Source organism: Pinus tabuliformis, chromosome 6 (assembly GCF_031772625.1).
Source record: "Pinus tabuliformis cultivar Carrire ecotype Pingquan chromosome 6, CPIR1, whole genome shotgun sequence".
NCBI classification, from domain to species: Eukaryota; Viridiplantae; Streptophyta; class Pinopsida; order Pinales; family Pinaceae; genus Pinus; species Pinus tabuliformis.
The window spans coordinates 1,294,188,140-1,294,260,228 of record NC_142292.1 but is presented as its reverse complement, the minus strand read 5'-3'; the positions used below and the strand labels follow the sequence as shown (position 1 = coordinate 1,294,260,228).

General features: G+C 37.8%; 1 protein-coding gene across 1 annotated transcript; it reads left to right on the top strand.

The window, feature by feature from the left end:
- The first annotated feature begins 54,827 nt into the window (after positions 1–54,827).
- On the top strand, positions 54,828–67,935 carry LOC149263350 (protein RKD4-like). The gene is made up of 3 exons (XM_089387748.1): positions 54,828–54,926; positions 55,053–55,202; positions 67,789–67,935. Exons 1-3 carry the CDS (start codon positions 54,828–54,830, stop codon positions 67,933–67,935), a joined length of 396 nt encoding a protein of 131 aa, XP_089243874.1.
- Positions 67,936–72,089: the final 4,154 nt, after the last annotated feature.

Here is a 72,089-nt window from a genome sequence, read left to right as displayed (position 1 = left end):
AAGATTCTCTGGGTTTCCACCTAGCAAACTGCTTCTGCCATTTGTCTGCTTTCGCTCATCGCGCCCTATAGAAGGGATTTCCAGTATGCATCGCACCCTATGCATGGAGCAGTCCGTATGGTCCTATTTTGACCAGTTCTGAGTAGTTTTTCATGGAGAACTTCTGGGAGATGATGTAATCAGCTGACCTTGTTCCTTTAGGGTGTGAAACAACAATTTTAGGGGTTTAGAATCCCTTGGTTTATGGACATATGTGATTGGGGTTGCAGTGCCCAAATATGTCTATAACACACTCTCTTGACATCGGGCCCAGAGATGTAACCCACACTGGGTGAACTCTGTTATCAATGTGTTATGTGTTCTTGATTTTCTAATTGTCATTATGTTTCATCTTCTTTAAAGCATGCACATGTGGTCATTTTATGCTCTTTTATATGCAATTTTGCTGACATCACAGAAGTAGAAGATCTTGGATAATTCTAGTAGTTGAAGAAATATGGATCAAGTTTGGTATCATAGTGGTCTTCTCACTGATGTGAATTGCGAGTATGAATGATTGAACATGCAACAATGGAGGATGAAAAACAAATGTATGAGTCCTTCCTAAGGATGTCCAAAATGGTGGACATAACGTATGAAGCTTATAGGAAGAGAATAGAGGAAGAGGAGAAAGAAAGAGCAGAGGATGATGCTCCATCTACCCCCTCAAGTGAACATTCATCGCCTTCATTGTCTTCTCATCATTCGAATGAGGAGATCAACCAGAGCCTTCAATTAGAGAATGTTGAATTGAATAGGCTTCTATGAGAAGAGAAAGATAAGAAGTAGAGATTTCAGCTTCAATTGCAAGCCGCAGAAGAGGCCTTCGAAGAATTGAAGCACAATGACCAGAGCATTAAGCAGAGAATGTTGAATCAAGGAGGATCCTACAAGAAGAGAAATAGGAGAAACGGAGATTGCAGCTTCATCTACGAGCCATAGAAGAGGCCTTGGAGGAGTTGAAGCACAAAGAAGGCTTAAAGAAGCCATCATCACATGTTTTAGAATTGACAGTTGAGGTAAACAATGTTGATCGTTCTTCAGTTTCATCTTCACATGATATTATTTATGTTCGAAATGTGGAGGTACCCATTTCAGGAACTGGCATGAGACTCCTTACCAAGATGGCGTATAAAGGAGGACTTGGTATTAATTTCCAAGGTATGACTCAACCATTGAAGATTGTGTAAGGACGTCGTTTTGAAAGTTTGGGGTATGCCAAAGGAGAGAGATCAAAGGTGTATAAAGTTTTTAAGACATTGTTGAAACTCTCAAGGAAAGAGAATGATGGGAACATGTCACCATCCTCCCATAGCAGTGCATATTGCAAAGGAAGAGTTGAGGCAAGCTCTCATTGCCATAATTGTACCAGAGATAGCCAAGAGAGGTATAACAAGTCCTAGTATTCTAGAGTTAGTTTTGATTACAAGCATGTTAATGGTGAGAATAAATCATGGCAAAGAAAAACATGTAGTTTCTTTGGTTTACATAATCATGTGGTTGATGAGTGTTGGAAAATAATGGCAGCACGAAAGAGGATAAGGCATGAAAGGTCTTCTCCACATCAAGGAAAAAAGTAGGTTAAGCAGGTCTGGAGGAAGAATACATTTTGTAGTCATTGCAACAGAGATGGTCATCAAAGAGCCACATGTCGGAGGGTCCATCCAGAGCAGCATCTTAAGGACAAAGTGCCCGTGGATGAACCAATTGGAAAAGTTGTTTGACAAGCGAATCCACCATAGGGAGATGACCCATTCACTTTGATAAATGAGAGATGGTTTTTCTAGATGTGTTAGCTTGTCATGGACTTACTTTTGTAAATCATGTGTTGTGATATAAATGTAAAAGTGACAACGTGCTTTACATCACTTGTTGAAGCATTAATGATGTTTTGGCCTTATATTGATAGTTGGGGTATTGGTTTCCATTTTGATGTAAAATTTCCCACCGAGTATATGTTATAAACTCGTGGCAAGTGTGGGATGCTTGGGTCATAATTGGTCATGTAATTAAGCATGTAATTTGAAAAAATTGTACTACAATTTTGCAGAGGATTTAGGTGTCAGATCATTGCTTATGTCTCCAAAGATCAAAGGTGAACGAGAAGGAAGGGTGACCTGTCAAGACACTTGTGATGCATACAATGTACACGACAGTTGTAGATTATGCTCATGCTTTTGGAGGACTAAAATCTCCTTAGTTGGAGGAATGATCCAAGTGTCTCCAGACACAATTAGAGGTCAAAGAGGGCTTATAATAGTTCAAAATTCAAAGTGGTTAGATTTCTCTTAGGCTGGGGAAAAATCATAGTGCTCGTCGCCCTGATTCCAACGGCGTGAATGACACTCAAATTCGATTTCATATGAAGGAGATAGAGCTAGTCAAAGTTTTGGTCAAAGTGGGCATGTGGGCTAGGTGTAATGGTCCTACAAATTGACTGAGTTTGGGACATGGAAATTGGCTCCTGAAAACAGGAAAATTTGTCAAACACCTAATTTGTCTAATATATCTTAATTTTGGTAAAAAATAAAATTTATGGTTGGTTTTAAAAATTAGAAAGAAAAAAATATAATTATGGGGGGTGGGTTGCTACCCCCGCCACCCCCACTCCACATACCATATATATTTCAAATATGCGGTGGTGGGTGGTCAAACCTCGCCACCCTTGGAGCCACCACACATCTAATGTGTAAAGGGCGAAAATCAGGGTCGGCGGGACTTGAACCTGTGTCGGCTGGTGGAAGGCTTGTCCCATGTGACGCCCCCATGACACATACCAATTAAACATTGTAATCCTTACCATAAATGAACCACACCAACGGTGCCACATAACCAATCCAGTAACCCCCTGCCAAGGATTGCGACATATGTTAACCATCGCTTGACCGCCATCCACATAAAGTTAAAAACATAAATGCGCCATCACTATATCGAGGGTCAATAGGGCTTGAACCCAGACCTTCCCATTAACACTCCACCAAAATTACCATTAGGCCCAACAGAAGCCTTTGTAAAGTCTCCCCACAACAATATATTTAAAATCGACTCATTTCCCATTCGAACCACGATATCACCGAGCGGATTGGAAGAGCATTGAACAAACCAACGAAGGAGTGCACGAAACCATGAGTCTGTGGAACCATGACAGAGCGGAACCTTGTCCAAAGATGTTGTGGAACCATGAACTAAGAAATTAATTAATGCCTTAAAGATTCCCTAAGAGGTAAATTTTTACAGCGACAGAATGATATCGAGTTTATAGTCATTTTTCTGAAAATTTCGAAATGAGCATGATGGTGAACTTAGATTTGCCATCTGAACAACAAACTTGTAAGTGCACAGTAGCAAGGAATCTCTAAAGAATCTTGAGGAATCTAAAATATTCCCTTTAAGGCTAAATTTTTCCAATGTCTAAATGCAGAGTTGACTTTATACTCATTCTTCTCAAAATTTTGCAAGGATTGTGATGTTGAGATCAGATTTTTCATCTGAGTAGTAGATCTCCAATCAGCCAATGGAGAGGAATATTTGTGGAATCATGAGGAACCTAAAAGATTCCCAAAGGCCTAGAATTTTACGGCATCAGAGTTGGACAAGTTTACAGATGATTTTACACCACTCATTGCCAGGAATTCAGTGGTGTTGTCCATTTCAGCATTTGAGCTTTGCATTGGTTTTAAAACTAGAAAAAAATTATAATTATGGGGGGGTGGGTTGCCACCTCCACCAACCCCGCTCTGCATACCATATATATATTTCAAATATGCAGTGGCGGGTGGTAAAACCCCTCCACCATCGAAGCCACCACACATGTAATGTGAAAAGGGCGAAAATCGGGGTCAGCAGGACTTGAACCCGCGTCAGTCGGTGGAAGGCCCGCCCCACGCAGCGGCCCCTACGACACATACCAACTAAACATTCTAACCGTTACCATAAATGAATAACGTCAACGGTGCCACATAACCAATCTAGTAACCACCTGATCATGATATATGTTAATCGTTGCTTGACTGCCAGCCACATATAGTTAATAACATTAACGCGCCATCGCTATATGGGGGGTCGATAGGGCTTGAACGCTCGACCACCCCTTTAAAACTCTGCCAAACTTACCATTAGGCCCAACAGACACCTTTGTAAATTCTGCCCACAACAATATACTTAAACCCGACTCATTTTCCATTCGACCCACGGTATCACCAAGCGGATTGGAAGAGCGCTAAATGGACCAATGGAGGAGTGCATGGAACCGTGAGTTTGTTGAACCATGACAGAGTGGAACTTTGTCCAGAGATGTTGTGGAACCATGAACTAAGGAATCAATTGATGCCTCAAAGATTCCCTTGGGAGGTAAATTTTTATAATGATAGAATGTTATCAAGTTTATAGTCATTTTTCTCAAAATTTCGCAGGGATCACAATGATGAAATCAAATTCGCCATCTGAGTAGCAGAATTGTAGGTACCCCGCAACAAGGAATCTTTGTGAAATCATGAGGAATCTAAAAGATTCCTGAAGACCCAAAATTTGACTGTGTCATAATTGGACAAGTTTACAAATGATTTTGCACCACTCATCACCAGGAATCAGTGGTGTTGTCCATGTAGCTAAGCTTTTCATTTTTCGGCCATCTTCGAAAGTCAAGGTATATGATGCAGTTATGTGATGTTTTGCTTCTTGATTTGCTGAGATGATGTTTGTATTATTTAAATCCCTAATTACCATCATGTTGAGGGATGTTTGTTTTCCACGTTATGTGAGATTGTATTAGCTTGTCATGTTGAAGAAGAATCCATTTGAGTGAGAGTTCCTGTAGGGAGAATGTTTCATGGAGAGACATGCCACTCTAGTTGATGGTATCAGCCTTGTAATGATAAAGAACGTATTATGTACATCATCATCATCTTGCAGCATTAATGAAGCAGCCTCCACTCTCTTGACACCAAGCCCAGAGACGTAACCCACATTGGGTGAAATTTGTTATCAATGTGTTATGTGTTCTTGACTTGTTGATCGTCATTATGGTTCGTCTTATTTAAATCATGCACATGTGGTCTTTTTATGCTCTTTTATATGAAATTTTTCTAACATCACAAAAGTAAAACATGTTGGATAATTCTGGTAGCTGAAGAGATCTGGATCAACACGCTAATTAGTTATGTTGTCTGGAATGGAGGGGTGAAAAATAAATTCAATTGAAAATCTGGCAGGGCTGAAATCTTCAGGTGGAATGAGTTTGAAAGCAACATTTTCTAGGAGGTCAACATTACCATTCTATATTCTTGGGATAGGAGTTATATTGAATGTAGTGAAATAAGAAATGAGGTGTTAGATCAAAGATTGGTAATGCTTAAGGTGACTAGAAACACAATGGATGTTGTTTCTAACTTGCTTTATTACAATTTCTGAGTCACCAAAAACTTTAAGAAATTGGACATCGAGACTAATAGTTTTTTGTAAGCCTTGTACCAATGCTTCATATTCAACAATATTGTTGGTACAATCAAACTCCAATCTGCATGTAAGCATATTTTTATCACCCTCAGGGTTTACTATGATGCAACCAGCTTTTACACCTTCATTAGATTTCGAACCATAAAAATAAAGGATCCAAAATAAACTATCATGCTTATTTACAAGGTTTTATACAATATTAATACACTTAGATGAATCTGTTTGGGAATAATTTTCAATTTGAGATGAAATGGAATTAACTAAAAAGGTAGATGTTTGTGCTAGAAAATTACCAAAGAGACATTGAAGAGAATAGTTTCCAAGAATGTTGTTTGAAAATCCTACTCTTTCATTTTCCTCGTCAAAATCAGTAACTAAATATTTCATATGTTTCTCCTTATCAACACAAATTTGATTTGGTTTTCCATTTTAGGGAAGCCACATATGTGACCAATCAATTGCAAAGTAACCATGTAGTTTTTCATACCAGTCTCTGCTTAAAATAAGACTATAAAATTCAGGAATGTCAACAACTAATATATCAATTATTTGACAAACCTTTGAATTTGAAGATAATATAATTAAAACAAAATTAATTTCTCCCAAAATTTTAACCTTTGTGCGATGTAATTGAAAATCAGTTTAAGAAAACTGCATAAGGCATGATATTGGATGATGCACTAGAATCCACTAAGCAGTTGTGAACATTTTTGTTAAAGATTTCAAAAGTCAATAAAAAGGGAGTGTGAGAATTTGATCTGTCTCCAATTAGAATAGCATGAGAGGGTTCAACTTTATCTAAGGAGACATTTGGAGGTTTTCCTATCCCTTTTGAAGTTTTTGAAGTGATAGCAGTAGGTAATGGAGATGCGGGGACTACATTTACCTCCTTGAGTAAACATTTATGTTGTTGTTTTAATTTACTAACTTCATATAGGGAAATATTGGATTTAACATTTTTCATGTCTTCCACAATATTATATTTGATGGTATCATAGACTGCCAAGGATTTAGATGAAAAAGGAGATTTAGAAGTAGTTGGATCAGAGTTTGAAGGAGTAGTAGAAGTCCTTTTAACTATAGCTTTGTCTTTAGTAGGAGCAGCAAGAGTCTTTTGTTTTTTATTTGCTGGAGAGGTATCAACAGGTCCCTTACTTCTAGTACTAACTGGTGGGGATTCCTCTTCTTCATTTTCTAAGGTAGTTAGAATAAAATCCCATAAACCATGAGCTTCTGCTAATTATTATTCTTGGGACTCTTCAGTAGATAAGGTTGATTCTTCCTCTTCATCATCTTGGTCAGATTCTATGTTTGATATAATGGCACGTGGTTGTGACTAGGATGGTTGATTGCTTTTAAAAGGTCGAAAGGAGTTTTTTGAAGACTCGGCGACTTGCTTCTTAATTTCTACCATTTCGTTAGACATTATCTTCAGAACCTTTTGTAATACTTCCAGGTCAAAAGGATCTTTGGGATCTTTCTCTTTTGATTCATCCTTGAAAGTAACTTTTTTGGTTTTCTTTCTTTCTTCAAGCGTAGTTTTTTTCTCAAGAGAAAGGATTATTTTTCAATAGATAAGGCTTCTTTCATATTATCAGATAGTACCGTTTTATTTGCCCTATCTACAAATATTCCACTGTTTCATTTTCCCTATCTACAAATATTCCAATATTTAAAGGGAGAGCACTAACGTACCATTCAATTTGTACTTTAGCACTAGCTCTAGAGGTGGATGGGATTTTATTTAATAGTTTATTAAATCTTGAGTTAAGTCCTTAATCTTTTCATTTGGATTAGCTTTCATATTTGACAAATCATTGATCAAAGTGGTAGTTGTTCGATCATCCCCAAATTTGATTAAGAATTGTTCTTCAAACATACCCAAGTTTTTTATTATGTTAGGATTCCAAGAAACTCTCCTAGTTTGTAGCTCAGAGATGCCCGGTAACATATAAATTCAACTTATTGTTGCAAATGGATGAATGGAAGGAATGATGCTTGTCCAAGCCAGATAACCACTTCTACTTTGTCTCACTCTAGACATGTGTGAACACCCCCAGACTACAAGGCTTTAGACCACCAACTGCTCGCAGTTTAAGTATTGGGTGAATATGGAGAATACTGACCACACCAACAGAGGCACAAGACCATGTGATGGCCAGCTGCAACTAGTAAAGAAGCCTGCAAATATAATCTCCTAATGCGTAGACAGGATGACAGCTCCCTGGCACTAGATGAAGAGCAACTTGAATGACTTATTCAATGATACATACAATATTTTAACATAGAAATAGGATGACAACTACTCTAATGCTAAACATCAAGGGGCTCAAGAATACAGCATATAAGGCACAGCTTGGAACATAAGAGAAATGGAAAATGAGCAATTAACAACAAAAGAAGCTTGTATTAGCTGAAAATGGAGACGAGAAGCTGCAAGTGTCAAAATAGTTACAGTCTCCAGAAGTTGAACCTTACATCAAAACATCAACCATCAACCTTGATTACATCTTGTTTTTGGGTATATATAGAGTTTAATTACAAATGCACTTGGCCGTTTAGGTATGGAGTGGTCATAATTGACCACCAACTGCATTTAACTACCTGATGGAGTCTCTGAGTGTGTTAGCTTGCTTCAGTGGATGAATCTGATCTTTTTAGGTGCTCTAATGTCCTCTTAGGTAGCTGGAGTGTTCGTACCAATGGAGTTCCATAAATACTAAATGCAGTTACATGATCATGCTCTGTCCTTTTTCCCCTTTGCCATATTGTTTGTTAAATATGGTTGTTGAGGAGCAACTGCAACTGGTATTGGTGTGCCGGTCACCTTCATCCTTTCGGCACATGGAGCGATCAAGGGACATGGAATGCATGGCTGGCGGAAGAGTTGGATGAGGGGAAAGATTGGCTGTCAGATCGGGAGAATATTAGGTGGATATGGCTTGGCAGAGAATATCGGAAGAGGTGGGAGTGGGATGTGTTAGTGTCAGTCTTTCTAGCCTTCCTCCAGTGATCAAATATGCTCTTACAAAGTGATTTTGAAGTGTCAAGGTCAAATTTTGTCATTTCAGTGAGTCTTCAAGCAAAATTTGGTCACTAGGCATTAGGTTTAGGGTTTGCTTTCACACTTTTCAAAGTTGTCCAAATGTCAGTCCATGTCATCATTCAGCTGAGCCTATCATCATTCAGAGGGTTCCTATCATCATATTAGGTTCCATTGGGTCATGTTACACCTTATTCATGCTTCAGTTGTGCCTAGGCAAGGTCATTTCCCTCTCCTAGGGTTTTGAAGGCAATTTCTCTTGGATGGTCAAATCACCGGCAAAACTTGTTTCCTGATGTTCATACACCTTCCCCTATCCTTAAAGTGCCTTATCAAACACTTCCCATCCCTTAGATCCGCCAAATTCCTCATTTTTGCACAAACCCTAGTTTCTAGCTACAACCTGGCAATTTTCTAGGTTGGGCATGTGTTTTGCTCTTTTGGACCCCTTCCCCTCACTCAATCTCTGAGATTCCACTTTCTCCTGCTTCCTAACATCCCTCCCTACTTCCAAAAATTTCCCCAAGAATTTAGAAGCCCCCTATTCCCTTCATTTCGCTCCATTTCGACAAAATTCCTTGTTTCACACATCGGGACAAGTCGCACTCAAATGATGTTCTAGAGCATTAAAAGATGAATTTTGGAAAACTGAGAGAGGTTTTTGTCCACCACATGCCAAGGAATAAAAACCTCCTTCACTTTTTGCACAGGTGTCATGGTTTTAAAGAAATGTCAAAAATACCGGCGAGAACGAAGGTGCTCCAAGGACGGTTGGCCAAAGCACAAAAACGAAGGAAAACGCCCGATCCACTCCAAATTTTGGCCAAAGCCTCTTTGAATGAGCATGGTACTTGATTGGGGACTCCCAGCCCAAATTTCAAGAAATTTGGAGAAAATTTTGTCATTTGTGAATTTTTTATGCCAAACATAGGTTTTCTCCATTAACGGGTCTCACCCCCCGCGCGACCCTTCATCATGGCAACTCCATTTTGCAAAAACTCAGAATTTTCAGATTTTTCATGAGAAATTACATATTCTCATCAATGGAATTGAGATTTTATGAAGTTTTAGGCCTCCAGAAAGTCAAAAAAACAAGCAAAAAATGACTTTCTGCCACATTTTTGAGTTGCAGAAAGCAGTCTTGGGAGATTGCAATTTTGGAGGGGCAAATGACAACCAAATTCAGAAATTCCAGTTGGGTTGGAAAGTAGACTCACAGACCTTTCCAAAAATCCTACTCTTTCTCAATTTGGCCACCTGTAAGTGCCCCAAATATGGTCCCAAAGGCGCGCGACCCGTCAGGCAGAGGCGCGCGACCCGTCAGGGAAACTTCTCCAGATTTTAGTGTACAGCCCAGAAAAACGCAGTTTGACCCTGTTTGACTTTTTGGGATGGATTATTAGGCTCTTTGATGTAATTATTGTACTTTTATGACACTATTACTCTTATGTACCTCTTCTAGAAGATTCATTCATGAAAAGGGTGAAAATTAAATGAATGAATTGGTTTCCTAACTTATAGAGGCAAGTTGTTTTCACTGCCTAGTTTGTAGTGCTTAGTTTATAAGTGGTTGAAACAGATCCTAGGATAGTGAGCTCGACCCATGGAGGAAGGTAAAGAGGTTAGATGATCTATATTATGTACTTTCTTGCTCATTTTCATGGTTGGACTCTTGAGGGATAAGCTATCATTGTATTATTCATTGTATCTCTGCAATTTTTGGCTAAGGAAGACCGGGGTTTTGCAGTCCTTTTTGGGATTCTTGTGGTTACATGTATTGATGGTGTGTTTCTCTATGTACCTGTAAGTGTTTTATGTGAATCATTTCCTTTCTTTTCCTTCTGCACATTAAACAAACGAAGTGTTAAAGTAAGAATTCATCACTGTCATGCTCTGCTTTTAAGTTTGTTTAATTTCAATGTTTTCTACTGTTTAAGGAGAATTCAAAGTTATTGTTTGCTCTCCTTAGCTCCTCACCTGTCATTCCTGACCATCCACCTCAATCAAAAGCATCAATAATGTCTCCTACCTCGCCCCAAAGAACCTCCTGCAGAAACTGTGTCCAATCCCCGCACCCAAAATTGCCATCCCCTCAATTTGCCACCAAAAACCCTAAAAACCCCAAATCAACCTTTTTGATCAGTTTACTAGCCTAAAATCAGTGTTACCCTATTGGTCATCTCATCCATTGAAGATTTCACCGAGATAGATCGGAGAGAGCCCTCTCCAGCCCCGTAGGGCTAGCTACGAGGCTAAGTGGTTTGATGTTGCCTTGAGGTTTACCTTTCTCAGCCTGAGGTGAAATTTCAAGCGCTAACATATGGGCGACCATACTGGGGAGAAAAAAATTGTTTGTGGGTTGATGTGTTTGTTTTATAAGCTACAGACGGAGCCTGAAGTTATGCCAGGTAGCCTTCGAAACGCTTTTGCTTTGCATAAGCGGAAGTAGATAAACGCTGCTTCAGTCAATCTCCGGTCTAGCTTGTAAACGTGACATCTAACTTGTTAATTACCCCAGTACATGTATCAAGTTCAGATCTGATTGTTGATAGTGGACAACGATCAGACACTGACAAGGCTGAAATCATTCACTGGCGACTCCTTCACTGAAAACTCCAGAGACCAATGCTTCATGGTGACTTCACTGCAGGAATATCAATATCTTTGATATTTTCAAGATGGATCGGATTGCAAGAAGATACGCTCCCTTGAGCCGAGATCACATTCCAGGTTTTCCAAATAAGATTCCCAAGGTAGATTGGTCAAGGAATTTGCCTACATTTAATGGTGATGGTAAGAAGGATGCTGCTTTACATCTAGTTAGATTTCATATGCATATTCGCAAGTTGAAGGTGGATTTTCCTGAAGATTGTTTGATGAAGATATTCTTGGCCACTCTGGAAGGTAAAGCCCAATCATGGTATGAAAGTTTGCCACCTGCTTGTATTTACTGTTTAAAGGATTTTCATGCTATGTTCATTGAAAGATATAAGGACTCTTATCCATCATTGAATTTAGTTCAAGACTGTTGCAAGCATGCCTATAGTTTTATTGAAAGCCTTGAGAAGTTTTATGAAGATGATAATTTCATGGATGAAGAGATCATGGAAGCCCTGTATGAAAAGCCGTTTCAGCAGCACATAGAAATCTTAGAGGATACTTGTCAAGATCAGCAGGTTGAAGATGGCCATATGGCTGTAATTGATGAAAGAGAAGAGCTTGTTTCAGATCTGCCCACAGAAGAAGACAACATGCAGGGTAGCCAAGATTCAATTTTAGAATGTAATGCAGTCAACTCAGCTATTTCAGATCAAAATTCAGATCATGGTGACCAAGAATACCTTGTGTTGAATCCTATAAAGAAGAACTTGACTGTTGAGATTAGTTGGCATGAAGAAAACGAAGTTACAAATCTAAATGCTCCCACCTCACCGGAACTATATCTTCATGAGGAGGTCATTCAATCAGCTCATGAACAACAAGGTGAGATCTTTGCTCAAGCAAGTGAAAAAGTTTTTCTGCATGAATTTTTGGTAGGCGATATAAATGATCATCTTGTGCTTCAAGGACCATCTGAAGTTTCTTCTCTTATGATTGATGAATGTAATAAGGAACATGATAACCTGGCCCTCATGTCATATACAAATGACCTACAACACATTCACACCACAGAAGATCAAAACATTCAGGATTTCCTTTCAAATTCTTCATATGTTTCATGTGCTGAAATGTCTTTCCAAGAAGAGATCTGCTCATCCATTTGTTCAGAGTTTTTTGAAGCCCATGAGCGTACTTTTACTGAAGCACATGATGAAGGCAGATCAAAATTTGAAATAAAGGATTACTTGTTCTTTCAGCAGAAGGTGGCAATGGCAAATCTTCATGTGTTTCACGATCCTCTAGCAAGTTTGTTGCAGCCAGCAGTGACAGTGTTTATTGCGATGTTCAGTGATGAAGGAGATCATGGTCAACTATGTTTTTGGATGCCCAGTTACCAGTATCTATTGTTGATAATGAGATCTGATCAGGAGAATCAATCAAGAAGCCATCTTCTTGATTGGTTGCATTGGCATTATGATATAGTTTGATGGTAGGTTGTCTTGTAAGAAACATAGGCGGTTATGTACTGCCATCAAGTTTTAAATTTTAAGTTCAGGTCTTGAGTTAGTTTGTTAGAGTCAATTTTTTCCATCATTTCAATTTGTCATCGAGTCGCTTTGAGTCAAGTTTCAGTTAAGTTTCAGTCACTTTTTAGTCAAGTTTTCATTCAATAAATGTGTCAAAGGTTTTGTGTTCTCCATTCAAAATAATTACTCCATTGCCCAATGATTGTAAGGCACTGGTCTGCTCTCCTAGAGGTCTAAGGTTCTTGGCACCTCCAAGGAGATACCATCCCCATTGGAGCCAATGTTAGTGTCAGTCTTTCTAGCCTTCCTCCAGTGATCAAATATGCTCTTACAAAGTGATTTTGAAGTGTCAAGGTCAAATTTTGTCATTTCAGTGAGTCTTCAAGCAAAATTTGGTCACTAGGCATTAGGTCTAGGGTTTGCTTTCACACTTTTCAAAGTTGTCCAAATGTCAGTCCATGTCATCATTCAGCTGATCCTATCATCATTCAGAGGGTTGCTATCATCATATTAGGTTCCATTGGGTCATGTTACACCTTATTCATGCTTCAGTTGTGCCTAGGCAAGGTCATTTCCCTCTCCTAGGGTTTTGAAGGCAATTTCTCTTGGATGGTCAAATCACCGGCAAAACTTGTTTCCTGATGTTCATACACCTTCCCCTATCCTTAAAGTACCTTATCAAACACTTCCCATCCCTTAGATCCGTCAAATTCCTCATTTTTGCACAAACCCTAGTTTCTAGCTACAACTTGGCAATTTTCTAGGTTGGGCCTGTGTTTTTCCCTTTTGGACCCCTTCCCCTCACTCAATCTCTGAGATTCCACTTTCCCCTACTTCCTAACATCCCTCCCTACTTCCAAAAATTTCCCCAAGAATTTAGAAGCCCCCTATTCCCTTCATTTCGCTCCATTTCGACAAAATTCCTTGTTTCACACATCGGGACAAGTCGCACTCAAATGATGATCCAGAGCATTAAAAGATGAATTTTGGAAAACTGAGAGAGTTTTTTGTCCAAAAAATGCCAAGGAAGAAAAACCTCCTTCACTTTTTGCACAGGTGTCATGGTTTTAAAGAAATATCAAAAATACCGTCGAGAACGAAGGTGCTCCAAGGACGGTTGGCCAAAGCACAAAAACGAAGGAAAACGCCCGATCCACTCCAAATTTTGGCCAAATCCTCTGTGACTAAGCATGGTACTTGATTGGGGACTCCCAGCCCAAATTTCAAGAAATTTGGAGAAAATTTTGTCATTTGTGAATTTTTTATGCCAAACACAGGTTTTCTCCATTAACGGGTCTCACCCCCCGCGCGACCCTTCATCATGGCAACTCCATTTTGCAAAAACTCAGCATTTCCAGATTTTTCATGAGAAGTTACATATGCTCATCAATGTACTTGAGATTTTATGAAGTTTTAGGCCTCCAGAAAGTCAAAAAACAAGCAAAAAATGATTTTCTGCCACATTTTTGAGTTGCAGAAAGCAGTCTTGGGAGATTGCAATTTTGGAGGGGCAAATGACCACCAAATTCAGAAATTATAGTTGGGTTGGAAAGTAGACTCACATACCTTTCCAACAAGCCTACTCTTGCTCAATTTTTCCACCTGTAAGTGCCCCAAATGTGGTCCCAAAGGCGCGCGACCCGTCAGGCAGAGGCACGCGACCCGTCAGGCAAACTTCTCCAGATTTCAGTGTACAGCCCAGAAAAACGCAGTTTGACCCTGTTTGACTTTTTGGGATAGATTATTAGGCTCTTTGATGTAATTATTGTACTTTTATGACACTATTACTCTTATGTACCTCTTCTAGAAGATTCATTCATGAAAAGGGTGAAAATTAAATGAATGAATTGGTTTCCTAACTTATAGAGGCAAGTTGTTTTCACTGCCTAGTTTGTAGTGCTTAGTTTAGAAGTGGTTGAAACAGCTCCTAGGATAGTGAGCTCGACCCATGGAGGCAGGGAAAGAGGTTAGATGATCTATATTATGTACTTTCTTGCTCATTTTCATGGTTGGACTCCTGAGGGATAAGCTATCATTGTATTATTCATTGTATCTCTGCAATTTTTGGCTAAGGAAGACCAGGTTTTTGCAGTCCTTTTTGGGATTCTTGTGGTTACATGTATTGATGGTGTGTTTCTCTATGTACCTGTAAGTGTGTTATGTGAATCATTTCCTTTCTTTTCCTTCTTCACATTAAACAAATGAAGTGTTAAAGTAAGAATTCATGACTGTCATGCTCTGCTTTTAAGTTTGTTTAATTTCAATGTTTTCTACTGTTTAAGGAGAATTCAAATTTATTGTTTGCTCTCCTTATCTCCTCACCTATCATTCCTGACCATCCACCTCAATCAAAAGCATCAATACTGTCTCCTACCTCGCCCAAAGAACCTCCTGCAGAAATTGTGTCCAATCCCCGCACCCAAAATTGCCATCCCCTCAATTTGCCACCAAAAACCCTAAAAACCCCAAATCATCCTTTTTGATCATTTTACTAGCCTAAAGTCAGTGTTACCCTATTGGTCATCTCATCCATTGAATAGTTCACCGAGATAGACCAGAGAGAGCCCTCTCCAGCCCCGTAGGGCTAGCTACGAGGCTAAGTGGTTTGATGTTGCCTTGAGGTTTACCTTTCTCAGCCTGAGGTGAAATTTCAAGCGTTAACAGGATGAGCGTGGACCGTTGGATCTCAGGCGGACAAATCCAATGGTGATCGGGCGGCGAAGGTGCACGGCCGTTATTTGGTGGGGACGGAAGGTTAAGTGGTAAGTGGTATCAATCGCACCGCCTTTGGGCGTTGGGCAGTAAAAGGACGAGGGCGTGCGATCCCATTCAGCACATGACACGTAGCGGCGGAGGAGAGAGAAAAATCGCTCTCCATCGCGCGCTAACATTCCATCACTTTGTGGGCACGACAAGTGCGAAGGCCGTCAATCTGGTGGAGATGATCGAATGGCGAGGAAATGATCGTGCAAGTCGCTTTATCAGATGCGACGAGAGCCGTCGGATCGGGAGGCAGAAATCGACAATTGCAATTTAAAAGAGGGGTTTATGAGTGCGCAGGGTCCTACGGATAAGGTTTTATGGGGTTTTTGGCTTTGGCACTCAGGGCTTGCAACAAAAGGAGTTTTGTTGGTTTTTAGAAGAAAAACAAGGGAAACGGAGATGAAGGGAGAATGAGTGGGGCAAAGGAAAGAGGCGAGAATGACCATTATGAGCTTCCTTTAAGCATAACCGAGCAGTCCAAGCTCATTTCTGACCTTCAAAAATCAAAATTATGTAGCAGAGCTAATAGATCCAGTAGGAAGAGAGAAATACCATGACCCTACAGACCCTTCAAAAGTATAAGGAAAAATTCTAAAAACACAATATTCTTCTGTGACTCCATTTAAATTAATGGCTAACATTCAATTGTGAACATGTTCCTCTATAGGGAGGCCATCATCAGGATTCAACTTAGGAAGCCATATTTCTGGATGTTTAGGAAGAGGATGTAATGGCGGAGCCATTTGTACTGACCCCGGATTGTTCCATGGTCTATTTTCCATTCTGGGAGTATTAGGAGCAGACGAAGTAGCAGAAGATGGTGATGGAGATTGAAAGTTTGAAGAAGTCACTCTTGTAGTGCTACTTATTACAATAGGAATAGATGATTGTGGCTAAGAAATATGAATGGATGGGATTATAGGATGATAAGAGGAAGGTAAAGTGGTAGAGGAATAAGAAGGATAGAGAAGAGTAAGAGGTGGAGATGATGATGTAAGCTCACTAGTAGAAGAGTAAGTCTTTGCGATACTTTTGTTTCTCCGATGAGTGGGTAATGGAAATTCAAAAGCTTTAAATCTAATTTTTTCACTCTGGGATCTAGTTAATACACTAGAAGACTATAAGGATGATGAAACACTTCCTTCTGATACATTAGTTTGAACATATTTTTCTCCAACAATGGATATTTCCTCCAATTTTTGAATTAAATTATAAACTTCAAGGGACTTTGTACGTGATTTTGAAGAAGTTTGACCAACAGGATTTGGAAGTGTGCTAGGATTTTTGGTGGTTGTTTGAGCAATTTCAAATCTTGGGTTAGGAGATTTAGAATATGATCTGGAATTTGGTGGTGATTTTGAGGGAGACTGACTCTTAGAATGACCTTTTAATTTAGGAGTGGATCTTCTTGCCATTCATAGTCTGAAGGCCCTTCTTCTAGAGCCAAAAGTGTTGAAGGCTTGAAATTATTTGCCTCAAAATTGGGGAAAACCACTCGGTCGGAAACTTAAAGAAGCTCCTTTTCTATTTGGAATGGTGGCTCTAACTAGGATTATGGGACCAGTTTACCTTAATAAAAGTTATAAAAATGGATGAGATATATAAGTGTGAGGCTAATTATGTAAATAAAACTACGAAATAAATAATAAATAGACTTAAAATATCTATCCTGGGAAATCTTTCTCTATATATGTGACTTTAGAAAGATATCACATTTAACATGACAATATAGATTATCAAATCATTTATGAGGTTAAAACAAATGAAGATAACTAATTTAATTAAATAGTTAATTAAATTAGTTGGTGAAAATCATTTCACATATAAGATTTTGTTGTTCATGCATATACTTAAAAGATTTCAATCAAACACATCAATAGTTATAAATGCCTGATTGCTTGCAAAAACATTATTATAAACACAATTAAAATAACCATTCAACTCTTAAACACAATAATAATACATAGATAGTAGTACCTAAAATATCTTGACTCTTCTCATGAGAGAAAGAGTAGTGTTTCAGATTCCTAATAAGATCACTTCAAGTTACAGTAGTGTAAACCAAAAGATTTCTTGCCAAAATTTAGAACCCCTTCTTCATATCAATAAAGGGGATTTATATTTTCTAGTGAAAATAAAAGTATATTAAAGTACCATAAAAGACTGGAGTGGTTTTAACAAACCACACTTAAAATAAGGTAAAAAGACAATAATATATTTCAGTTGTAACAACTTGAATATGAATGAGATGAAGGTTTCTCTCTCATACATTGTTGAAGTTCACACATATCTATCATTGGCTTTAATGCAGGTAGATAATGAGGTTGTATGCATATTTGCCCAGTGAATATCGCATCGCTGAGTGTTGGAAGCAGATGAGTGGTCGAATTGGAGAGACACCTCAGCATTAGCCACTGACTATGAGGTTTAACTAAGAAATTCCAATGGAATTCTAAGTAAACCTTTAACAGATTCTTGATGCTCTCAACCTTATTCTTCAATAGCTCCTTCCACGTTTTAGTTAGCAATTTAAATTTAGGAAATTTTTCCTTGGGCAGTCTCGAATCAAGTTGGCCTGCAATAAATTGTCACTAATTGATTCAATGAGATTGTTTGAAATATTTGTGCCACTGAAAATCGCCATTTCTGCATGCTTACGTTTTATTTCCCACTCTTGGAAGACAATCTCTTTCTTTGATTCTTCAATTTTAGGGAGATCATTTGTTCTCCCTTCAGTACTATCCTCCCATAATATATAATCTGAAATTTTCTCCTCAACCCCCTTATAGTATGCCCTCAAATCGGACAACTAATTCACTAATGAATTTCTTGATTGACATAAGTCATGGATAGTGGCTAATTTCTGACATAAAATAACTTGTTGTTGAGCAAGGAGAGTGTTTAGTTCTCCTACTTCCTTCTTAAATTCAACTATCTCGAGACTCACTTTTAACTACTCAATATTTTTTTGATGTTCCCGGATTTGATTATCTCAGCTTATCAAATCAAATTCATGTTGAATCTTTAAGTCATTAAATTTTTTTTGAAGCTCTGCAAGTTGTGCTTGCCACTGTTGAGTGATTATTTGTTTCTCATTCTCTAAACCATGTTCTAGCTACATAATTATTTCATCTTTCTCCCTTATGAGTTGTTGTACTTTATAGGCTTTATCAATAGTAGCATTGGCATATGCTCCTACAAATTGCGAGAGCCTCTTGAGCTCCTCAGCAAGAGTAGCTTGAGCATCTTTCGAAATTACTTCAAAAGAAGCATTACTAGTGACTAAGGCCTGGGTTTGTTCAATTTTCCTTCTTTTTCTCTATCTACTAACCACAGCTCTATGTTTTGGACTATAAAACACATCAAGAGGAGGAATATATTAAATTTTCAAAACGACCTTAGAGATCAGGAATACCGGGATGACTTCTAAATCATCAGTGTCCAAAGCTTTATCAAAAGCCCGAGTAGTAAGCGAGGTCTTCCCTGTAACTTAAGGGGTCTATGTAATATTCTTCTGCAATGGAGTCTTCAGACTTTTAGGATTTGTTTCTTTTGTGAATTGTTCCCATATTGCATCCAATTTTTTGTCTGGGAGAGTTTCTTCTGCCTGAGAAGAAGAGGAAGTACTTGTCTCTTTTGTCTAAGATACATTTGGGACTTGTGTTGTAATAGGAAAGACCTTATCTTGTTTTGTATTTTATTGCTGGAGATTTTATAAATCCATAGGCAAGTGAGTTATCCTTCTATTTTTGTACTCATTAAACTTAGTCAATTCCTCAAGAATTAATTGTGTTGTTGCTTGTTTCTCAACCCTTGCATAGATATAAGCTTATTCAAATAAATCATAAAATTTGTCTAGCTCATTCATTAATTGCCTAAGTTTTTCATATGAAGTGACATTCTTGGCAGTATCATTAGGGTCATAATGTCTATTGGGAATAGCTAGGAAATTTAACATTGAATTTCTTCAATCTCAAGACTAGCATGCCTGAAATTGTCAAGAGAATAGATGCCACATTGAATAGGAAAGGTAGGCCACATTGTGTTTTTAGCATCTTTCAAAAGCATTGTTGGCTTCACGTGAAATTCTAGGAGCCTTCTCATCAAAGACACTTTGGTGGATGGGCAGCATAACTCCATGGCAAATTTTATAGAAATGAGGTTGGAATTTAGATTCATAGTGTATATCAAGATATATATGGATAGGATTAAGGTCTTCTATGGTCCATTTCCATCCCATAGATGTAAATTTTGGGGTGAAACGGATGGTATCCATTATATAGGCACTCATATAGAAAGCGGGAACAATGTTCTGAGAAAATGTGTGTTTTATCCTATAATTTAGCATTTGAGTGGCTATACTGTCAGACAATATGTTTCCCCAATCCATAATATATCCATCAGAGGCAGAATTAATTAGTGGTACCCACTAGTATGAGAATTTATGGGTATTAGGGTAACCATAGATTTTACACATCATACCAGCTATATAACATAATGGTTCGGCAAGGGAAGAAATAGCATACATACTCTGATGAGCTCTGACTGATCCTCATGTTCACTCATGAATTTATGTACAAATTGTTTGTCGTATTTTTTCTAAGGTTGTGGAAGATGATACATTTTGCTCAAATCAATGTTGGTAAATGACCCAATGATTGTCTTCTTTTGAGTCATGAAATTCCTATATGCAATATTCTTATGGTCGATAATCCATCAAACCATATCTTTATAGGGCATGATATTGGGTTGGGCTGCAATCCTATGCAGGAATGAATTGGCAACGTCACTGTAAGTAGTTTCAGACACTATGCTAGAATCATCGGTTGTGGTTGTTTTCTCTGTCCCCCTGGGTCCTTCATCTTTAAAAATTTTATAAATGGCTTCCCAAGAGGAGCTTCCAGCATCAGGATTACAGTTTTTATCCGAGAATAATGCAGGCACTTCGGTAGCTTCAAGTGGAGGAGCGAAAGGTTGTTGTTGAACAACAGGTTTCCTCCTAGGTTTAGTTTCCCTAGACATTTATGTTGAGCTTCACTTATCAAGGCTAGCCTACGAAGGGAAAACATGGGAATAAGTGGAAACTTTCTTAACTGAATAATTCCTTAGAGCAAATAACCAATTTCATATCAATTCATGTCTTTATGAGAAAAATCTAGTGATATCAAGTTGCAATAATCAAATCGTTTAGAACTTCGAAATCATAAATTTGTTGCATTTAGCCATTAAATGATAAAATGTGGGTTCACATGGGATTTTGTACATGTCAGCATATCACGGGATTATACTAGAGAAATATTTGTTTGTATCCATGAAACATGTGATATTTTTACCTTCTGATAGGCTGTTAGTATTAAAACGTAACGGCTAAAAATATAAGCAGGAAGGGATATCAGAGGTCTTGTACCGGAGATTTGATATCGGTGGTTGAAAAGAGTGGCAACCAATAGGAAGTTCTGATAAGGATAGGAGGGGTTTATCGAAGGATCGAAGGATTTGTAATATCGGAAATCGGTGATATGAGGATATCGGAGTATCGAAGATGTCATACATTGGAGGATGGCCGAAAATAGGTATCGGAGGATCGGGATATCGAAGTATTTTGAGTGGTACTTATATGAAAAGTTATGATATTCAGAAGCTTTGATATGCTACGTGGAAATCATGTGGGGTCGAGCATTTTATTATTATATTCACAAAGAAGTGTTTTATTACTTTAGTCTTAGAATATTTGAAAACTTTAATTGGTGAGGGATTTATCGCAAATTATCCTATGGGACATGTTACAACATTTGAAATATTTCGATAAAGTTCTTCTGATAATGCATTTGAAACAAAAGCCTATGGGTAGCTTATTTGTGAATGTGTTATGAGATTAAGCTAAAAGCTCCAATAAGGGAATTCTCTCATTTAGTCATGTTTTTGGTGACAAAAAATAAAATTGTCTTATTTTATTAAAACTAAGGGATTTTATCTAAATTCAAAAGGGTCCCCATTATTTCTTAGTTCTACTATCAACCTTAATAAGGGGGTTGTTGAGTAGTACAACAATTGGCCATATACTGTGAGAAACAGTTATCTCTGTAAACATAAATGAAATTTTAACTAATAAAGAAAAATAGTTAGAAAGGTAAATATAATTGAAGTTTTAATTGGTAAAGATTACTCTAAAGGAAAAAAAATCATTATTTTGTAAACTACTTCACAACTTGTTATTGATGAAAATACGTATTGTCTTTGTCAGTCATTTTGTCAGTTATAAAGAAAAAGTTAAGAACTATAGAAGCTTAGCTTTTAAGATAGAATTTTTTTTCACTTGTAGAACCACTGCTACCAGTAGGCATCCATAGCCTCAACAGGGTTACCATTTAACCAAAATGTATGAGTATCTCATCCACTTATAGTAATTTTTTGAGGTATCTATTTTTTCCTTTAGAATTGTTTGTTTTAAAGCTTACTTTATCCTAGCTTGGTAACTAGATTATGACAATTCCATTCACAGGTTATAATGATATTGAACAAGTTGGCTCATGATGAGACCTCTTGTCTTATAGTTACGTAACCATAATCCATTATCTTGGTTTGGTGACCAGTGATGATAATGTCACTATTATTGGTTTCTCATGATCATGATAAGTCGTCTCATGATGAGACCTCCTACCTTTCAAGTTTTATATATTTTTGAATTACACTCTAAAAACCTTTCAAGTTTTATATATTTTTGAATTACACTCTAAAAAAATTTAAAATTAGTGGATGGGGAGGTATATTCAATCCTTAAGATTAATGGATGACAATTGAATCCAAAAGATGCTAAAACTTCAAAATAGTCTTTACTTTTTTAAAGAAAACTTTTCATGACCAATCATAGGACAACATGATTTTTTAAAGTGTCAAGTTGTGAATTATTTACAAGTTAATGGATATAAAGATTTCAGATATTTGTAACAAATGTAATACTAAACTTCAAACTTAAAATTCCTTTCTAACAATTCTCCTTCAATTAGTCTTATTTCATGTAAATAATGAGATACCCCAATATGAAGTCAAAAGTGCATTGTCTAATTATTATTAAGGTTGGAGACACTGTTATATACATGTTATTATTTACATATTTACAAAAGGACAAATATCCTTGAGAAAAATATTTTTTCAAAACTAGCCCATTAATGGCATCCCTCTTTCCCTGTAAATCTTAGAGGATAAATGTTGATGGGCTCGTTTCTCAATGATCCGAAATGGACCTAGCCATAACTTCTGTAATTTTGTACGTTTGCATTTTTCTCCATGGGCTTTGTCCCATTTCAGAACTAAATCACCAATTTCAAAAAATTTGTTATTAACTGAACTTGTATTAAAGGAAGATTTAACCAATTGTTAATGATGGGCATGAACTTGTCTAGCTTTATCCATTTCTTCTTTTAGCTTAATAACTTGGGACATCCTTAATTGTAAAGTAGAAGCAGGTTTTTCTTCAATAGATTGCACTAGGGATAATGATGGAATAGCTAGATTAGGTGGTAGGATAGCTTATTTTCCATACACTAATTGAAAAGGAGAAGTTCCTATAGAGACCTTTCGAGTGATTCTGTCAACCCATCAAGAAAAAACTAGAGCTTTGTGCCAATTTCTTTAATTTTGGTCAACTATTCATTTCATTATTCTAATGAGTTTTTTATTAGTAGACTCTGCTAAGCCATTTTCTTGAGGGTAATATTTTTCAGAATAGTTAAGTTTAAAACCTCTTTTAAGAGCAAATTCAGTAATGGTATTTTCAAAAAAATAAGATGCATTATCAAGCATAAGGGCATCAGGAAGACCAAACCTAGTAATAATAAATTGATCGATAAATTCAATAATGTTTTCAAAATTTTCCACCTTCATGGGTATTTCCTCCACCAATTTGGTGAAATAGTTCGTAGTAGTCAAGATGTATTTATGCTTCTTGGAAGTAGAAACAATCTCACCTATTATGTCCAGTCCCCATTTCTCAAAAGTTTTCTAAATGTTAACTGGTGCCAAAGGTAAGGCTAGTTTCTTTTTTCTTCCTGAAGCAGTCTAGTAGACTTTGCATTATCTGACATAGGCATGAGTGTCTTTGAATAGAGTCGGCCAATAGTGTCCAGCTTGTAGAAACTTATGAGCAGCGGTGTCTCCACCATAATTTCCACCAGCTGGTCCATCATGTAGCTCCTGCAAGAATTTTTATGCTTCATATTTTTCCAAACATCTAAACAAAACATAATCATAATTTCTCTTAAACAAGACATCATTGACAAGTTGGTATTGATTAGCTTTAATTCTGAGAGATCTTTTCTTTTATTGAGTTCCAATGGAGCATAACCATTTTTCAAGTAAAAAAATAAGATATGCATATTGAGATTCAGTGTCGATGGGGAATACCTCTATAATTTGAACATTATTACCTAGATCTTCATTAGTCAAAGTGTCATAAGCTCCAGTAATTAATCTGCAAAAACCTTGACCCCTTACTATTTTAGCTTGTTTAATTTCTAGGTCACATTCTTGCAGGGTGGTAACCCATTTTTCCTTTTTCTCTCCCAATTCCTTTTGTATAAGCAATTGTTTGACTGCAGGGAAAGGAACAATTACTTTTGTATGTGATTTTAAGAGGAAGGGACTAAAATGTTTGATGGACTTAAAAACTGGAAAGGCTTGTTTCTCAACCTCTAAATAATTTAGCTCAGCTCCCTGTAAATTGGAACTAAAGAAGGAAATTGGAGCTTCAATTTGTTGTTCATTAGGCTAAGTGAACATTGTTGTTGCATACGATTGTTCGCAAACAAAAGTATAAAGAACAAATTGTTTAGCGAAATTAGGGGTTGATAACGAAGAGGCATCAATGTCTCCTTGTTTCATTGACTCATATTCCTTTCTTTCGATTAGTCCCCATTTGAAAATTTACTTCTTTATCATAGCCTGTAAGGGAAGGAAAATTTGAGAGAAATTTGAAATTGACTTCTTCTTGATCATAGCCTGTAAGGGAAGGACAATTTGAGAGAAATTTGGGATGAATATTTTAACAAAATTAATCATCCCAAGGAAAGATTGCATGGATTTTTTGTTGTGTGGAAAGGGGATTTTAGATATCGCCTTGATTCTATCTGGGTCTATGCAAATTCCTTCTTTAGACATAATAAAACCTAAAATCTTACCTTCGTTAAGACAAAAAATGACTTTTTAGGATTTAAGGAGATTCCAAATTTTCTACATCTTTCAAAGATTTGTTTTAAATAATGTAAATGATTACTCCTCTGTTTAGAATAAATTTTAATGTCATCTAAATACACTACAATTGTCTTATTGATCAAACCTCTGAAAGCAATATCCATGGCTCTTTGGAAAGTAGCTCTAGCATTAATCAGTGCAAAATGCATTTTTTGATAAGCATAGGTCCCCCACTTAGTCTTAAATGTGGTTTTCAGTCTATCATCTGGATGTGCAAGAATATGATTGTAACTTGAAAAATCATCTAAGAAAGACATTATTTCAGAACTAACAAGAGATTGTAAAATTTGTTCCATTGGAGGTAAAGGAAAGTTATAATTTTCCCAAGTTTTGTTTAAATTTCTAAAATATATACAAATATGAGTATCTCCTTTCTTCTTTCTAACTGGCACAAGATTTGATACCCACTTGGAATGTCTGACTAGGAAAATGATTTTAGCTTTGAGAATCTTATTCATTTTAGTCTTAATCTAAGCTTCCAAGTTATGGTGAATCTTCCTAAGCTTTTGTTGAATTGGCTTGACATCTGGCAGCATAGGAATGGTGTGTTGAATGATGGATGTGTCATAATTTTTTAGATCATCACAATTCCATGAAAATACATCCTTGTATCTTTTCTGTAGAAAATCTTGTACATTCACAAGCTCATGTAATTTACTAAAGCAAAAGACAAGAATCTACTTCTACTTTCAACTAGTGGAATCCAATAGATTGATAAAAACAATATGGACAAGAATAAGATAAATCAATGGCACATCAAACAAGATGTATCTGGGGAAATCCACTGCTCAAAACCCCACTATATGTATTGCATGTATCAGAAATATGAGTGAATATACAAAGGTTCCTCTCACTAGAAAAATTTCGCACAAGTATGCTCAACTCTCTCAGCTCACAAGCTAGCTCTTGGCTAACACTTAGCCAATTCTGCAACTCTTCAAGCCCTTAATCTCTTGCCTAATTCCTAGGATGAATAGCCTGTATTTAAAGGTAATTCATGCTTCCAAAACTATGTAATCCAAACATAGGATCAATCTCTGATGCATGCATGATATTTACACTCTAGTAAATAATACAATTGATAGTACACTTTCCCTGCACTCTAATCTCAACTGTGTCTTTCTCAGAATTGACATGCATGGGTTTCTGATGAGGTAATCTTCAATTAAGTAGAGTGACACTCGTGGATGCACTGGTGCACCAACTGACTGTTAACTCTCTATTAGTTCCCCAAACAATATGGAACTAATTTAACTTAACTTTAACTCAATAAAATGAGTGATTTGATTTCCAACTCAATTTAAACTCATAGTGGACCCCTAAAACTTAGGGAGAACATATACATGACTTTAGAAAGGCTTCCAACTCGAAATTCCTAAGCTAATTAAGTTAATTAAACTTAATTAACTATTTACAAGTTTCTATGAGAATGGAATTCGATTTTAATTCTCAGTTTAATTAAAGGACAAATTAAACTAGAATTTCTTGTTGTCATTTCTCAATGATCCCTCTCAACAAGACATGGGTTATCAGCTACCCCAATCCTGTCTCTATGAAACTCGAATTTACATCTTGACAATGCCTTTGTCAAAATGTCAACATCTTACTCCTTTGTGGGAATGTACTCTAACAACATAATCCGCCTCAATATACAATCTCTGAGATGATGATATTAGATATCAATATGGTGAGATGATGATATTATATATCAATATGCTTTGACCGATCATGAAAAACTGTATTTTTAGAGAGTTTGATACAACTCTGATTATCACAGTAAATCACAATTGGATCCATCTGCTAACCAAACAAACCAACTAGGATCTTCCTCATCCAGATGGCCTCACATACTTCCTAACTCGCATCCATGTACTTTACCTCTGTCGAATTGAGTGCAATCGATCTTTGTTTCCTGTTGTACCAAGAAATTGTTGTTGACCCAATAATGAAGATCCCTCCTGATGTTCTCTTCCTGTCAGATGGAATCCCTACCCAATTTCCATTGGTGAAGCCTTGAAGCTTCACTCCCTTTGTCCTTCTATACCATAATCCATACTGAGAAGTGCCCCTAAGGTATCTCAACACATGCTTTGTCGCCTTCCAATACAGCTTGGTAGGCCTAACCATTGCTTGACTAAGCTAGTTAACTACATAACACATATCTAGTTGTGTGTTCAACAAGTACATGAGTGAACCCACAAGCTGCATGTAAACAGTAGCTTCCACTACTTCTCTCAAAGTAGCATCATCCTTCCTCCAGTTACCTGCTATAGGAGTCCCCATGGGTTTGTTGCTCTCCATGCAGAATATCTTGAGTATCTCATTGTCATACTTTCCCTGAGACACAAACAACTCCCCATCTCCCTGTCATACCTCGATGCCAAGAAACTAATGCATGATCCACATGTGCTTCATCTCAAACTCTCTTTCAAAGTCCTACTTGCAAGACTTGATCAGTTGATCGTCACCTGTCAGTATGATATCATCGACATAAAGTACAATGATCATCAATTTACCTTCCACCAGTATGTGGTATAGGTTCACATCACTTCACTCTTCGTGAAGCCCAACCCAATGAAGTAGCTATCTATCCTAGTGTACCAAACACGGAGTGCTTGATTTAGCCCATACAACGCTCTCTTGAGCCGGCACAGATGCGACTCACGGTCAAACGTCTCGAAACCTTTAGGCTACATGTACACCTCTTCCTCAATCATGCCATTAAGGAAGGTTGCCTTCACATCCATCTGATGTATCTTCCAACCCATTTGTGTTGATAGTGCTAATATAGATCTAACTTATGAGTACCTTGCAACAAGAGAAAAGGTCTCATCATAGTCAATCCCCTCTACATGTGAAAAGCCATGGGCCACAAACAAGGATAATTTTAGGGGCGAATGTTCGCCTTTTGGCGAAATTAAGTGGTTTTAAATTTTTAGTGGGCGAATATTTTGTATCATAGTACATTTTCACAAATCACCTCAAATAGCCCACCTTATTTTAAGGGAGAGAGTAAAAAAGGTAAATTTAGCCCTTGAAATTAGGACTTACAACCTTCCATTCGCCCATTTTCAAGAATAGGTTTTATTTAAGTGAATCCATTCGCCCATTTTCAAGAATAGGTTTTATTTAAGTGAATCCTATGGGCCAAATACCATATTTATAAAAGAGGTATGGTAAATTAATAAAAATATAAATAAATGAGAGGTATGGTAAATAAATAAAACATTTTTTATATTTACTCCATAAGCCACCTTATATACATGTAAGGGTGTAAACAAATAAAAATATAAGTAAAGTGGAGGTATGATAAATAAATAAAACGTCTTTTTATACTTACTCAAAAGGTATGGTAAATAAATAAAAATATAAATAAACTAGCTGTATCGTAAATAAATAAAACCTGTTTTTATATTTAGTCCATAACCCTTGTTCTATTTATGAAGGCTCAAGAAAGAGGTTTTATTTAAGTGAATCCTATGGGTCAAATACCATATTTGTAAAAGAAGGTATGGTAAATTAATAAAAAATATAAATAAACGAGAGGTATGGTAAACAAATAAAACATTTTTTTATATTTACTCCATAAGTCACCTTATATTTACGAACGCTCAAAAAATGGGTTATATTTAGGTGAAACTTATTAATACCATCCAAAAAACCATTATTAACCCTAATATTAGAATTAATAAAAATAAAAATGGCACATGGTATTGACCCATGGTATTCACCTGTAATGTAGCCTATTTAAATGGGGGAATTAAACCATCATGTAGCCTATGCCAAGATTCACTAGGACTTTAAAAAGTTTTATTATTTAGTGAAAGACTCGCCAAGATCTTACAAGATTTTATACTTGAGTAAAATATTCTAATAAAAATAAAAATGGCACATGGTATTGACCCATGGTATTCACCAAAATGGCACATGGTATTGACCCATGGTATTCACCAAAATGGCACATGGTATTGACCCATGGTATTCACCTGGAATGTAGCCTATTTAAATGGGGGAATTAAACCAGCATGTAGCCTATGCTAAGATTCACTAGGACTTTACAAAGTTTTATTATTTAGTGAAAGACTCACCAAGATCTTACAAGATTTTATAATTGAGTAAAATATTCGCCATGCATGGTGAGAGATTCACCAAAAAATTATATATACATATTATATTATTGATAAAATCGCCTTCCATTTTTCCTATATACAATGGAGATTCGCCCATTTATTATATTTATAAATTTAGGGGGGGTTCTTAAAATTTTCCCTGGCCACAAATCTAGCCTTATGCTTCTCCACACTACCATATGTAGCTTGATTTACCTTGTAAATCCAACGTGAGCTCACCACTGACTTATCCTTCAGTCTCGGGACCACATCCCAAACACTGTTACGAACTATGGAGTCATACTCCTCCACCATGGCATCAACCCAAACTGGTTGTTGCTACTTCCTTAAAGGAAGATGGCTTTGTCAAAACACGTTCACCCATAAGAGCCATGTATCTAGTGTACCTATCATGTGACCTTCTCTGTCTACGCTGAGAAGTGGGTGCTCCCACATTCTCCCGTGCATCATCCAAAAATTTGTCAGTCTCTCTACTGCGCTTTCTTCCCTCTCTGGAAGACTCTACCTGAGCGGATGTCTCCACTCCTGAATCCTCTGCATGTGGTCACTCCACATAAATCTAAGCCTCCTCAACCTTAGGAGCTAAAATCTCCTCAGCCACATGTAGCTCAAGCTCCCTCTCAAGGGAAACTCGCATGGCCTTTTGCTCATCGGATCTGACATCCCTGCGAACCACTGTCATCTTGTTGGTCAGAGAGTACACCTGATAGTTATTAGGTGTATCTGTGTACCCCACAAATATCCCCAACTTTGTTGTCGGCTCAAGCTTCTTTTGTGCATCTTTAGTCACATGGAAATATACCAATCACCCAAAAATTATGAAGTGACCAACATCTGACCTCTTACTGGAGTAAGCCTCCTCTGGTGTCTTCATCACAAGTATCTGATGTAGACTATGGTTCTAAACATAAACCATTGTGTTGCATGCCTCATCCCATAAGTGTAGTGGTAGGCCCTAATTATGCAACATTTCCCTCACTACCCTTACTATGCTTATGTTCTTCCTCTCGACCACCCCATTCTATTGAGGGTTATGAGGTGTCGTCAACACCCGTTTAATCCTTTCTAATGCACAGAAGTTATTAAATGCATTTGAGACATACACAACACCATTATCACTCTGTAGAGCTTTAACCTTCTTTCCCGACTCTTCCTCCACCAATTCTTTAAAGTCACAAAACTTTGTGAAGGTTTGATCATTTTTTTACATGTAAAATATCCAGCATTTATGAGAAAAGTCATCAAAAAATATAACATAATATATGTGTTTGGTCGCCGATGTTGTCGAGAATGGTCCACACACATCTGAATGGAATTGCTCTAGAATAGCTTATGTCTGATTGTCTCTGTTGTAAAAGGAAGACTTGGTGTATTTTCCCAAAGTACACCCCTTGCATGTATCAACTTGCTCAAGTGTACCTTTGGGAAGACCGATAGAGATCTGTTGCAATATCTTCAAAGCCCCATGATGCAAGTGGCCCAATCGCCTATGCCATGACTCACCAACGTCTCGGCTTTGTACCCTTTCTTCTTTTGTGCTCAAAGTAGCACACTCCTCTACCTCCAGCTTATAGAGATTATTCACCTGAATCCCTAGCTTCTTTACCTGACCCATGGCTATGTGAAGTAATGCCTTTCCTTTCAAGAAGATCACATCATATCCTCTATCCTCAAGCATGGCAATGGATACCAAGTTCATATTTATCCCAAGTACATACATAACATTCTTTAAGGTGAGTGGAGCCCCATGCTCCCTCTGAAAAGTAATCGTGCCCAATCCAGTAACACTATACTTCCCGTCATCACCCATATCAATATGCATCTAGAGATCTTTCTCCTCTATGTCACTGAATAACTCTTTGTTGCTAGTCATGTGGAATTAAGCTCCACTGTCTAAGTACCATACACTTCCCATCGTTGATGAAACCATGCATGCAATGATGGAAAAGTCCAATTTGAATTGAGAGGGAAAAGCCTCACCCGCCGCTCCTCCTGAGGACTTCTTGGACTTATTGAGTGGAAAATTTGTAGTAAAATGGTCCAGCTTGTAGAAATTCCCGTAGATTCACAATCTCATGTAATGTACCAAATCACAAGACAAAAATCTACTTCTACTTTCAACCAGCGGAAGCCAATAGATCAATGAAAACAATATGAACAAGAGAAAGATAATCAATGGAATATAAAACAGGATATATCTAGGGAAAGCAACTTTTCAAAAACCCACTATCTATATTCCATATATCAAAAATATGACTAAAGAGTTTCCTCTCACTAGAAAAATTTCGCACAAGCATGCTCAACTCTCTCATCTCACAAGCTAGCTCTTGGCTAACACTTGCAAATTTTTCAGCTCTCCAAGACCCTAATCTCTTGTGTAATTCCTAGGATGAATAGCCCATATTTAAAGGGAATTCATGCTTCCAAAACTGCACAATCCAAACATAGGATCAATCTCTAATGCATGAATGATATTTACACTCCAGTAAATAATACCACTGATAGTACATTATCCCTACATTCTAGTCTCAACTAAGTCTTTCTCAGAATCGACATGCATGAGCTTCTCATGAGGGAATCTTCAGTTAATTGGAGTAGCACTAGTGGATGCACTGGTGCACCAACTGACTGTTAGTCCTCTATTAGTTCCTCAAACAGTTTGGAACTAATTTAACTAAGTGATCTAATTTCTAACTCGAAATTCCTAAGCTAATTAAGTTAATTAAACTTAACTATTTATAAGTTGCTATGGGAATAGAATTTGATTTTAATTCTCAGTTTAATTCAAGAAAAAATTAAAGTGGAATTTCTTGTTGCCATTTCTCAACATTACCTCTCAACAAGAAAGGGATTATCAGCTACCCTGATCATGTCTCTGTGAAACTCGAATTTACATATTGACAATGCCTTTTTCAAAATGTCAACATCTTTCTCCTCCATGGAAATGTACTCTAACAACATAATCAACATCAATACACAATCTCTGAGATGATGATATCGGATATCAATATGCTTGGACCGATCAGGAAAAGTTGGATTTTCAGAGAGTTTGATACAACTCTGATTATCGCAGTAAATCATAGTTGGATCCATTTGTTGACCAAACAAACAAACAAGGATATTCCTCATCCAAATGGCATCACATGTTGCTTGGCTTGCAACCATGTACTATGCCTATACCAAACTGAGTGCAACCAATATTTGTTTCATGTTGTACCAATAAATTACCGCTGACCCAATAATGAAGATCCCTCCTGATGTGCTCTTCTTGTCGGATGGACTCCCTGCCCAATCTGCATTAGTGAAGCCTTGAAGCTTCACTCCCTCTATCTGTTTGTACCATAATCCATATTGATAAGTGCCCGTGAGTTATCTCAACACATGCTTTTCCGCCTTCCAATACAATTTGATAGGACTAACCATCGCTCGACTAAGTTGGTTAACTGCATAGAACATATCTGGTCATGTGTTCACCAAGTACATAAGTGAACCCACAAGCTACTTGTAAATAGTAGCTTCCACTACTTCCCCTGAAGTAGCATCCTCCTTCCTGCTGTTACCTGTTAGAGGAGTCTCCATGGGTTTGTTGCTCTCCATGTGGAATCTCTTAAGTATCTCATTGGCATACTGGCCCTGAGACACAAACAACTCCCCATCTCCTTGCCATACCTCCATGCCAAGAAAGCAGTGCATGAGCCCCATGTCCTTCATCTCAAACTCTCTTACAAGGTTCTCCTTGAAAGACTTGATCAGCTGATCATCACCTGTCAGTATGATATCATCAACATAAAGTAAAATAATCAACAATTTACCTTCCACCACTATGTGGTACAGTTTCACATCCGCTTCACTCTTCGTGAAGCCCAACCCGGTTAAGTAGTTATCTATCTTGGTGTACCAAGCATGGGGTGCTTGCTTCAGCCCATACAATGCTTTCTTGATTTGGCACACATGTGACTAACAGTCAAAGGCCTTGAAACCTTCAAGCTGCTCTATGTACACCTCTTCCTTAATCATGACATAAGTAAGGTTGTCTTCACATCCATCTAATGTATCTTCCAACCCATTTGTGTTGATAGTTCCAAATTTACCAGTTTCTTGCGACAACAGCAAAGGTCTCATCATAGTCAATCCCCTCTACCTGTGAAAATCCGCGGGCCATAAATCTAGCCTTATGCTTCTCCAAACTACCATCTGCAGCTTGCTTTATCTTGTAAAGCCAACGATTTCTCAGCACTAACTTGTCCTCTGGTCTCGGGACCACATCCTAAACACTGTTATGAACTATGGAGTCATACTTATCCACCATGGCATCAACCCAAACTAGTTGTTGCACTACTTCCTTAAAGGAAGATGGCTCTATAACAACACATTCGCCCATAAGAGCCATGTATCTAGTGTACCTCTCAGGTGACCTCCTAGGCGTGCGATGAGAAGTGGGTTCCTCCACATTCTCCCATGCATCATCTAACAATTTGTCAGCCTATCTAGTGCACTTTCTTCCCCCTTTGGAAGACTCTTCCTGAGTGGATGTCTCCACTCTCATATTCTCTGCATGTGGCCACTCCACATCAATCTAAGGCTCCTCAACCTTAGGAGCTAAAATATCCTCAACCACATGTAGCTCAAGCTCCCTCTCAAGGGAAACGCGCATAACCACTGTCATCCTGTTGGTCAACAAGTACACTCAATAGTTGTGAGGTGTATCAGTGTACCCCACAAATATCCCCAACTCTAATGTAGGCTCAACCTTCTTACGTGCATCGTTGGTCACATGGAAATATATCGATGACCCAAAAATCCTGAAGTGACCAACATCTGACATCTTACTATAATAAGCCTCCTCTCGTGTCTTCATCTCAATTTTCCGATGTGGGCTACGATTTTGAACATAAACCACTGTGTTTCATGCCCCAGCCCATAAGTGAAGTGGTAAACCTGATCATGCAACATCGCCCTTGATTCCCCTACTATGCTTTTGTTCTTCCTCTCAACCACCCCATTCTGTTGAGGGTTATGAGGTGTTGTCAACTCTCGTTTAATCCCTTCCATTGCACAAAAGTTCTTAAATTTGTTTGAGACATACTCACTACCGTTATCACTCCGTAGAGCTTTAACCTTCTTTCCTGGCTCTTTCTCCACCAATGCTTTAAACTCACAAAACTTTGTGAAATTTTGATCCTTTTTCTGCAGCATTTTCGAGAAAAGTCATCAATAAATATAACATAATACCTGTGTTTGGTCATGGATGTTGTCAAGAATGGTCCACACACATCTAAATGGACTCACTCTAGAATAGCCTCTGCTTGACTGTCTTTCTCGTGAAAGGAAGACTTGGTGTATTTTCCCAAAGTAAACCCCTTGCATGTATCAACTTACTCAAGCATACCTTTGGGAAGACTGGTAGAGATCTGTTGCAATATCTTCAAAGCCCCATTATGCAAGTAGACCAATGTGCTACAACTCACCAACATCTCAGCTCTGAACCCTTCCTACTTTTGTTCTCAAAGTAGCACACTCCTCTACCTCCAACTTATAGAGATTCTTCACCCAAATGCCTATCTTCTTTACCTGACCTATGGCTATGTGTCGAAGGAACATCTTTTCTTTCGAGAAGATCACATCATAGCCTCTATCCTCAAGCATGTAAATAGATACCAAATTCTTATTCATCCCAAGAACATACATAACATTCTTCAAGGTGAGAGGAGCCCCATGCTCCCTCTGAAAAGTAATCATGACCAATCCAGTAACACGATACTTCCCTTCGTCACCCATCTCAATATGCATTTGGAGATCTTTGTCCTCCAAGTCACAGAATAACTCTTTGTCTCCAGTCATGTGGAATGAAGCTCCACTATCTAAGTACCATACACTTCCCATCATTGATGACACCATGCATGCAATGAGGGAAAAGTCCAATTCTAATTGAGAGGCCAAAGCCTCACTCGCCGCTCCTCCTGAAGACTTCTTCTTGGACTTATTGAGTGGAAAATTTGTAGCAAAATGGCCCAGATCATGACAATGAAAGCACTTAAATTTCATCATGTCTTTCTTCTTACCTCCATGATAAGAATCTGATTTGGAATAGGAAGATTTCCCTTTCCCCCTCTCTGCCTTAATCATTGAGGCACATTTCTCTTCATCATCAGTCTTTGATGAAGAGCCATACCTAGGGTTCCTCCTGATCTCCTCCTACATCAAATCCGACCAGAGTCGCTCCCAATCTGACAACTTATCCTGACCATTGACAGAGTCCTGATAACTATGCCAGCGCTTTGGGAGTCCTAAAAGAGAAAGACTCACCATATCATATTCGGTATCCGTGATTCCAACACATCCAAGTTCATCACAACATTGAGTGAACTTGGTAAGTATTTTGGAATAGTCCCGCCTTTCTCCATTTTGATTTTTCGAAGTTTTTCCTTCAGTGAAAATTTCCTTTGGTTATTATTGTTCTGATACAAGTCTGTCAATGTTTTCCACATAGCATAAATATTTTCCTTGCCATGGAGACTTGAGACAATGTGGTCTTGAACTCCCTCAAGGATTATCCGCCTCGCCTTTGCCACACACTTCTTCCATTAGGCCAAATTCTGTGCATCTGATGTTGTTGGCTTAAGAATTTCTTGATCAATGAAATCCTTAAAACCAGTATCCTCTAACACAGCCTCCATTCTGTCCCTCCATGCTATAAAATTTGAGTTTCCTTCCAAGGCATACTCGAGCCACAAATCATAGAACGCCATTTGTCGATCCTGAAGTATGTATTACAAATTCGAATTTCGCCTATAACCAAAAACTCAACTTTGAAACCTCCTCTAGTATATTGAATTCAACTCCAATACCATGTATAAATTCCTGTAGATTCACAACCTCATGCAATGTAGTAAAGCTACTTCTACTTTCAACCAACAGAAGCCAATGGATCGATGAAAACAATATGAACAAGAGAAAGATCATAAATGGCACATACACAAGATGTATCTGGGGAAAGTTACTACTCAAAACCCCACTATATATATTTCATATATCAGAAATATGAGTGAATATACAAAGCGTGTTCTCACTAGAACAATTCTACACAAGTATGCTCAACTCTCTCAACTCACAAGCTAGCTCTTGGCCAACACTTAGCCAATTCTGTAGCTCTCCAAGCCCCTAATCTCTTGGATAATTCTTAGGATGAATAGCTCGTATTTAAAGGGAATTCATGCTTCCAAAACTACAAAATCCAAACATAGGATGAAGCTCTGATGCATGCATGATATTTAAACTCCAGTAAATAATACCACTAATAGTACATTGTCCCTGCACACTAGTCTCAACTAGGTCTTTTTCAGAATCGACATGCATGAGTTTCTCATGAAGGAATATTCAATTAACTGAAGTAGCACTAGTGGATGCACTGGTCCAACAACTGATTGTTAATCCTCTATTCGTTCCTCAAATAATTTGGAACTTATTTAACTGAACATAACTCAATAAACTGAGTGATCTAATTTCCAACTCAATTTTCATACTGGACCCCTAAAACTTAGGGAGAACATATACATGACTACAAAAAGACTTCCAAATTGAAATTCATAAGCTAATTAATTTAATAGCACATAACACAAGATGTATCTGGGAAAGACACTACTCAAAACCCCGCTATATGTATTGTATATATCATAAATATGAGTGAAGATACAAAGTTTTTTCTCACTAGAACAATTTTGATACTTAGCCAATTCTACACCTCTCCAAGCCCCTAATCTCTTGCATAATTCCTAGGATGAATAGCATGTATTTAAAGGGAATTCATTCTTCCAAAACTATTCAATCCAAACATAGGATTAATCTATGATGCATGCATGATATTTACACTCCAGTAAATAATACCATTAATAGTACATTGTCCCTGCACTCTAGTCTCAACTAGGTCTTTCTCGGAATCGAAATGCATGATTTTCTCATGAGGGAATATTAAATTAACTGGAGTAGCACTAGTGGATGCATTGGTGCACCAACCAACTGTTAGTCCTTTATTAGTTCCTAAAACAGTTTCAAACTAATTAGCTGAACATAACTCAGTAAATTGAGTGATCTGATTTCCAACTCAATTTAAACACATACTCGAACACTCAAACTTAGGGAGAACATATACATGACTACTGAAAGACTTCCAACTTGAAATTCCTAAGCTAATAATTAAACTTAATTAACTATTTACAAGTTTCTATGAGAATAGAATTGGATTTTAATTCTCATTGTAATTCAAGGACAAATTAAACTGTTTGAATTTCTTGTTACCATTTCTAAACATTTTCACAAATGAATGAAAGCATATCTTTCATCTGGTGAAATTCCAAGGCCTAAATTAATGTTCTGAGGCTTATGATCAGATCCTATGTTAACTAATTCAAATCTCAAGGTAGAGCTCTGATTTTTGCAATTGGTTTTCCATCTGAATCAGCACTAGCATTATGTATTCTTAGGATAGGCGTTATATTGAATGAAATGAAATGAAAAATGAGGTCTTGGATCAAATATTGGTAATGCTTAAGGTGAGTAGAAACACAATGGATGATGTTTCTAGCTTGCTTTATTACAATTTCCAAGTCACCAAAAACTTTAAGAAATTGGACATCAAGACTAATAGATTTTTGTAATATTTATACCAATGCTTCATATTCAGTAGTATTTTTGGTAAAATCAAACTCCAATCTTCATGCAAGCATAGTTTTATCACCCTTGGGGTTTACTATGATGTAACCAACTACTTCACCATCATTAGATTTCAAACCATCAAAATAAAGAGTCCAAAATAACATATCATGCTTATTTACAAGGTTTTCTAAAATAATAATACATTGATATGAATCTATTTGGGACTAATTTTCAATTTGATTGGAAACAGAATCAACTAAAAAGGGATATGTTTGTGCTAGAAAATTGCGAAAGAAAGATTCAAGAGAATAGTTTTCAAGAATGTTGTTTAAAAATGCTACTGGTTCATTTTCCTCATCAAAATCAGTAACTGAACATTTCATATGTTTCTCCCTATCAACATATATTTGATTTGGTTTTCCATTGCAGGATGAGTGATTTTCATTAGGCGATTCAAGAGAATAGTTTTCAAGAATGTTGTTTGAAAATACTACTGGTTCATTTTCCTCATCAAAACCAGTGACTGAATATTTCATATGTTTCTCCCTATCAACATGAATTTGATTTGGTTTTCCATTGTAGGAAGAGTGATTTGCATTAAGCTAGATGTGGAAGATTGTGTTGCATTAAGCACTAAGGTGGAGAAAGTGTAGGGTCATGATGTCGATGAAATTTACCATAGAAGACTTGGCCATTTACATCATGGCACCTTGAAGATTATGCAGCAAATAACCACTAGCCTCCCTAAAGGATCACTTGAGTGGCAAGATGTATGCAAAGGATGTACCGTAGGGAAGTACACAAAATCCACATTCCATGATCAGGACAACAAAGCACATGTAGTCTTAGAAAGGATCCACTCTAATGTTTGTGGACCTTTCTCGATAGCTTCCAATACCAGACACAAATATTTTGTCATATTTATTGATGACTTCTCACAGAAGTGTTGGATCTTCTTCATGCGGAAGAATGATGAGACATTCTCCAAGTTTGTATAATTAAAGGGATTGGTTGAGAAAGAAATTAGCAAGAAGGTGATGGCTCTCAAGAGAGATAATGGATGTGAGTAGGTGCCGAATGAATTCAAAATTTCTTTGCAAAAGAAGGCATGCGATGAGAGTTGAAAGCACCCCACAACCCACGGCAGAATGGGGTGGTTGAGAGAAAGAACCATAGAATTGTGGGAGCAGCGAGGGCTATGTTGCATGACCAAGGCCTATCTTTGCATTTATGGGCTGAATCATGCAACACATTAGTCTATTTGCAGAACCAGAGTCCTCAACATATTCTAGGCATGATTACATCAAAGGAGACTTTCTTAGGGAGAAATTCATATGTGTTGCATTTTAGGATTTTTGGAGCCTTTTTTTACTACCATGTCTCCAAATAATCAAGGAAGAAGCTTGATTCGACTATAGAATTGGGGGTATTTGTGGGTTACACAGAAACTGCTCAAAACTATAGTGTGTACTTGTCATTCCTCATAATGACAGTTGTGTGAAGGGATGTAAAATTTGATGAGGAGAAAGCGATGTGGTTCTCTCTTGAGAGGGAGATTCAAATCCCACCAGAATATCTTTTAGCTCCAAAGGATGAGCCTTAGGAAGCTGTAGAGCAGCCACAAGTAGAGGATCAAAGAGTAGAGACTTCCACTCGAGAAAAAACATCCAGAGAAGACAAGAAAAGGACCAGGGAAGTTTATAGACTTGTGAAAGATGTAAGTTATGGTGAATCTTCCTAAGCTTTTGTTGAATTTTCTTGACATCTGGAAGCATAGGAATGGTTTTTTGAATGAAGGATGTGTCATAAGCTTTTAGCTAATCATAATTACATGAAAATACATTCTTGTATATTTTCAACAAATGAATGAAAGATCATCTTTCATCTGGTGAAATTCCAAGGCCTAGATTAATGTTCTGAGGCTTATGATCAGATTCTATGTTGACTAATTCAAATCTCAAGGTAGAGCTCTGAGTTTTGTGATTGGTGGTCCTTTTGAATATATCTTTTAGATCATATAAGTCTTCCAATTTTACTACAGTTTTAGGTAAGTTATTTTCCTCGGAATACTTGTTTTGCATCTTGTCATGCTCATATTCATCAATGATTTGGTCAGAGTAAGATCCTTCTGATGTTATGGAACCCATAATTTCACTATCATCATTAAACACATGCTAAATATTTATGTTGTCTGGAATGGAGGGGCAAAAAGTCAATTCAATTGAAAATCTGTCACAGCTTAAATCTTCAGGTGGAATGAGTTTGGAAGCAACATTTGCTAGGAGGTAAACACTAGAATTATGTATTCTTGGGATAGGAGCTATATTGAATGCAATGAAATGAGAATTGAGGTCTTGGATCAAATATTGGTAATGCTTAAGGTGACTAGAAACACAATGGTTGTTGTTTCTAACTTGCTTTATTACAATTTCTGAGTCACCAAAAACTTTAAGAAATTGGACATCAAGACTAATAGATTTTTGTAAGCCTTGTACCAATGCTTCATATTTAGTGGTATTTTTGGTACAATCAAACTCCAATCAACATGAAAGCATAATTTTATCACCCTCAGGGTTTACTAGGATGCAACCATCTCCTGCACTTTCATTAGATTTCGAGCCATCAAAATAAAGAGTCCAAAATAAACTATCATGCTTATTTACAAGGTTTTCTACAATATTAATACACTTAGATGAATATTTTTGGGAATAATTTTCAATTTGAGATGAAATAGAATCAACTAAAAAGGGAGATGTTTGTGCTAGAAAATTACCAAAGAAAGATTCAAGAATAGTTTCCAAGAATGTTGTTTTAAAATACTATTGGTTCATTTTCCTCATCAAAATCAGTAACTGAATATTTCATATGTTTCTCCCTATCAACATGAATTTGATTTGGTTTTCCATTGTAGGAAGATTTATTTTCTTTAAGCTAGATGTGGAAGATAGTGTTGCATTAAGCACTAAGGTGTAGAAAGTGCAGGGTCGCGATGTCATTGAAATTTGGCACATAAGACTTGGCCATTTGTATCATGGTGCCTTGAAGATTATGCAACAAATAACCATTAGCCTCCCCAAAGGAACACTTGAGCGGAAAATGTATGCAAAGGATGTACCTTAGTGAAGTACACAAAATCCACATTCCATGATCGGGACAACAAAGCACATGTAGTCTTAGAAAGGATCCACTCTAATGTTTGTGGACCTTTCTCGATAGCCTCCACTGCCATACACAAATATCTTGTCATTTTTATTGATGACTTCTCATGGAAGTGTTGGATCTTCTTCATGTGGAAGAAATATGATACATTCTCCAAGTTTGTATAATTCAATGCATTGGTTGAGAAAGAAATTGGCAAGAATGTGAAGGCTCTTAGGGCGATAATGGAGGTGAGCATGTGTCGAATGAATTCAAAAATTTATTTGCAAAAGAAGGCATTTGACGAGAGATGACAGCACCCCACAACCCATAGCAGAATGGGGTGGCTGAGAGAAAGAACCATAGAATTATGGGAGCATAGAGGGCTATGTTGCATGACCAAGGCTGTGTGGGTTGAATCATGAAACACAGCAATCTATTTGCTGAATTGGAGTCCTCATCAGATTGTAGGCATGATTACACCAAAGAAGAATTTCTCGGGGAGAAAGCTAGATGTGTCGCACTTCAAGATTTTTGGAGCCTCTATTTATTTCCACGTCTCCAAAGAATCAAGGAAGAAGCTTGAGTCGATCACAGAATTGGGGGTATTTTTGGGTTATACAGAAACTCCCCAGAACTATACTGTGTACTTGTCATCTCTCATAATGACAGTTGTGTGAAGGGAATGTAAAACTTTATGAGGAGAAAGTGATGTGGTGCTCTCTTGAGAAGGAGCTTCAAATCGCACCAGAAGAAGAGCTTTTAGCTCCAAAGTATGAGTCTTAGGAAGTTGTGGAGCAACCACAAGTAGAGGAGTAGAGAGTAGAGACTTCCACTCAAAAAAAACCATCCAGAGAAGACAAGAAAAGGACTAGGAAATTTGACAGACTTACATAGGATGTGAGGGAGAATGTGGGATCTCCTTCAAATTTGCGCACGAAGAGGAGGTCACTTGATCACTACACTGGCTACATGGATCTAATAACTGAGCTTGTAGAGACTGATCCATCCTCTTTTGAGGAAGAAGCAGAGAAACATGTATGGGTTGATGTAATGTGGAGGAATATGAATCCATTGTAAAGAATAGTGTTTGGTAAGTGGTCCCAAAACCAACAGATAAATCAGTTGTGGGTTCGATATGGATCTTCAAGGTTAAGCATGTAGCAGATGGAAGCATAAAGAAGTATAAGGATAGATTTTTGGCCAAGGGATACTCTCAAGTTGAGGGAATTTATTATGAGGAGACATTTTCTCCTGTAGCAAGGTACTCAACCATTAGATCAATTTTTTCACTAGTTGCACAAATGGGATGGAAGATCCACCACCTGGATGTAAAAATGACATTGCTCAATGGAGTTATTAAGGATGAGGTGTACATTGAGCAACCAGAAGGTTTTGAGACATTTTTTTGAGAGTCTCATGTGTGAAAACTTAAGTGAGAATTGTATGATCTCAAACAAGCACCCCATGCTTGGTACGCCAGGATTGATAGATATATCGTTGGTTTGGGCTTCACCAAAAGCGAAGCAAGTGAAAACCTATATCATATCTTTGTAGAAGGTAAATTTCTTATTATTTCCTTATATGGTGATGATTTTATTTTAATTGGTGATGAAAAAATGATCAAATCTTGCAAGGAAGACATTGTAAGGGATTTTGAAATGAAGTACATAGATCTCATGCACTACTTCCTTAGGCTGGAAATATGGCAAGGCAATGGGGAATTGTTTGTCTCTTAAGGAAAGTATGCAAATGAGTTACTACATAAGTTTTGCATGGAGAGTTGCAAACACATGGAGACACCTATAGTGACCAACTGGAGGAAGGAGGATTCCACTTCAAGTGAGGAAGTGGATGCTACCATTTATTGGCAGCTAGTGGGTTCACTGATGTATCTTGTGAACACACGACCAAATATGTGTTGTTCAGTAAACTAGTTGATCCAAGATATGGTTAGGCGAACCAAATTATTTTGGAAGGCAACAAAGCATGTCTTACAGTACCTCAGAGGCATTTCCCAGTTTGGAATATGGTACAAATGAACAAAGGGTGTGAAGTTGTGTGGCTTCATGAAAGGATATTGGGCAGGGAATCCATCAAACCAAAAGAGTACATCAGGTGGAATTTTTAGTGTTGGGTCCACAGTGGTTTCCTAGTACAACGGGAAGAAAATATTTGTGGCGCTAGCTCTACAGAGGCAGAATACATGGTTGCAAGTCAAGCATAATGTGAGGAAATCTGGATGAGAAAGATACTTGTAGGATTGTTTAGCTATATGATGGATCCAAATGTGATCTATTGTGATAATCAGAGTTGCATTAAGCTTTCTAAAAATCATGTATTTCAAGATCGATCAAAGCATATAGATATTGGGTATCACCATTTACGGGACTATGTGCAAAGGAGGATAATGTTGCTACAATACATTTTGACATAGGAACAAGATGCTGACATTTTGACAAAGGTTTTGTAAAGAAGGAAGTTTGAGTTCCATAGGTGTAGGATAGGGGTGGTTGATAATCCCTTTCTTGCTAAGATGGAGTGTTGAAAAATGCAGGAAACAAATTCTCAATTTGATTTTGCCCTAATTAAATTGAGAAAATTTGAATTTCCACAGTAGTAGACAACATGGATGCAATTAACTTGTGTGACATGGCTTATGTCACCCATTTTACTCAAAAAATGTGGTAGGAGTTAGAGTTCAGTTAAGCATGTGTGATTTCTAATTTTTAGCAATCAAGTTCAGTTATTTCAAGTTGTTTTTAGTTAAAATAGTTCCAATTTTTGGAGGAACTAGTGGAATGTCAGTTGTGTAATGGGACTTCAGTCAAACTCAATGGTCATCCAATTAATTGATTTATCAACCCAAAATAGATAGTACATGCATATAATTTGAGTTCCCTAGTTGTGGTGGAGATTCCAAGGCAGTGTAACATAGGTGTAGACTAGTCTTGGTGTACAGATGTTGCATGCAATTAGATGATCAACCTTGGGAATTGCACAATCCATTTTGGTGAAATTCCTAAATAACAGGGGCCTAATTTCTCAAGGAGTTGTGCCAGGAAATAGGGTCTCAAAAAAGTATAGGCTTGCATGCAATCATATGATCTACCTTGGTAATTGTGCAATCCATTTTGGAGAAATTCCTAGAATAATAGGGACCTAGTTTCTCAAGGAATTTCACAAGGAAATATGGGCTCAAGCAGAGGCAGAATTAGACTAAGTTTGGGTCAGAGCTTCTTAGTGATCAAAGAGATATATTTACTTTCAGTTTGTGCTCAGTTGAGCAAAGAAATTGCAATACATATCTATTCATCAGATTAATGCAAGCAAGCATTGGGGTTTTTAGTAGTTTTCTTTCCCTGGAAAAAGTAGTGTGTGCATGTGTGTTATTTCTCATTGCATGTTTGTGATTGATGTTCTAAATTGTGAATTGAATTCTGCAGAGTAGTAGAGTAGGTTTGTGTCTTGGGAGTTTTATTAAAACTTCATGAGAAGTTTCAAATATACACCATAATTTCTACACCATTAGAAATAATATCTTTAAGTGCCTTTCCCAAACCTTTGGTAACAATAAGGAATAGAAAGGGAGAAATCTAGTCTCCATAGAAAATGCCTTTGGAAGGATTAAAAGTGGGAGAGGGGAATACATTTACCAAGATAGATTTAAAAGGTAGAGGAAAACAAGGAGTAGACCCAATTGGACCATTCTTCAAAGAATTCAAAAGAAATGAGTGAATGGTAAATATAGTCACAATTTATTTTATCATAAGCCTTGGAAAGGTCTAGTTTAATTATCATACAAGGAGTAGACCCAATTGGACCATTCTTCAAAGAATTCAAAAGAAATGAGTGAATGGTAAATACAATCCCAATTATTTTATCAAAAGCCTTGGAAAGGTCTAGTTTGATTATCATACCTGATTTCTTGGAGTGTCTGAGAATGGATAATTTTGTGAGTTATTATAATTCCATCCAATATATGGTGTCCCTCCATATAACTAGTCTTCTTTTTCAAGATGAGAGACGAAAGAATGGGCTTAAGGAAATTGGATATGGCTTTGGAAATGATCTTGCAGATTACTTTTCAAAGGGATATGGGTCGAAAACCATTAGTTTTTTCTATTTTTTGGGCCATCATTAGGAAAGTGGCATTGATCACTGATAAAAAGAGGTTTAATGTCTATATTCCTCTACTAATGCATGGATTTCATTATCCAGAAAATGCCAACAAGCTTGAAAGAAGTATGTGATGAATCCATCCAGGCCAGGTGCTTCAATTTTTGGATCATGGAGTTGTGGAAGAATTTGGGTTTCCTTTTACCCTCCCTAAGCCATTGAATTCTCAATTTCTATTTCTAAAGTGTTTCCTCTCATTTACGTCTCTCCTCCAAACTGAGCAAAAGGTTTGCTTCCTCCTTCGCTACATTCTTCGATCTACATTCCAACTAAAGGAGTTCCATTATGGCTTCCAATTCATTCTCATTGAATTCATCCATATCCCATTTTTTTTTTAATGTTTTAGCTTTTGTTAGAACCTATACATTATTGAACCTCCTATAAAATCCACTTTTGACCATTAGGCCTTTACCTTCTCTAAGAAAGGTGGGTTTGGGAGCCAAAAACCTTCAAACCAGAAAGGCTTGACCTTGGTTTCTGTTTTGATACTAATAGCTAAAAAATCGTCCAGTGAAGCCTCAATGAAGATTTCTTGACTAAATAGGTATTATAACAGAAGCAACCAAACTAAACGAGAGGTAATTTGTTGATTCACTTCTCTCTGATCATTCCAAGTGTAAATCCCATTAATGGTCACCACATCTGCTATGATTATGTTATGGATAGCTTACCTGGACTAAGATACTTCCATTTTTAATTTATTTATCCCCCTTTATTTTCCTCTACAGATTTGATTAGATTGAAATCTCCTCCAATGTTCCATGAAGGGAAATATACATAATTTTTTAAGGAAACAATTTTTTTCACTTACCAAATGGGGTCCATTAACATTGGATACAAATCCTTCCTCTAAGGATCCTATCAAATGGAATCTGCAATTAAGATATGGGGATCTATGAATATATCCAATGGGGTAATCTCATCTAGATTCCATAAGACAACTAGTTTGCCCACATGTCCTATTGTGCCCACAATGGATTCGTAGTTGTTCCAAACTTTGGGTGCCATTTTAGAAATATTTTCACGAGAACACTTGGTTTCCTACAAAATTACTACCATGGGTGAGTCCCTTCTAAATTTCTCCTTAAGAAGTTTTTGCTTGCCTCTGGAATTGAGGCCCCTAATATTTAACGATATAACCTTAATAAAAATTTTGAATGTTTAGAGGGAAATACCTTCATGGCTATCTAGATTCACCCAAAGTTGATTATATTTTTTCTTAATTCTTGCAACCCTCAACTATTGAATGTATGCCTCTTTTCCTCTCTAACTTGGGGATTTTTGGAGGGTCCTTGAAAGAGGGATTATGAACACCCAATTGAGGGGGTAATGAGTTAGAACTAAAGGGTTCTTGCATACATTTGAAGTTCACCTTGATAAGAACACTAGGAATAAGTTGAACTTGAGGTTCTAGGATGGATAGTGGATATTTTCCATGTCAATAATCTATATTCTCAACCAAATGTGATTCATCAAGATCCATCTGCTCAAGGGTATTGTGGGATGGTCCTCTTTCATAATCTCCCTAATTTGATCCCCTTTAGACTTATTTTGTCTATCTATAGCCTCCCTTAGCTCTAGAGATTTTTCTTTAGGTTTCATGTCTTTGCCTTGTTACTTCTTTGGTTGGTTCTCTAGTCTAGCCTCTTCCTCATGATATATGCCTTCAAAAATATTGCTTATGTATGATGCAAGATTATGGACTGAGTTGTGACGAGTACAAGGGCTTCTCCTTTGCGAACCGAATTTGATGAAGTCATCCTAATCATATCATTGGATCTATGGCTATGGAATATCGTTAAGGATAAGAGGGAAATCTCAAAAGTAATGGTCATACTCATGGCATCTTCTATACCTGAAAGGAATGTGCTCATAATCTGTGGATTTCTTCCATACTGCATCTTGATGATGGATATCAATGAAGGTCATAATAAGCTTGAGTGATATCCATATAAACACAAATTCAAGAATATGAATTGTGTCTACCTATTTTATAGGCTTCTGAGATTTTAACAAATTGACTCAAGGTGGATATCAATGGAGGTCATAATAATCTTGAGTGATATCCATATAAACACAAATTCAAGAATATGAATTGTGTCTACCTCTTTTATAGGCTTCTGAGATTTTAACAAATTGACTCAAGGCATTGCCAACGCCTTCTAGGATTTTTTCCTCCAAAAATTCTCTAGGCAAGGAAAAAAAGTCTAATCCATATAGGAGTTTCTTTGAATTCCTCCTTGTCAGATCTAAATATTCCATTTCATAATCAAAGTAGACCCACTAAGTTGAAGAAATAGGGGTCATTCTCAAAGATTGTATTTCTTTGTTTGCAAGTTTATGTGATGGTCATAATTTGAAGAATTTACTTCTGAAGTTTTATCCACAATGATCATTTTCAATCGACATTTTGATTCCACACCAGGACCCATCATCAATTTTTTCATCCTAATGATGGGTCTTGTTGTGGACTCGAAACATCGATTGAAAATGATCATAGTGGATAAAACTCTGGAAGCAAATTTTTCAAGATCCGATTTCGATATTTTAAACTAACAAGGTTTGGACGGGTTTGTTTTCATTTCTTCCCAAATATTACTATGAAAAACCATTTTTCCCTAGCTCCAAATTAATTTTTCCTCGGGTTTCAACTTATTATGGATCCACCAATTCAAGGCTTTCTCTAATGGCCACAAACCTAGAAACTTCTCAATCAATGCATGGTCCTACATATACTAGATGTATTCAACTATTTTGGTAATTTCACTTCAAATTTATGGTCCTTGTCAGGCCAGGGTAACTCCTCATTGAACGAGAGAAAACACTGATGATTTTTATTCATTAGCTAGCACTTTATTTATACAAATACAAAACGGATCAGTTCATCTTTTAGATGACTGTCCGGCTTCACCTCATCCGTTTCGGATTAGGTGTCAACATTCCCCCCCTTAATCTGAAGGGATGTTGGTGAGTCCAAGCATCATTCTGAATCTTTCAAGCTTTTCTCTTCCAAGCGCTTTGGTGAAGATGTCTGCAATTTGCTCGTTTGTGGAACAATGACGGAGATGGATTGTTTTGGCCTCAACATGATGTCGGATCAGATGATATTTAGTATTGATGTGCTTAGTACGATCATGGAACTTTGGGTTCTTGGCCAACTTTATTGCAGATGTGTTATCAATCATGAGTGGAGTTGATTGTATTTGTTTTACCTGCAAATCTTCAAGAATTTTCCTGAGCCACACAATTTCTTTCGTTGCTTCAGCTGCTGCCACATATTCTGCTTCTGTTGTGGAATCTGCTGGTACTGATTGTTTGCGTGATCTCCAGGAGACAGCTCCTGATCCAAGACTCATAGTATATCCTGAAGTAGATACGCCTGTTTCTTTGTCTCCATCGAAGTCTGAATCAGAGTATCCAATCAAGTTGAAGTCGTCCACCTGTGTATACTTGATTCCAAGGTCTTGAGTTCCCTTCAAGTACCTTAGAACTCTTTTTGCAGCAGACCAATGTCCCTCACAAGGCTTTTGCATAAACCTGGAGAGGATTCCAACAGCAAATGAAATGTCTGGTCTGGTAGTAGTGAGGTAGATGAGACTTCCTACAAGTTGTCTATACTTTGTTGCATCCTCAAATTCTTTTCCTTCAATAGATGTGAGCTTCAAGTTTTGTTCCATTGGAGTAGAAAGGGGATTGCACTCTGTCATGCCAAATCTGTTTAACAAATCTCCAATGTATTTCTTTTGAGAAAGAAATATGGACTTTGGATGTTGGGTTACTTCAATGCCAAGATAGTAATGAACATAGCCCAAATCAGTCATTTCAAAAAAATTTCCTAATTCTTTCTTAATGGATGCAATATAGCTTTCATTGTTCCCTGTCATTAAAAGATCATCTACATATACCACAAGATATACAACTGTTTTGCCAACTTTCTTGACAAATAAAGTTGCATCATCAAGATCAAAATGTTTGAAGTTGAGTTTCAGAAGATGCTCAGTTAGTTTTTCATACCAGGCTCGTGGTGCTTGTTTGAGGCCATACAAGGACTTCACAAGTTTGCATACTTTGTGTTCATGTCCTTTCACAGCAAATCCTTCAGGCTGGGACATAAAAACATTCTCTTTTAGATCTCCATTCAAGAATGCAGTTTTTACATCCATTTGATGGACTTTCCAACCGTTCTGAGCAGCTAGTGCAAAGAGTGTCCGGATGGTGGCCCATTTTGCTGTGGGAGCAAAAGTTTCCTCATAATCGACCCCTTCCTTCTGTGCAAAACCTTTTGCCACAAGCCTAGCTTTGTGCTTGTCAAGTGAGCCATCAGCTTTGTACTTGTTCTTGTAGACCCACTTGCAGCCAATTGGTTTGGTTCCAAATGGAGGATCAACCAACTTCCAAGTGCCATTCTTTATGAGGGCATCATACTCCTTCTGCATCGCTTCTTTCCATTCATCATGAGAAGCAGCTTCTTTGAAGGAAGTTGGTTCAAAATCTGTAGACAAGTTCAATTCACAATCATAAGTAACATCCATATCAACAGGTGAATTAGAGTTATCTACATCACCTCCATCTTGTCGGTTTGAATTTTTGGTTCCTGTTTTTCCAATTTCATCAAGATGAACACTTTCAAGTGTCTTTGTCAGCCACTTTGGGGGACCTTTCTGAGATGGTCCAGGCTGTTCTGTTGATTGAGTTGGGTCTGAATCAAGATTGAGTCTCCCAATTCTATCAATTACATCACTTAAAGCATCATCCGTTGTTGGAGTGTCATGCAGGGGAGATTGTTCTTCAGAAGAAGATTCCACATGTTGATCTAGTATAGGAATCCCCCCTTCAAGATGTGGAATCTGATTATCAAACTCTTGAAATGATTTCGGTTTTGTGAATCTATCCAAGCAATCAAGTTGCCGCTCAACAACACTGTCAGATTTAGATGATTCAAGAAAAATGACATCTCTAGATAAAACAAACTTTTTATTTACTTCATCATAAAGGTGGTATGCTTTAGATGTGTTTGAATACCCCAGGAAGATACACTTACGACTTCTAGCACCAAGTTTGTTTCTATGTACCTTTGGTATTAAAGCATAACAGGTGGAACCAAATATCCTGAGATGTTTTACCGAAGGAACATGTCCATACCACAATTCATAAGGAGTCTTGTTTCTTATAGCACTAGATGGACATCTATTCTTTATATATGCAGCACATAGAACAGCATCAGCCCAAAACATTTTCTTTACATTTTTGAAGAAAAGCATGGATCGTACCATATTCAGAATTGTTTTGTTCATTCTTTCAGCTACACCATTCTGTTGAGGATTATAAGGCACAGTTGTTTGATGTTTAATCCCATGTTGGCGAAGATAGTGTTCAAATTCATTTGATGTATATTCTTTTCCATTATCAGTGCGAATAGACCCAATATGAGATTGTGCATCATTTTCAATCCACTTATGAAAATTCTTGAATGTTTGAAAAGCATCAGATTTGTTCTTCAATAAGTAAACCCAACACATTCTGGTGTAATCATCAATAAATGTCATGATATATTTATTTCCATTTGCAGAAGGAACAGGCATTGGACCACATAAATCTGAATGAATAAGTTCAAGCTTCCTATGTGCTCTTGAATGTGAATCATGAAAAGACTGTTTGCTATGCTTTCCTAGAATGCAAGCATCACATTGTTTATGTTTTCTAGGAATTGTAGGCAAACCAGCAACACCATTTTTCTTCAACAAGTGGAGACTATCATAGTTTAAATGTCCAAATCTAGCATGCCATAATAAACTTGATGGAAGTGCAACTTCTTCATGATGAGAAATATATGAGAAATGTTGTGCATGAGCAGAGGTTCCTTGCAGTTTAAGGAGTCTTTCTTCTTCTATACCCCTCATGACAAGTGAGTGGTCAGATGCCTTTCTTACCTCAAGCTTGCCATCAAACATGTGAATGGAGTGACCTTGCTGGCAGATGTGGACCAGGGACAGCAAGTTTCTCTTCAGCTGTGGGAGATATAGAACATGATCCAGAAGAAAGTCTGGAAGACCAGGCAGTTTAAGCCTGATTGTACCAAGCCCTGATGGCTTGATTTTTGACTGATCTGCAAAGTATACTGCTCCATCAACATTGTCAGTGAAATCTTCAAAGAAATCTTTCCTATGAGTCATATGACAGGTTGCTCCTGAATCAAGCAACTAGTCATTTTTTGAAGAAGCAAGTGAAGCATTAAACAAATCTTCATTTACTCCAATGTTACATTGTGCCTCAATATAGTGAGCAGATTCAGGTGCTTTACCTTTGTCTGTGTCATCAGTTTTACCTTTCTGCTGGTTTCTTCTCTGCTCAACCTTGTCCCATGGTAGCTTGCATGTAGAAGCATCATGTGATCCATTTCGTTTGCAGCGAATGCAATGCAGATCTGACTTTTCCGCTTGAGAATGTCTGCCCCCCCTGCCTTTGAAGTATCTTCCTCTTCCCCTTCGACCACCTCTTCCTCTTGCAGAATCTTGAGCAGGATGTTTTTCTTTATGAGCAAGGCAAACAGTCTCTTCAGAAGATTCAGGGACTGTTTTCTTTCCAAAGGCTTTCTCTCTTTCAGCAAACTTTTTCACAAGAGTGTCAAAGGTTATATCTTTAAGATTTCCATTTGCTTGTAAAGACTCAAGATAGTTAGAGTAGGTAGGATAGAGTGCTTTGAGAAAGGCAATAAGAGAGATATCCAGCTCAACCTTAGTGGATTTAATATCATGCACTATAGACTTTATTTTAGATGCAAGAGTAAGAGGATCATTATTTTTCAGTTCAAGAGTGAAGAGTTTAATCATGAGCTGAACAACTTCAAGTGCAGAATGTGTATCATAGAGTTCTTTCAGCTTTTGTAAAGCTTCAAAGCAGTGGAATAGGATGAAATATGACGACTTACTTCCTCATTTACAGATGCTGCGATCAATGCAAAGGCTTTGTTGTTCTTATTTTCCCAAATGGCGAGTTCTTTGTCTGATGTGGGCTGCACAGGGTCTCTGTCTTCTTCTCCGACACACACACCTTTCCACAGCTCATTGTAGATGAGGGTGTGTTTTACCATCCGAGACCATTCAGAATAGTTCTCCTTTCCAGTGAGAACTATTCCGACCATTGAAATGATTGAATGCATTCTGTAAAAATATCTGCTAAAAAAAAAAAAAAAAACTTCTCTTGATAAAAGACTTCTGCTGGAGAAAAAAAATCTTATGCCACAGCAAGACTTCTGCTGAGAAAAAAAATCTTATGTCATAGCCTTATGCATTCTGTAAAAAAAATATATCTCTGCCAAAAACACTTATGTTGAGAGAGAAAAAAAAAAATCCTTATATGATAGCCTTATGCATTTTATTTTTCTTCTAACATTCCATAGCATATATATATCACTGCTCACATATATATCACTGTTTAATGAGGGCGCTCACTGCTTACATATATCACTGTTCAACAAAAAATGGCGCTCATATATATATGACTTCTCACATATATATCAATGTATATCACTGTTTAAAAAAAGGGTGCTCATATACATATCACTTCTCACATATATATCAATGTATATCACTGTTTAAAAAAAAAGGGCGCTCATATACATATCATTTCTCACATATATATCAATGTATATCACTGTTCAACAAAAAAGGGCGCTCATATGAAAACGCTGTGGTGAGGCCGGATTACATTGATGTGCAGGAGTGGAGCCATGAAAACGCTGTCACCATACCAAGAGTCTTCAATAAAAAAAACCGCAGTCACCATTAAACGCAGTCAACCATATACTACTCTCAACAGCAGATACCATGTATCAGTCTTCAATAAAGAAAACGCAGTCACCATTAAAATACATCAACGCAGTCTTCTTGCATCAATACGCAGTCAACCATTAAAATACATCAACGCAGTCTTCTTGCATAAATACGCAGTCAACCATTAAAAACGCAGTATTTCATTAGAAACGCAGTCATGAAGGCACCATTAATGCAGTCATGAAAGACAGTCATGAAGAAGGCACGTGGAGGCACCATTAACGCACCAGAAACGCAGTCATGAAGGCACGTGGAGGCACCATTAACGCACCAGAAACGCAGTCATGAAGAAGGCACCATTAACGCAGTGGTCATTAAAATAAGGACGCACGCAGCCAGCATTACAAAAGAAAACGCAGTCTTCATAAGAACTCAGCCACCATTACAAGGAACACAGTCGCATTTTTTTCTTTTTCTATACAAACGCAGTCTTTATTAAAATACAGTCATGGTTATGACAACCTCAATACAACAACTCAGTCATAGGAAAAACGCAGTCACCATCAGTTTCGTTTGAATAGAAGGAGATAGGTTTTTTTTTTACCAGCATCGAAAACGCATCAACGTATACCACGGACAGAGGGCGCAGTCTCCATGTCTCAGCAGTTTCAGCAGTGTCAGGAATCCCTCAGCAGAGGGCGCAGTCTCAGCAGTGTCAGGAATCCCTCAGCAGAGGGCGCAGTCTCATGAGAGGGCAGTGTCAGGCCAGAGGCGTTCAGGACAGAATAGACCAGGAGTTACAACCAATTTGGGACCTGTGCTCTGATACCATGTCAGGCCAGGGTAACTCCTCATTGAACGAGAGAAAACACTGATGATTTTTATTCATTAGCTAGCACTTTATTTATACAAATACAAAACGGATCAGTTCATCTTTTAGATGACTGTCCGGCTTCACCTCATCTGTTTCGGATTAGGTGTCAACAGTCCTCTATGGCTTTATTAAAAGAGTGGCCTGCATAATGATGCTGCAAAGTCAAGCCTGCAGGGGTATCCATATCTTGGATGACATTGTAACCTAAATTCGCAAAAATACCTTAATGTGTTGCCTCTATGCGGTTGTACATTGTTTCCATGTTGTTTTAGGAGGGAGTAGATCTACATCTACTAACTCTAACCATGTGTTGAACTATGTTTCATGCAATGAAAATCAAAACCCTAGCTCTCTACTCCTTAAATCATAATATAATAAAACAACATGATTCATAAGTTTTCAAACAAATTCCAAATTAACCTTTGTCCCTTGATAAACATCTATGACACCAATAATTAATTTGATCCTTAATATCTTTAATCATCCATAGCTAATCCCCTATTTTTGTAGTTATTTGATTTTATAAATAAGCTCAAATACTTCACTCTAATGTCACCATCCTTATTGGAAAACTTTGAGTCATCCACCTCTTCAAATTATAGCTCAAATTTTTATACAAAATACAATATTTATTCAAGTTTAGTTTTATCTTCATTTTTTTACAAAAGAAAACCATGACAATGTATCTTAATTCCCTAAAAATTCTTCTTCAGAAGAAAAAAGTGTCACTATCTAACTACCTAACACTAGAATTTAAAATAAAAAATTATATATATATATATATATATATATATATATACTTTAAAATGAAGTTTATCATATTATATTAGGTTGTTATAAGCTTTGTCACTTTGATTAAAAAAAATCCACATCATTGTAAATAAAAGTAACACCAATTATTTCACCTAAATTTTAAAATGCAACTCACTTATTTATACAATAAAAGAATACTAACTTATTTTTGTTTTATTGTTGTAAGCATTAAAATATATATAAATTTAAGTTTAAAATATAGCATATAATGGTGAAAAAGAATGAAGATGAAACATGAAACATAACATATAATGGTGAAAAAAATGAAAATTGTGTGTGAAAGAGAGTAAGAGAAAGAGAATATGATAGTGGACAATAGTAAAGATTGCCCTAAATTTACTAATGAATTTATGTTAAATGATATATGTGTGTGAAAGAGAGTAAGAGAAAGCAAATATGATAGTGGACAATAGTAAAGATTACCCTAAATTTACTAATGAATTTATTTTAATTTATCATCGTCATCCGATACACTAGTATTAATGAATACATGTCTAATTTTTCCTTCAAGCTAAACAATTTGCAGTGAACCCTTTTTCAGGATTGCACGCTCCTAACAATGCCTTTATCCCAGGACAACCTGGCCAATATTATATGGACAGGAGTTTTTATGCTCCTTATGGTGTTGATCAGAGAGGCATGATTCCTAATGCTCCCCCTACAAAACCTCATAAGAGCAATGTGGCTGCACAGGTAATATAACATCATAATGCCTTCATCTCCATTTTTTTTGGTGTATTGTATCAATAAAAATGGTTTTCAATTCAAATTTGGTCTCATCAATTATGCATGTTTGTGTTATGCTTTATTTATTTGCAGAGGGAAAGAACAGGAAAGTTGAAAATATCAGATTTAGCAGCATATTTCCATCTTCCTATCAATGTGGCAGCCAAGGAATTGGCTATATGTCCCACCGTCCTAAAAAAGATTTGTAGGCGCAATGGCATGCGTCGATGGCCTCATAGAAAGGTTTGCCTTCACCATTTCTAAATGAATCTTAAGAGGGTTAAAATTAAAAACAAAGATAGTAGGACAACCATGTGTAGTTTAACTAATAGATGTTTATTTGATACAAACTTTTGGAACTGTGATTTTGAATTCTGTAATTTGTATAATTTGTATAATATGATTGTTTCAAAGGTTTTTCAAGGTGTTGAATCCTTATGCATTCAAAAAACATTTTAAAAAATAAAAATTCACAATCTCGTGAAAAAATCCATAGCCCAATTTCAACAAAAAAAGGCAAAAACATCAAATAGTTAGACTGTGCCGATAAACATTAAGCCTTTTGTGTCGGATTTGATGGCTTGTTCTTTGTGAAATATACATATATACATAAGATTAAGATAATAAGTCCAACATAGATATACATATCTCCATAGTGATGTTCTCATAAATATGACCTATTTATCTTTGATTACACTTGTTCTTTAGGGACATGTAAGTATATTTATTTAATTTTGCATTTTATTACAAGTTTATAAATATAGGAAAATTTTTGCAAGCTTTAAAGACAATATGAATACACATGGGTAATCAAATTTTCATGTTATAAGTATAATATCTACTTCAATGTATCTCCATAAAAAGTAAAGTTTAAAGACAACATGGATGTGGCCTTGGATTCATAATATGTACATGTGGGTGAGTTCATCCCAATATCGTAAGTGTAACCTTTCATCTTCAAGTGCACTTATTGCTATATTAAGGTCTTGGGTAAAGTGTATGGATGATCAAAGGGGTGTCATAAGTTTAACTCCTATATCCAAGTACACCTATGTATATTTTAATGTGTTGGGTAAAATGTATGGATGATTAGAGAGGTTTCATAAGTTTAACCCCTACCTCCAAGTGCACCTATGGCTACCTCAAGGTGTTGGGTAAAGCACCTAAGGTGTTGGGTAAAGTGCATGCTAAATCCAAATGAAGGTTTGGCAAGCCTTAAAGATAAATTATGGGGACTGGCTTGGGTCTATAATACATGAGTGTGAGGTAATCACCATCAAACACCATAAGGTGTTGGGTAATGCACTTAAAGTGTTGGGTAAAGTGTACTAATCCAAAGGAAAGTTTGGCCAGCCTTAAAGATAACATGGGGATATGGGCTTGGGTTTATAATATGTTCATGTGAGGTAATCACCATCAAGCACCATAAGTTTAACCCTTGACTCAAAATGCATGTGGGTAATCACCATATGGTACCAAATTTCAACCCCTAACTATAAATGCACCTACCAATATGTCAAGATTTTGGGTAAAATCTATCCCAAGGAGTTGGGTGAAGCATATGCATGATCAAAAAGGTACTATAAGTTTAACCCATACCTCCAAGTGCTACTATTACTACCTCAAGGTGTTGGGTTAATTATATCCTAATCAAAAGGAAAATTTGTCAAACCTTAAGGATAACATATGGTGGGATTGGATTTACAACATGTGCGTGTAGGTAATCACCACTTAGTGTTATGTGGTTAATCACCCCATAGGGTCAAAGTTTAATCCCAACCTCCGAATTTACTTGCAGCTATCTCAATGTGTTGGGTTAAGTGTATGAACGATTAGAAGGGTGCCATGTGTTTAATCCTTGCCTCCATGTGCCACTATACTACTTCAAGGTGTTAAGTAAAGTGTATTCCTAGTCAACAAGAAAGCTTGGCAAGCTTTAAAGATAACATGGGTGGGGGGAATGTGTTTGGGTCCAAAATATGTGCATGTGGATAATCACCATGTGCCATATTGTTGGCTTATATGGGCTTAACCCAGGTTCGGAAGAATTATTTAGCTAAACAAATCCCATAGCTACCCACCCTCTCGGCAACAGCCCGCAAAGTGCGGACTGAGGTCTCACCCGAGGTAACAGGGGAGGGTGTTGGAACCAGGTTTCTACACCCTGGGGATGTCTTGGATGTGGTTTGGGGCTCACACGCTGTTCTGCAGCCTCATGCTACGCCAGATCCACGCAGTTCGGAATACCCTTATCGCGCTTATTACAAAGTGAATCACCTATTATTGGTTTGATCTAGTTAAAACAGTATTTAAGAAAACATTTATTACTTTTTGTTACTTCGTGCATCAATATTAACCCAGTTCACATGTATTCAACCGTAGCAAATGCAGAAATCATAATAGTTCATTTATCATAAAAGAGTAAAGTCGCAATCAACACAGAATTCAGAAGAAACTTATCTTTATTATCAATCTTCAACAATACATCCAGATCCACCCTGCGCACTCAGCTGCAGGGGTCCACACACACAATTGCAGACTTTCCAAGCCTCTACGCACACAGCTACAGAGCCTCTACCTTCTACCCTACTCCCTCAACTCGGACTTACAACTGCTCTCAGACTATTCACCCATTACATATTCAGGCCAAAAACCAAAAGTTTTCTTCATTTCCCTCATAGAGCCTCGCTCTATTTATACTTTTCCTTGGCCTGCGATCCCACCGCGAGCCGACTCTATTACTATTTCTTTTCATTATTTTCAGGCAGACTACCCTTTGATTCAACCTACTATAGCTCGCACTCCACGCTTTCCATGGAGTCTTTTACCCTAATATTACCCAAAATCCCGGGCTTCGCACCCCATACTCGTTCCGAATGGCTTTCTCTACCCAACAGTCCCCCAACACAATCATTGTGACTCGTACCAAGTCACTGAGTTGGTGCTTCTATCTTTGCGCGGAGGTCGGTCAAAAACTTTAGTGCGTCGTTGGTACTAGCAGTAAATTCTTCTGTAATGCACTGCATCTGTTCCTCCTGTGGTGTCACTATTTCTGCCCCTGTCTCGGCTGTCTCCATCCTAGCACATTCGGCCTTCATGTGTGCTACCTTATGCTATATGGTGGTTGAAATTGCAAATGCCTCGTCCAACCATGGCTGGATATGAGATTTCACCACGTCTTCCTTTTTTCTCGTGGCTTCGGCTTGGATTTTAATGTCCTACACCTCCCTCATCTTAGCCAACCATTGCGGGATAGAAATGGTCTGCGCGGTTCCCTGGAGCTGATCATAGGCGTGCTGAAGTTCTCGGGCCTCTACTTCCAACCTGCGGAGTGTGGGATCTTCCTGAAGGACAGTGAGCATATCAATCGACTAAGTTAGCAACTCGGTACATTCTTCGAGTGACCATGCAAGCATCGCGCGCCCCATATCAATAATTTTCTTGCGCTGTACTATGACCTCTGGGAGAGTTGGTGGTGGGACCTGCATTTTCAACTCAACGATCTGCGCAATGAGTTCGAGCTGCAGCCATGTGGCCTCCTATTTTGTCCTTCGGAACTCCGTAGCCAACATACGAATCTGTTTGTCAACAGGCAAGTCCCCTGTAATATCTAACGCCTCAGCACTTAAACAAGCTTCCACTACTACCTTTTCCATCTACTTTTTTTGTGTGACTACTTCATCGCGTTGGAGCCATAGCTGTTCAATATTAATTTTCTGCTCTTGGAGTATCTGGTCAACGCGGCCGGCCCTTGCGTGAAGTTCGATTGTGGTGCTATCATGGAGTTGTTGCAAACTATTGCGTGGGAGTGTAGCCACGTTCAGTCCCAATCCAGTAAGGCATTCTAGTATTGCTCATTCTTCCGGTTGGTCTGTGACCAACGCGCCTGCCAGGATCGAAGTAGACTGAGCAACCTGGGCTCTAAGCAGTGGTTCTGTAGCTATCATACCAGAGGATTCTATAGAAACGCTAGGGCCTACCTACGCAATTCTTGATCCCAATTCGCATAACTGTGTCTAGAGCTCTGTAGTGTTCTATCTAGGGTACTAGACTAGACCATATTTATTATCGACCAGGATGCGTAAGCTTAGAGGCATGCGTCTAAAGTATATAGACATAAAGGATTATTAGCTAAGTGGTTATGATGTAGGTCACAGAACTTCTTTACGGAAGATTGGGGTATGTTACCTATCATCCAAACACTTAGGTCACTCTGCTAATATACCTTATTACAACATTGTCATTAAATTCATTTACCAAATTAAACACTGTGTATCACTGCAAACCAAGATTTCAATCTCCTTACAGAGACATTATACATAAAACCCTTGTTTAGCAAATACCCAGCATTCACTAATATTCATACAAGATAAAAATATACAGAGATCATAAACAGATTTTGAAATGAAAACAAAGTTCATGACATTGCTTTAAAAGACAACACAGGGATCGAATCCCTTACAGGACACGATTCACGATCTCAGTGATGGGCTGTTCAAGCATTATCACAAACACAAACCATATGCATTCGATTGAAATCAACAACCAATCTTAACTATTGAAATCGGAAACCAATCTTAACTACTGCGCATGTCATGTAATACCCTAAGTTGCGAATAAAACGAAAATGTCAGTATACCAGTTTAACGCAGGGCCCGTCCGTGTTCCAGAGGTATACTGGACTGTGTTCAACCGGTTATCAAATCAACGCAACAAGACAAGGGTCGTGATTGTAACTGGGTTCTTGATATTAAGTTCAAAACTCTGTTTCAAAATGATACAACGATTAACCATACATTGATTACACCGGACTGTATTTACATATGTCTTTTTACAACCCTTACATTTCGAAAACGAATGTACATTCATGATATGGTTGTTGCCGCTTTTACTACGTCGAGATTTTTTAAAATGTTTCCATCCTAAACTGATTTCAAAAAGGAACAAAAACTAAGTCAATTTAGAATGCTCTGTTGTTGCTGCCTTTGTCGCCAGTATGCCATACTTTGACCTGTGTTGACCGTGCATGTAGGAGGGTCGATTTTGCTGTAGGATAGGTATTCGTCCATGCTTGGACATTCTACTTTTCATCCCTGCCTTTCGCTCTAGCCTAGTTGTTGTGCCACATGTCAAACAATGAGCTAATTACAAGATGTTGGAACTTCCTGTAACCATTTTACCAAAAACTTCTAATTCTTTAACATAAAACTCCTAAATCAATTTCAATGCATTTTAATAACTATAGGACTATTAACTAATCAATTTTCAAGGAATCTAAGAGATATATGATGAAAATAAGTAGGCAAATGATATGTTTTAGGAGGAAAAAGGAGGTCATAGGATGGTACCAACAAGCTCCCCCAACACAATGTGTTGTTTCGACATAGCCTCATCGACTGCCTCTCGAGTAGCTTTGTGAATGATGTTTTCGATGTCATTTAGATTGCCCTCCATTAGGGTGGTAACTTCACTATTGGTCTTAGATGCTTTTGCTTTCTTTCGTGCCTTCGGTCACTCTGGTGTGGCTGAGCGCTTTAGTGGGGTACCCGTTGCGGTCGACTGAGCAGTTTCCTTCTGAGTGCCTTTGTCCTTTGCTGGTGTCTGCACACTTGGTACTGGTTTGTCCGTTGCTGCAAGTCTTACCTCTCACGCTACCTTAAACCCTGCAGCATACTGTTCATTCCTCTTTTGTTGTGCGGCGCACTTGGCTACCTCTTTTTGTTTCTAAATAGTGGCCTCGTCGCGTTCCACTGCCGCAGGTCCTCGCCAAGCTGTGGGCCAAGCCTCGACAATATTGTGAACAACGTCATTAGTGACAATGAACTGGAGAGGGGTCCATGTCTGGGCTGGGTCCTTCCGCACTCGGATGTAGACGTGATGCATATCTGCTTTGAATTCCGCAATGTGCTTCATACTCTCATAAACTTCATTTGTTAAGCGTGGTAACGCATTGATCCACTGACGCACATTCGCGTCCATCAATACCCAAAATATCTTAATCCCCTGAATTCTTCTTGCGTCCTTGGTCGCCCAAAGGGATGCATACTGCGCGATTTCCGACCATTCTGGGGTTAAAACAGGAAACTGGCTGTCTTCAGGCAACTCAATAGCGACCAACATGAGGGACAGTAGCAGCCACGCATAATAGAATGGCTTGCCTTCTTCCTGGACTTCGCGACAATTGGCTAGAAATTCTTCACAAAGAAACTATGACCAATTGAATCGTACACCAGTGGCACATTCTTCAGCCAGTGCGATAACTACGGTGGAGACCTCAGAGCTCCGACATTTCCTCATTACTTTTCTTACCAGCAACTAAGTGGCCACCTGGACTGCGTCGTCGAAGATACTGTCAATGACGTACCCTCGCGTTCCCTTGGTGAGCTTATATGTCTTCTTTAGTCGTTCTATCATTCCTACATCATTACTTTTGGCCGTAATTTCCCAAGGGTTCTGTTTGGCGCAGGGTAGATGTGAGACCCGGTGAACAAGTTATGTTGTGATACAAACAGGTTTATCGACCCATAGTGTGTCTTCATGCACTAAACAGAGCAACTGCTTGATGACTAACATAGTAATAGGGGGTCGGAGAAAGTGCGGAATTGCGAGGAGACAAAGTAATCCAGCTTCGTCCACCTTTCGCAGCCACTCCTTGGCTATAGAGTGGTCACCATGCCTTCTATCATGTGGTCCATGAAGGCATCCATCGCTAGATGGGGGAATTTTGTTCGATCTACAAGGTCGTAATCGTCAAATTTCATCGTCTCGACACGGCCAACCACTGCGTTTTCTACTGGGAAGTATTTCAGGAGAGAGGGGGTAGTGATTATACTGCTGAATTTGTCCAGGTTTGTGAGTACCTTGTTTGTCCCCTTGCTTGGAGGCATATAATTTGATCGTCACATCGATTGTACAGGGTCTTCCTCGGTGATGTCCTCTTCGACCCTCGTGGGAGACACTTCTATTTCTTCCTTGCTATCGATGATAACAGTTTTACCTTTTTCCTTCATTATGGACTTGCCAACCTACAGGTGTCGTGGCGACTGTCGAACTGATTCTGGGAGTGGAGGTTTCTTCTTGGTCTTCGGCATCCGTGGGGATTTAGAGTGCTCTGCTTCCTGCAGTGGCTCTGATTGTGGACTATCAGTGGTAGGCCTTTGAGCTTTCAAGATGACATCTTTGTAATGCCGCCGCACTGCCTGAAACCACGAACTGTTTTCAACTTCCTTGGTGCTCATGATGTAGGCAATACGGATTAATTCTCTTGCCAGAAAGTACGATGTGGTGGTGTGACCTTTACTTTGTTTATATATTGATTGAACTCGGAAACCAGCGTCTTGTTTTTGTGGTAGCTCACAAATGTGACTTGGTCATTGCACCATCATATCATGACCAGTATCTTCAATGGCCACTTTCCATCTTTCTTTGCAGCCGTGAATCCTCAAGGTCGCAGGTGTGGTTTATGCAGGGGACCGATGGTCATATCACACCATTGTACAGCAGCCTATTTTATAGTCGCGCACCCTCTTCCAACTGCTTGGGGTGCTAGGACTGAACCCTCGACGGATAGTCAGAAGGGCGAACCCTTCCCATGGGTCCCCCAGTTCCTCACTGACCCGGGTCGCGAGCACCCTAGATGTCCTCCTGCTTCTATCACGAAATTATGGTGTGCGCACCCCTATGGCTTTTGGTGCAGCCGTATCAAGGTAGGAAAGCCAGCCATGTTGGTTTCCTTGGGCCATTCCTTTTCGTCATCTAGGGTGGCCACTTCTAATTGAAGTTTCTCGATGGCTTTGTCCAACTTCATACTGTGGTCACGGATTCGGGCCTCAGTTTGTTCCAACTCATCAAGTCGTCATTTTGCACGTCGAATGGTAGCCCACAATTGTTGAACCTTGTCGTGGACGCCATCTCTGGTGGGAGAAGCTATGCCTATAGTGGTTGATTGGGCTGTAGGGGGGAGGTTCCCTCTAGCCTGATGATCCTGTGGTCCACTCTGGTCTGTTTGAGGTGTCAATCGTCTGCCATACACTCGTATTCTTCGTGCTATCATTTTGTGCCAACTTAACCACCGCGCATATCTTCCAATTTGGAGTCGAAACTTTCTTGTGTATTTGAGCTTCCTCGATCCTTCTATCAGTGCGCACGCTCTGTCTGCCGATGCATTGGGTGGCTCCTATACTACACATGTGAGCTAGTCTTCAGTGGTTGAATCCTGCTCTTTCGAGTGGTGTCTTTCTTCACATTGTGCCGATCGAGTCACCCTATTACAGTTGAGTGTTGTAACTCCCTGCAATCGATTCTGTCAGTGCTTCGTATGCTCCTCAAAATCGATAGTGCAGATACTCTCATGTTCCCATGAGGTTCTTCTATTGTCATTGTAATGCATCTAACTGGGGTTTTGCGCCATTATCTGATAAATGCAATCCAGTTCATCATTATTTTCCTCGTCGCGAACGGGTTCTGTGTAGTGCTCCCCTTCTACTGGGTCCAGCGGAACTACTACGCGAAGTGACTTCTTTTCGAAATTCATCGTGCGCCTTTTCAAGTTGATGATTCCTTTCATGTCGATGGCCCAATCAATCCCGAGCAAAGCAGGGTAAGGATTTCTATCATCGATAAGCTCTATGACTTCGAAGTTGGTCTGGGTCATTACACCATCGATATCCACCGTCACCCCTTGCAATTGGCCCATTGGTAAGATTTTTTGCTGGTTAGCCATTCGTAGTTGAATTGGGGACCATTGCAGTACGGGCTTGCCTATACACTCCCAAGTTTTCTTAGGTAGTATATTTGCATTCGAGCCTAAATCCAGGATGACTTGATCCATCTCATAATCTCTTATTTGTGCCATCATTCTCATTTCTCATCCAGTGCGTAGAGCATGTCGCCCTATCCTTTGAACCACCTAGGGTTTGCTGAATTTGGTGCTCTTGGTAATCAATTCCTGTAGCCCTTGGACAGCCTTCTGATTCCGCAGCAATTTCATGCATGCGTCAAGAAAGGAGGTGATCATGTAGGGGTCCATTTTGGCTTCCATTTGGTCCTTCTCACCTGAGGTAGCAGCTTTTGCGAAGCTCAGCTAATCTTCGTTTGGCCCCGCCCTTCCTTGCTTTAGTTCAATAGTACGATTCCCCATAGGCGGGTCACCTCGCTCCCCTCCTGTGTTCCCTCCTTCCATTGCGTCATTCCTTCGCACCATATTTATACTAGTGTCCTCTTTGTGGGGTTCCGCACACATCATCTGGACATTCTGGGTTGGCGGAGGTTGAAGCACCCCTTTCTTGTTTAATTGGGCAAGCAAGGTTGGACAATCTACCAATTCGTGATCGAACTGTTCGCAATAAGGACATGAGATCCTAGTTGGGTTAGTGCACTCGTGAGCATAGTGTCCTTGTTCACCACAATTATAACAAGTTATCTGTCTGCGACCTCAGTCGGGTCCCCATCCTCTTCCCTGACCTCGTCCTTGAAATCCTCCTCGTGTTTCAGCCTGTACCCTGTAGGCTGGGGTCCGTTCCATCATTAAGTCATAACTTCGACACGTTCACTCATCGTGTCCTACTGATCGACAAAAATTGCAATATAACTGTTGTGAGGTCTAGGTATACTTCTATAATAGATGGCAGTTATCTGTTGCATGTTTCCCTCCCACCTAGAAAATCGCACACCAGAGCGCAAGCGTGGCATTTTGTCCTGTCTGGACTTCCACTTTTAATGGCATCGAGCCTCCTCCCACCAGATAGTTTGCGAAGACCAGGCAATGGTCTTTGTCGTGTGCATGGCTTTTACATTTAATACACCGTGCCTCCGGCTGTACCCTTGATCGAGGCATTCTTCCTTGCTTCAAGCTTTGTACTTCCAAACTTAAGTTCTAAAGTTGCGTGTGGAGTTGTTGAACTCCCAACCCTGGGTCCGAAATCGGGGTCGCGTATAACCTCATAGCTATCTCTAGTGCCTCAGCCTGGGTTGAGATCTTCTGTTGTGACAGAGCCATCCTTAGATGGGGTGTTAACAATGCCACAAACCATGTGCAATGTTGTTCGTCGATCAATGTCATATTAGCTTTGTGAATAGTACTCTTTAATCTTTGGTCCAGATCCCACGGGGTTTCACCAGGCAGCATTGCTATTTCTTTGAACCCAATGATCGATTGGTTCTCAAACTTTGGTTGGCCAAACTCCTTATTAAGCGCATCCTGTATAGCTACTAGTCCTTCATTCGGATGGTCGGTTGAGTGTTTTATGTACCATGTCAGCCAGTCCTAGAGTGCACTGACCAGTGTAGCCTTTTTGATGTTTTCATCTATTATACCTTGCGCGTCCCATACGGAGTTTATCACAAACTAGAACCGGCTTGGATCTTCATTCCCTATACTTTGAAAGGTCGGTAACATGTCTGCTTTCTCCATCCCTGTTCTAGGAGGTGGTGGAAGAGGTGGTGAGGGTTGAGGTGGTGTGGGCGGACGCGACGTGGGTGATGGGGGTGATGGCGTAGATGGAGGTGGTATCAGCAGAAGGCATTCTGTAATCAACCAGACTGCACTTCTGGGCGAGAACCTAGCGAGATCTTCCTCACTTTCCTGCAAGATAGAAATCAGAGGACTGTTCCTTGCTCCTCCCGTTCCTCGGTAACCTCTTCCACTCTGTGTTACCCCAGACATTAATGTATGCGCATAATATGTTTTTTGCACAACAGCATCTTAATCCAAGTGTTTAATGACTTGATGTACCGACCCCGCGATCCTTGGAGAAATTGTTTTTCCGCTTCGTTGTAGCTTACAGTGGTAGTGAGAGTGCTTTCGATGGTTTTTGTAGGGAGGTTCGTTTGAAGTATTTGAAGTAGAATTTAGTGATAAATCCTCCAATGATTTGATCTACCCAATGATCAACCGCGCGCACAAGTTTGTCTTCAGTGGCTTCTAGTCTACGCACTAGTTCTAGGGTCCACACTATCGGCTGGTCTAATTTGCACCTTCCCATGCTATCAGCTAACTTTGTGATCCACTCATATAATTCTATCAGGAATGTTACAAAGAAGATCTCATGTATGTCCGTGAGGATATAACGATCCAACCATTATTCCTCTGATATCCGCGAGTTCCTGTTTTCCTGAACCGTGAACTCGTGAAGCTTTTGACCTACCAATCTTCGAGCTCTTTTTTGTAGGATTCCAGTGTTCCCACATTAGACACCCCTTAGGCAGATCCCAGTTCCGGCAACGAAACCATTTGTTGGCTTATATGGGCTTGACCCAGGTTCGGAAGAATTATTTAGCCAAGCAAATCCCATAGCTACCAGCCCTTTCGGCAACAGCCTGCGAAGCGCGGACTGAGGTCTCACTCGAGGTAGCAGGGGATGGTGCTAGAGCCAAGTTTCCGCACCCTGGAGATGTCTTGGATGTGGGTTGGGGCTCGCGTCTGTAGCCTTGCGCTAAGCCGGATCCGTGCAGATCAGAATACCCTTATCGCGCTTCTTATAAATTGAATCACTTATTACTGATTTGATCTAGTTAAAACGGTCTTTAACCTATTTCACATGTATTCAACCGTAGCAAATGCAGAAATCATAATAGTTCATTTATCATAAAAGAGTAAAGTTGCAATCAACATAGAATTCAGAAGAAACTTATCTTTATTATCAATCTTCAACAATACATCCAGATCCACCCTGCGCACTCAGCTATAGGGGTCTGCGCACACAGCTGCGGACTTTCCAGGCCTCTGCGCACACAGCTGCAGAGCCTCTACCTTCTACCCTACTCCCTTGACTCGGACTTACAATTGCTCTCAGACTATTCACCCATTACATATTCGGGCCAAAAACCAAAAGTTTTTTGCCTTTCCCTCATAGAGCCTCGCTCTATTTATACTTTTCCTTGGCCTGCAATCCCACCGCAGGCCGACTCTATTACTATTTCTTTTCATTATTTTCAAGCAGACTACCCTTTGACTCAACCTACTATAGCTCGCGCTCCACTCTTTCCGCGGAGTCTTTTACCCTAATATTACCCAAAATTCTAGGCTTCGCACCTCATACTCGTTCCGTGGGGCTTTCGCTACCCAACACATATGTTTAACCCACCTCAAGTGCAAGTGGATAATCACCTCTCAATGCAAAGTTTGACGCACTATCTCTAAGTGCTACTTCAAGGTGTTGGGTAAAGCTAGTCCTTTCATGAGGGCATTTTGATAAAAGAACATGCAGGTAGTCTTGGGTCTATAATATGTGCATGTGGATAATCACATCTCAATGTCATAAGTGTAACCCCTATATAAGTATAGTATAGCTATCTCAAGGTGTTAGGTAAAGCATATAAGCTTATAACTTGGCTAATGATCAATTCCTTAGGGAGAATGTTGAATGTGCATGTGGATAATCACATCTCAATGTCATAAGTGTAACCCCTATATAAGTATACTATAGCTATCTCAAGGTGTTGGGTAAAGTATATAAGCTTATAACTTGGTTAATGATCAATTCCTTGAGAAAAATGTTGAAATCCTTAAAGAAAACATAAAAAAAAGTTTAGACACATAATATGTGAATGTAAATTATCACTTCTATTCCAATATCATAATTTTAACCCCTACTCTCAAATGCCTTTATAAGTTTAACTCCTACTCTCAAATGTCTTTATGATTTATAATTACTTTCTCAATTTTCTAAATATTTTCATAAACTATAATAAAAACGGACTAAAATTATATATAAATAATTTATAATATAATTAAATTTTAGTTATTATTTTGTAACCTGCTATGTTAAATGGAGGCAATAATCAGTGTAATAAGAACTTAAGCATTTTGCATTTTCCTTTTTCTTTACAGATCAAAAGCATAGAAAGAATTATTATGACATTGGAGCAAACAATCGCAGAAGGCAATGGAGAGGGAGTCGAAAGTATTCGATCGGAGATTGCAATGCTTAAAAATGAAAGAGCTCAGCTTTGTGCTGGCCTTGTTGGTGAAAAGTGAATATATAATATGAAGATTGTATGCTATATGGTAAATGGTGCGGTTAGTTGGAAAAGGAAATTAGCATGCTATTGATTAATATAATATTTTCTGATGATTTTGAAATATATTTATTAGTATTTTACGGTTAGAATTATATTTTTTTAATAATTTATTGAATTAATTAATTTGTATTTTAGTGAAATATTTTTTTATTAATTATTAATATATTTTAAAAGAAAAGTTAAAACTAGTTAATTTTTTTTTAATTATATTTTTTATGATTAAATATTATATATATATATATATAGATATATAATTTTAATTAATTATATTTGTTATTTATTTATTTTTCTAATTTATTGATGATTATGAAGATGAACGTTATTAAGACATATATCTATATGGTTTATGAAACCTTTAAAATGTAGGAGATTAAAATTCTTCAACATATTTGAAAAGCAATAAAGGAAGCACTCCAAAGTAATATTTACATTTAATATAATAAATAAATCAAAAAACCACATAAAACGAAATTATATATATATGAAAAAGGTATGATTTTGATCTTGTTCTCTCTAGATTAGAGAACAGGTAAAGATACAGTTTAGCATATAACAGACTCCCTGCGTGGAGACAATCTTTATCTATCTGGTTAAGTTTTGGTTTATTACTTTGACAGGCAACTCTGCCTCCATATGCATATGCCTTAGCATCTACAAAATGTAATTTCACAGTTTAGCAGATAACAGACTTCACTGTGGAGACAATCTTTATCTATCTGGTTAAGTTTTGGTTTATTACTTTGACAGGCAACTCTATATGCATATCATCTACAAAATGTAATTTCTTTATATCAATAGAAATTACGACTTTTTTCCCTTGGAAAAAAAAAGGTATGATTTTATATCTAAGAAATATTTTCATAATTATAAATGATAAATAAGAAATATTTTCATAATTATAAATGGGAAATATAATGTATCACATTATTTGGCTTTTTCTTCCTCTTTTCCTATTCAATGAAAATAAAACTAAACTAGATTAACCCTACCTTTTATGAACACCTTGATTTGTTTATGTTTACAATATATTATTCTAAATAGTATTATAAATATGAATGAAAAATGACATGGCATGTAATTATTATAAATATGAATAGAAAATGGCATGACATGTAACATTTGGTTTTCTATCCATCATTTTTGTTATTGATCCTCCAGAAACCAACATAACATATTTTAAGGTAACAATATCCTTCTCTCCCCTTTGACCCACATAATAATCACAATCCAAGAAACCACATACCTTAGAAGCATTCCAAAAGACCACATTTCACTTAGGAATTATGTCAAATAGTCACCTTACAAACTCCACATTGCCACTTTCACAAACCTTGTTATCATTAGTTTTCATGACACATTGTCTTGTTCCGACATTGCTTTGGACAAGTCCTTTGCCTCCTCAAATATCCTCCGCTTATTATATCATGTAATCAAAGAATTCCTCTTTGTGAGGCATATTATCAAACACATTGGATGTAGTCTCCATGCTTCCACAAATCCACTTTTAATTATATAACCATGCATCCATTTAGCTTGATGTAAAGCTTCCAATTTTGCAAACACTAGAATCACACTTGTTGTTGTATATTTTGTAATATAGTTAGCAGGCATTGCCTCAATGCTCTACCTCACGACCATGCAATCCCATTCTTGCAACTTGGTCTTTGATGCTACTTGCAACATCCCCAAACCACCTATTTGGGGCAATGCCACCACCCATAACATTGATACCACAAATATTACTAACATACATATGTCCACTTTGGAAGGCAAAATGACCTCTGTTGAAGGGTAAATGTCCACTTTGGGAGATGGCGAAGGGTAAATGTCCACTTTGGGAGATGGTCGACCTATATATTACGATTGTAAGGTGGTGTTATGAATTTAATTCACTTGGAAAGGTACCTTGCATGGCTTTTGGAGAAATTTATTTAAGATATGGATGTGGATTAACCTTGAAGGAATATTTTAGAGCATTCTTGAGAACATTTGACCACATTGTTTGGAGAGGTCATGTACTTGGGTGCTAGAGTGCCCAATTTGGAGGGCTTTTGTGAAAATTTTTGAAGACTAATTGAAGGGCCTTTGGATGTTGGATGCTTCGTTACCTCATTTATCGATATGGGTTACCCTTTGAGGGATTTTTCCCCTATATGTGGAAGAAATAAATTTCTATGAATTGTCTTATTATAATTTAGCTATAGATGGATGAGTAAAGCAACCTCTTGGGATGCTTTGTTGATGTGGATTTTTATGTCTTTCCATGGCAATTTATGGAAAATCTTGGATGAATTCATATAAACCTAGTAAGTGAAATTATTGTGTCTTAGTTAATGTTCTATTGGATAGATATAATAAATTATTAAGAAAGGGGCATAACATTTGTTTAATGATCCTTGTTAAACAAACAATTCTTCCTTTGAGGAAGTAGTAGGTTAGATCTTTCCGTTAATTTATATTAATTTATATTTTGAAATTAAGAGACTTGATTCAAACCCTAGGATAAGTACGTTATATTACCCTAGTATTTTGAATATTATATCTACTCCAATATCTCCAAGTTTTTGTTCTTTGATCTTATATGCCCCAAAAATATATTGGCAATCTAAGGCACTAATCTTCTATCCTCCATCACCCTTGTTTTTTATAAATCATTCAAACTATTTTGTTAGGGTTTCTCTCTCCTAGTGATTCCTTGATTGTGAGTGTTTAGGGATCCTTTCCCTTTGAACTCAAACCTTGAAATTACTCAAAAACACCAAAAATCTTATCTTCCACCCTAAGCCCTAAATAATGCAATATTTTATTTAGTTGTATTTGAAGTAGAAGCCTTAGGTCTCTTGACTTGGTTTAATTAGGTCATTAGATCCTTAAGATCTACTAGGGAGAACCCCCATTAAGTTGGAGGAGAATTGGCCATAAGTGAAACGAGGTTTAGTGAGGTGATAGTGAACCCCTCTTAGGTTTCACACTTGAGATTTTTACTTTCTCACGAAGTGCAAAAAAATTTTATAACAATTTTGGTGTGATGATTGTGAGGTGAGACAAGTACCATTGTGAATGCATTAGGCACTCACCTTGATGACTCTATTGTGAAAAGGGTACAAAATTACATTTATTATCAAATTTGAAATTTCATAGAAAGTTGTGTAAATGAAAATGACTTTAAAAGATTGAGATGAAATATATGAAACTTGTGATATTGAAAACATCACAAGATATCTTTATATTTATATATCACACTAATTGGGAAATGACCAAATTTCCACAAATATACTTATGCTCCTAAAATATGTAAAACATTTTGAAAATAAACTTTATAAAGAGATACACAATTAATTACACACCATTATTATTTACATAGGTGCATCCATTTCATGTTGATATGTTTTGGAAAAGGATAATTAATTAAACACAATTATGATTTACATAGGTGCATCCATTTCATGTTGATATGTTTTGGAAAATTATTATATTTCTTTTTATTTTAATTTATATCATAAATATTGATACAAATCTAGATTAATATTTAGATGAAAATATTAATGGGGAATACATGGTTGAAATGTTTACTTAATCATATATGCTTGTTCTTTTCCTCTTTCTAAATACAAATATAACATGATTCAAGTTTCATTATATTGAGACCCTAACATGATTTGTTTTTTCTTGTTTGTATTGGTTTATAGATTTATATCATGTGAACTTCAAAGCCTTTTCCAAAACCATATATATATATATATATATATATATATTCTAAGTTACATTTTTTGAGTACCTTTTATTTCAAGGATGGTACCTAAGGTAAATCTTAAAATTTTTGGACAAGGTCAATAAACAATATGGCTCAAAGCCATTATGATAATATACTTGTTAAGAGCTCAACATGCGAGAATTAAATTTGAGTTGAGGGGACAATAATCATTCCTCCCAACCACACACACACATATTCATGAAAAAATATATCAATTCAAGGAGTTCAACTCCTACTTTGTCCCACTTTGTCTTATTGGGTCTTGGCATAGTTTACACTACTTTCCTCTTTTTTTATAATTATTCTTATTTTTTCTTGTTGAGTTGGCATATTTTACAATACTTTCTACTTTCATT

Bases quoted from the DNA above. Each gene is read 5' to 3' on its own strand.
- LOC149263350 (XM_089387748.1), top strand. From the start codon at position 54,828: ATGGACAGGAGTTTTTATGCTCCTTATGGTGTTGATCAGAGAGGCATG. The intron at 54,927-55,052 runs GTAATATAACAT...ATTTATTTGCAG, and splicing joins AGAGCAATGTGGCTGCACAG to AGGGAAAGAACAGGAAAGTT. The intron at 55,203-67,788 runs GTTTGCCTTCAC...TTTTCTTTACAG, and splicing joins GTCGATGGCCTCATAGAAAG to ATCAAAAGCATAGAAAGAAT.